Raw genomic sequence first — 72,089 nt, 5'->3', positions numbered from 1 at the left:
ACTGTGACAGTACTAAATTCTTGGTTCGTGGCATTGATTCCATTTCCCCGACTATTCGAGGTGGTAATACCAGTCGCAATTTGGCTCAGCGGGAAACGAAATGGATTTGGACCTTAAATACGGTCCATCCTTTTGGCCTTAACGAATATAATAGTTTCGTCCCATTTCTCTGACCACTTACTTAATATCAGGCTTGTTTGTATATATTATTTTTTATATTCGTTTTTTTATGTCTATTTTAATATCTTCTCTGTTTTATATACAGCCAATGATATATGGCGTGAGGTTTTAATTGTGCCTTTATGCCATCTGGGGTCGTAGTGTAAATCCATAGTTCTATATTATTTTCTTGGACTATAATTAATGATTATATATTTATTCTTTCTTTAGTTCCTGTTTTTTGCGATTTGATTCACCTGGGGGACATCTTTGCTGGGTGTGTCAACACTTCCTATGTTCGGAGGACATCTTGATGCACCGTGATGAATCACTATACGATATCCCTGGACTTTTATATACCACTTTGGTCACTTAGTATCTAATGGATGTGGTGGACATTATCATGTATATCGTGCTTCCATATTGTATATGGATGGGAGATGTATTTATATGATGGATTTATGTGTTAGTACATGTGTATTTATGACTAGTGTTGAGCCACCCCCGTAGTGTTCGAGTTCGGTTCGGTTCGTCGAACACCCGTGTGTTCGCCGAACTGTTCGTCGAACTGTTCGTCGAACACCTTCGAACACCGTTAAAACCAATGGCAGGCAAACAAAAACACATAGAAACACATAGAAAACACCTTCAAAGGTGTCCAAAAGCTGACAAACTGCTCAGAAGACACAACTAACACATGGAAAAGTGACAAGTACATATAGTCATGCGAAAAGAAAAGAGGTGGAGGAGTAAAAGGAGTCCGCTCCTGCCCGTGCCACCTCCGTGTCGCCGGGTTTGTGCCAGAGCCGCGGTGAACCCTGACGGCCAGCCCCCCTCTCCCAATACTGGTGCCTGTCCGCTGGTGGGTCGAGCGAGCCCCCCTGTGGTGGAGGCAGCTCTAAGCTTTTTAATTTAAATTGTCTCTCTAATTTGAATGAATACACTTTAAATCCATTTACAAGGATCTATTGGAGGGCAAGTCTCATGCCAGCAGCCGCGTAATTCCAGCTCCAGTAGCGTCCACTAAAGCTGCTGCAGTTAAAAAGCTTTTATAAGGATCGAGCTCGGCTGTCCACCGCAAGGCATCCTACTGCCAGTCCCAGCCCCTATGCCTTGGGGTGCCTCCTGATGCTCTTCACTGAGTATCCCGTGGTCCCAAAGCATTTCCTTTGAAAAAATTAAGTGTCAAAATTACAGGTGGTGTAGCTTGCTTAACAGCCGGGATAATCCGCTGACTAGCAGACACTGCTACTAGGCACAAAGTATTTCCTGGGCTAGATGCAGTTAAAAATTTGTAATTAGATACTCTCGTTGGATGCTGAGAAAGCATTCCATAGAGTCTCCTGGCACGCCATATATGATTCTCTTAAAAAGCTTGGGGTAGGGGTCTAGGGGACCCTTTTATAGCCAAAATCACGGCCCTGTATCGCAATACGTCACCTAGGCTGAAGATAAATGGAACTGTATTACCCAGAGGGCTCGGTTGCTACAGAGGTATTGCACCTCACCCAGAGGTGTGATATCTCACTCTCAGGTAAGGATGGAGTGTGGATCAGGACCCGACACCTGCATGCATTACACCACATTGCCGTGGGGCAGGGCGACCAATCAGCCCCTGAGATGGGCACGACAGTCCCTGTCCCTGGCTGGAGTGGGGGGAGGGAACACTGAGGAAGGGGAACCCTGCAGTGCAGGAGCAGGGAGGAAGCAGTTCCTGGGTGCATTGAGAAGGGAGTATAAAAGGTGGGCACCATCTTAGTTCAGTGCAGAGAAGTCTGAGCAGAAGTGGCAGGGAGCAGGGGCTCTGCATGAGCTCTGCTCCGGAGGCGGGCCTAGTAACAGAGGCCCAGGCCTGCAAGAGGGAGAAGGAAGGAAGAGGAGTGGAGAAGGCTCCAGGAACGAGGAATGAAGGGATCCCAGGGGTGCGGACGGGCGAGTCACCACCGCACGCCCGAATCCACCTGCGTGGAGGGGTCAGGCCGAAGGGGGAGACCGGTCCCCGAAACTAGTGGAGGCAGGAAACGACCCTCAGCTAGAAACCGGAGGCTGTGACATTTTATGTGGCGCAGCCCCTCGCTACACCCGCTAGGAAGGCACCACATAGGGTCAGGGAAACTGGCGCCAAGTTTACCAAGAGGAGGCCCGAGGCAGCCGGACAGAAGGGTTGGTAAGAAAGGCCAGACAAAGGACACACAAAGGGGGTCCTGTGAAGCGCTCCAAAGTTATCTGGGAGTTGTCTGAGCCCCTCACCTGGTGAGCACAGTACGACGTGGGCAGCCGTTACCTGCAGACGTGGTCTGGATAATAAGAACTGTGAGTAAAGGCCCTGGACTGCATCACTGACTCCGTGTCGTTACTGCTGCTGCCCTGCACCATCACCCCCATCCTCCGCATACACTGCCCTGAGGCTATACTCCTCCCGTGGGGAGTTATGCTACGCTCTGCTGCACCCACAACACCAGCCTCAGCGGTCTGCCCTGGAGCGGCGGTTCACTCTGACCGCAATCCACGGGTGGCGTAGTCGGACATTTAAACATCAAAACCACATAAATAGTTCCGCCACTGGTTTGACCGCCCTGAGCCACGGAACCGGGTCGCCGCCACGGAGACTACAACCACCAGCATCCACCAAAAAGGGTCCGGCTCCGGGTGTCCCAAGGCCCAGGGGGCGCGTCAGAACATTTTCATCACCTTTCACAATCACCAATGGGACAAGGCAGGGATGTTCTCTGTCCCCTCTCTTATACATCCTAGTGACGGAGCACCTGCTCTCATCAATTCGCCATAACCCCAATATTAGGTGGATTGAGGTGGGAGGCACCGAGTACAAGTGCTCTCTATTTGCTGATGATGTCCTAGTATATATCACTCAATCACATATATCCATCCATGCTGTTATGGCTGAAATAGATCACTTTGTTACATGGTCAAATTTTAAAATCAATGCAGCGAAGTCTGAGGCCCTCGATGTCTCCCTCCCCAAATCCATATAGGATTCCATCCAGTCCAACTTTCCCTTTGCCTGGCCCTCACAGGGTATCAAATACTTAGGAATTCCTATTCATAGAGACCTCTCCCATCTATGTTATCTTAATTTTGGGCCCTTTATTGAACAACTCCATACAGACCACGGTTGGCAAGTTAGAACTGTAAGATTCACTACGTGAACCACTGGTGTTTTGTGGAAAAGCACATGTACACTGTGTTCCAAATTATTATGCAAAAAGTGTTTAGGAGTGATAAGGGAAGAATTTGTTTGTTTGTCAGTTAAACTCATTGATGGTGATGTGTGTCAGGGCTCTTTATATCACTGTAAGCAATTGCAGACACCTGTGCTAATTAGTTTGGCAGGTGTGTCCAATGAAAGGCAAGACTACTTAAGAAGGCTGTCTCACATTATTAAGCAGCCTACATTTTCTGCCAAAATGGGAAAGAAAAAGGATGTGTCGGCTGCTGAGAAGCAACAAATTGTGGAGTGTTTAGGTCAAGGCATGACTACAATCAACATTGTGCGATGATCAGGATGAAGTGTCTTGGCAATCAAGAAGTATGTAGCTGATTCACAGTACACACGTGTGCGTGCTGATAAGGGCAAATTGAGGACTCTTTCCTACAAGCAATTACGTCAGGTTAAAAGAGCAGCAGCAAAAAAGCCTTGTCATAGCAGCAGATAAGTTTTTGAAGCTACTGGTGCCTCCAACGTCCCCCAAACAACAAGATGCAGGGTCCTTCAGAGGTTTGCAGCTGTGCATACGCCATCCTGTCGACCTCCTCTATCCACTTCACACAAGCAGAAACGGCTCCAGTGGGCCAAACATTACATGAAGACTGATTTCAAAACTGTTTTGTTCACGGATGAGTGCCGTGCAGCGCTCGATGGTCCAGATGGATGGAGTGGAGGATGGCTGGTTGATGGACACCCCACGCAAACACGGCTACAGCGCCAACAAGGAGGAGGTGGAGTAATGTTTTGGGCTGGAATCATGGGGAGAGAGATTGTCGGCCCCTTTAGGATCCCTGAAGGCGCTAAAGATGAACTCCATAATGTATGTGGATTTTCTCAAACAGCACTTCCTGCCATGGTTCAAGAAGAAGAACCGTGTATTTCACAGCAAGATCATTTTTTTGCATGATAATGCACCATCTCATGCTGCACATAAAACATCTGCATCTCTGGCTGATATGGGCATAAAAGGGGACAAACTTATGGTGTGACCCCCATGTTCCCCTGACCTCTACCCCATTCAGAACCTCTGGAGCATCATCAAAAGGAGTGTCTATGATGGTGGGAGGCAGTTCACATCTAAGCAACAGCTCTGGGAGGGTATTCTGTCCTCATGCAAAACAATTGAAGCAGAAACCATCCAAAACCTGACAAATTCAATGGACGAGAGAGTTCAGAAGCTCCTTTCGAACAAGGGGTCCTATGTGAAAATGTAACATCACCTAGAATAAAGTTTTGAGTTGAAAACTGTTTGATTTCAGTTTCTAATAACCTGCTAATGCTTATAATTTCAAAAATGACTATTTTTTTGGTCTTTATTAAAATGAAAAGGTTGATCGAAAAGTTTGGGGGATCTAAGAGTGTGGCAACCCAGTAGTCATGATTACTTCGAATTCTGACAATATGAGGGTCATGTTGCAGGTAGTGCAGCAAGAAGGCACTTATGTGTCTTGCGCATCTCGGAGCCCCAAAATTATTTTCCGGGCTAGATGCAGCTAAAAATTATTATTAATTTTAAATCTGGTGGAGCTTAGTATAGATGGCCTAATAGGATCAGTGCTGCACACTGCTACAAAGCCCAAATTATTTTCCAGCCAAGATACAGATAAACATGATTAGTAATTTTAAATCTGGTGGAGCTTATTATAGATGGCCTAATAGAATCAGTGCTGCACACTGCTACAAAGCCCAAATTATTTTCCAGCCAAGATACAGATAAACATGATTAGTAATTTGAAAGCTTAAAACGGTTGGTAGGGTGATTTTAACCAATCATCCATCTTTTACTCTCCCCAGGATGACACAGGGGTAGAAAAGTCATTTCGGATCCATGATTTGTTCATCTTTATGAACGTGAGTCTGTCTACATTATCAGTGGAGAGCCGCGTGCGCTTATCTCTCAGCAAACCACCAGCAGCGCTGAACACACGTTCAGACAGAACGCTGGCTGCGGGGCATGACAAGATCTCCAAGGCGTAAGTGGCTAGCTCCGGCCATTTATCCAGATTGGAAGCCCAAAAAGAGCAAGGGTCCAGTGACACAGTCATGGCTTCAATGTTTACTTGGAGATACTCCTGTACCATCGTCTCTAGGCGTTGACTATGTGTCAGACTTCTTGTCTCCTGTGGCCTTGCAAAGGATGGGCTAAAAAAGTGGTGAAATTATTGCGCAAAATTGATGTTACCAGCAGATACTGTGGTTCTGTTATGGTTTGAGTGCTGAACACTTGATGGTCCCACGGTTGGCAAGTTGGAACTGTGAGATTCACTACGTGCACCACTGGTGTTTTGTGGAAAAGCACATGTAAGATTCTGCAACAGTCTCTGCTGATACTCCTGCAAGCGTGCATCCCTTTCTATGGCAGGAATAATTTCTGCAAATTTACTTTTGTACCGGGGATCTAACAGTGTGGCAACCCAGTAGTCAGGATTATTTCTAATTCTCCCAATTCGAGGGTCATGTTGCAGGTAGTGCAGCAAAAAGGCACTCATGTGTGTTGCGCATCCAGGAGCACCAAGTCCCTGTTGTGTTGGTGGCGAGGTAACAATCATGCTTCCTTCCTCTGTCCTCTCCCCCCAACCTCGCACAACAGAAATGTGATCAAGGTCTCCCTCATCTGATGAGTCTTCCATCAGTTCGTCCTCCACTTCTTCCTGGGCTCCTGCACCTTCCTCACTAGTTTGGCTGCTACCATGCGCCCTGGTAAAACCATCTCCCCCACCCTCACATGCCTGCCGCCTTGGTGCTGCCGACCGTCTGGACCTTGCAGATGTTAGCCCTTCCGCATACAACTCCTCCTCCTCTACTTCCTCCACCTCCTCTTGTGCCACCACCTGACTCCGAATTCTGTTTAACATGTGCTCCAGCATGTAAATCACCGGAATAGTCATGCTGATAATGGCATCGTCAGCACTAAACATCTTCGTCGCCATTTCAAAACTGTGCAGAAGGGTGCATAGGTCCCTGATCTGAGACCACTCCTCCAGCGTGATTTGCCCCACGTCTGGATCTCGTTGGCCCAGGCTATACGTCAGAACGTATTGCACCAGGGCTTGTCGGTGCGGCCACAGTCGCTGCAACATGTGCAGAGTTGAATTCCACCAGGTAGGCACATCGCATTTTAGCCGGTGAAGTGGCAGGCCCAACGACTTCTGTAGAGATGTAAGTCGCTGAGCTGCGGGATGCGAATGGCGGAAGTGAGCACACAGCGACCGTGCCCTCTGCAGAAGGCCATCTAGTCTGGGATAGTGGGCTAAAAATTGCTGGACAACCAGGTTCAACACGTGAGCCATACAAGGCACGTGTGTGACATTGCCCCGGCGAAGGGCCGCACCCAGGTTTGCAGCATTGTCGCACACGGCCTTCCCTGGTTTCAGGTCAAGTGGAGACAGCCATTCATGAAATTGGTTCTCCAGAGCTGACCACAACTCCTCAGCTGTGTGACTCACATTTCCCAGACATTTCAAAGTAAAAACCGCCTGATGACGTTGAGCCCTACTGCCAGCATAGTAAGGAGGTGTGCAGGATCCCTTCTGCGCAGTTAGAAAGCTTGTGGCATGACCAGACAGGCTTTGGGTGCAGGTGGAAGACCGAGAGGAGGTTGAGGAGGCAGAAGCAGTGGAGGAACTTTGACATAAAGAGGATTGACGCACAACTCGTGGGGACGGCAAGACTTGGACAGCAGCCCCTTGTCCTGCTGTCACCATAGTTACCCAGTGCCCAGTCAGCGACATGTAACGCCCCTGTCCATGCCTACTCGTCCAAGTGTCTGTGGTGAAATGCACCCTGTCACACACAGAGTTTCTCAAAGAAGCGGTGATGTTGTGTGCGACATGCTGGTGGAGCGCAGGCACACCTTTCTTTGAGAAGTAGTGCCGACTGGGCATCTGGTACTGGGGCACTGCGACGGACATAAGGTCTCGAAAATCCTCTGTGTCCACCAGGTGGAAAGGCAGCATTTCTGTAGCCAAGAGCTTGCAGATGGTGAAATTCAACCTCTTAGCTTTCTCATGGCTAGGAGGAAATGGTCTTTTACTTGTCCACATCTGAGGGACCGAGGGCTGGCTATTGTGCTTAGACGGGGTTGATAAGGGTGTCCCCGGCAAACTGCCGGTCTGTGAGGAAGATGCAGGCGGACATGTTAGGTTGCCTTGATCCAAAGGTGGTGCTATCGATGTCGGACAGCGCTCAACACCAGCTGGTGTTACCACCTCCAAAGAAAATGATGACCTGCCAATCACGCTGGCTGTTGCGGGTAAAGAGGTGGCAGGTCTGCGCCCCAAAACAGGTGTGACTGCTGTCCCCCCAGTCACAGAGGATGAAGAGCCCGCGGATGCACAAGATATGGCAGACGGTGGTTGGCCCGGCCGGCTAGGCCGCATTGTAGCACACTGAGCTTCCCACTGCAACTTATGCTTCATGTCCATGTGCCGGTTCATGCATGAAGTACTCAAACTATGTATTTTTTGGCCTCTACTTAGCTTTTGCTGACAAATGTTACAGATAACACGAGTTGGGTCATCTTTATCGATCTGAAAAAATGCCCAGGCTATGCAAGGCTTAGCACCCATGCGACCTGAAGAGCCACCACGACTTGTGGTGAGAGGCAGAGTTGTGTTTGAGGATGCAGTTGTTGACGTGCTTCCAGTACTACGTCTCTGTCCAGGAAGGCGCAACCTGACCTCGTCGTCACTAGCATCTTCCTCCACCTCCTCTGCTGACCTCATCTCTTGGCTGACTGTGGGTTGACAGTAAGTGGGATCTCCAACCTCATCATCATCACCCTGTGCGTTATCACACCCGTCGTCCTCAGAGCCAACCTGTTCCTGCCCTGACAAAAAACTAAAGTTGTCGCTCCAATCAGGTATTTGAGTCTCATCATCGTCTTCCTCATTGTCTCCACCAACAGGAGTTACAGTTTGGGAATGAGGGTCTACATTATGGTCAGAACCTTCTGCGTCTGGTCCTGGATCCGACTCATAAAGATTCTGGGCATCAGTGCAGATCATTTCCTCGTCTGGATTCACAGAAGCGCTGGAGTCGACCTCTGATTCCCAGGCTATAGTATGAGTAAACAGCTCTGCAGACTCAACCATCTGTTCTACCTCATACTCAGACGGGCAGCTGGAGATTTGGGAGCTGTGAGGAAGCAAGTGCGATTGGGGTGACACCTTTGAGGACTGGAGTATTTGTGATGTTGAAGTTGATGTGGAGGAGAGCCCACTTAAAGGAGCACTTGATATCCATTGAAGCACCTGCTGTTTTTGTGCCTCATCTGGAATTTGTAGCGATTGGCGTGGCCGTAAGAAAGGGATCTTATCACATTGTCCGCTAAAAGAAGTAGACATTTTAGTTTGGCTGGAAGATGGTCTTTCTTCTGCAGATGTTACTGTTGCTTTAACACCTACCCCACGGACACAACCTTTTTTCCCCTTCCCAACACGCCTATTCCCCTTTCCACCAGCAGCAGGCCTTTTTCCACTCATTTTGGTGGTTAACTAATTCACAACTCTGGAGTTGTTTGCACAAAAAAACAATGGATGGGAACCGAGCAGAGCTGAGTGGCCAAACTGTGGTATTAGGCCAAAACTATTGGCTGGGTTAGATGCAGAAAAAAATTATATTCAATTTGCAACCTGATGGAGGTCAGTATAGATGGACTAATAGAACAAGTCCCACACACAGCTAGAAGCCCAAATATTTTTTCAGAGCTAGATGCAGAAAAAAAAATATTCAGTTTGCAACCTGATGGAGGTCAGTATAGATGGACTAATAGAGAAAGTACCACACACTGCTAGAAGGCCAAATATTTTTTCAGAGCTAGATGCAGAAAAAAATTATATTCAGTTTGCAACCTGATGGAGGTCAGTATAGATGAACTAATAGAGAAAGTCCCACACACTGCTAGAAGGCCAAATATTTTTTCAGAGCTAGATGCAGAAAAAAATTATATTCAGTTTGCAACCTGATGGAGGTCAGTATAGATGGAGTAAGAGAACAAGTCCCACACACAGCTAGAAGCCCAAATATTTTTTCAGAGGTAGATGCAGATAAAAATTATTTTTAATTTGCAACCTGATGGAGGTCAGTATAGATGGACTAATAGAGAAAGTCCCACACACTGCTAGAAGGCCAAATATTTTTTCAGAGCTAGATACAGAAAAAAATTATATTCAGTTTGCAACCTGATGGAGGTCTGTATAGATGGATTAATAGAACAAGTCCCACACACAGCTAGAAGCCCAAATATTTTTTCAGAGGTAGATGCAGATAAAAATTATTTTTAATTTGCAACCTGATGGAGGTCAGTATAGATGGACTAATAGAGAAAGTCCCACACACTGCTAGAAGGCCAAATATTTTTTCAGAGCTAGATGCAGAAAAAAATTATATTCAGTTTGCAACCTGATGGAGGTATGTATAGATGGATTAATAGAACAAGTCCCACACACAGCTAGAAGCCCAATATTTTTTCAGAGGTAGATGCAGAAAAAAATATATTCAGTTTGCAACCTGATGGAGGTCAGTATAGATGGACTAATACAACAAGTCCCACACACAGCTAGAAGCCCAATATTTTTTCAGAGCTAGATGCAATAAAAAATTATATTCAATTTGCAACCTGATGGAGGTCAGTATAGATGGAGTAATAGAACAAGTCCCACACACAGCTAGAAGCCCAAATATTTTTTCAGAGGTAGATGCAGATAAAAATTATTTTTAATTTGCAACCTGATGGAGGTCAGTATAGATGGACTAATAGAGAAAGTCCCACACACTGCTAGAAGGCCAAATATTTTTTCAGAGCTAGATGCAGAAAAAAATTATATTCAGTTTGCAACCTGATGGAGGTCTGTATAGATGGATTAATAGAACAAGTCCCACACACAGCTAGAAGCCCAATATTTTTTCAGAGGTAGATGCAGAAAAAAATATATTCAGTTTGCAACCTGATGGAGGTCAGTATAGATGGACTAATACAACAAGTCCCACACACAGCTAGAAGCCCAATATTTTTTCAGAGCTAGATGCAGAAAAAAATTATATTCAATTTGCAACCTGATGGAGGTCAGTATAGATGGAGTAATAGAACAAGTCCCACACACAGCTAGAAGCCCAAATATTTTTTCAGAGGTAGATGCAGATAAAAATTATTTTTAATTTGCAACCTGATGGAGGTCAGTATAGATGGACTAATAGAGAAAGTCCCACACACTGCTAGAAGGCCAAATATTTTTTCAGAGCTAGATGCAGAAAAAAATTATATTCAGTTTGCAACCTGATGGAGGTCAGTATAGATGGAGTAATAGAACAAGTCCCACACACAGCTAGAAGCCCAAATATTTTTTCAGAGCTAGATGCAGATAAAAATTATTTTTAATTTGCAACCTGATGGAGGTCAGTATAGATGGACTAATAGAGAAAGTCCCACACACTGCTAGAAGGCCAAATATTTTTTCAGAGCTAGATGCAGAAAAAAATTATATTCAGTTTGCAACCTGATGGAGGTCAGTATAGATGGACTAATAGAGAAAGTCCCACACACTGCTAGAAGGCCAAATATTTTTTCAGAGCTAGATGCAGAAAAAAATTATATTCAGTTTGCAACCTGATGGAGGTCAGTATAGATGGACTAATAGAGAAAGTCCCACACACTGCTAGAAGGCCAAATATTTTTTCAGAGCTAGATGCAGAAAAAAATTATATTCAGTTTGCAACCTGATGGAGGTCTGTATAGATAGATTAATAGAACAAGTCCCAAACACAGCTAGAAGCCCAACATTTTTTCAGAGGTAGATGCAGAAAAAAATATATTCAGTTTGCAACCTGATGGAGGTCAGTATAGATGGACTAATACAACAAGTCCCACACACAGCTAGAAGCCCAATATTTTTTCAGAGCAAGATGCAGAAAAAAATTATATTCAATTTGCAACCTGATGGAGGTCAGTATAGATGGAGTAATAGAACAAGTCCCACACACATCTAGAAGCCCAAATATTTTTTCAGAGCTAGATGCAGATAAAAATTATTTTTAATTTGCAACCTGATGGAGGTCAGTATAGATGGACTAATAGAGAAAGTCCCACACACTGCTAGAAGGCCAAATATTTTTTCAGAGCTAGATGCAGAAAAAAATTATATTCAGATTGCAACCTGATGGAGGTCTGTATAGATGGATTAATAGAACAAGTCCCACACACAGCTAGAAGCCCAATATTTTTTCAGAGGTAGATGCAGAAAAAAATATATTCAGTTTGCCACCTGATGGAGGTCAGTATAGATGGACTAATACAACAAGTCCCACACACTGCTAGAAGGCCAATATTTTTTCAGAGCTAGATGCAGAAAAAAATTATATTCAATTTGCAACCTGATGGAGGTCAGTATAGATGGAGTAATAGAACAAGTCCCACACACAGCTAGAAGCCCAAATATTTTTTAGAGGTAGATGCAGAAAAAAATTATATTCAGTTTGCAACCTGATGGAGGTCTGTATAGATGGATTAATAGAACAAGTCCCACACACAGCTACAAGCCCAATATTTTTTCAGAGGTAGATGCAGAAAAAAATATATTCAGTTTGCAACCTGATGGAGGTCAGTATAGATGGACTAATAGAGAAAGTCCCACACACTGCTAGAAGGCCAAATATTTTTTCAGAGCTAGATGCAGAAAAAAATTATATTCAATTTGCAACCTGATGGAGGTCAGTATAGATGGACTAATAGAATGATGCTATGCCCAATAGATTTTACTTCACTAGGTGCAGTAAAAAAATTGGTATTCTATACACAGGTGGTATATCTTGCAACACAGATAGGCTACTCCACTGACTAACACACTCTGCAATAGGCCAAAAAGGATTAGCTTTGCTAGATTCAGCCAAATGCTGTGAAAAAAACTTGCACAGCACTGGCACAGACCTGCCTGGCAAAAACTGATAGGAACTGATGTAACCTAGTCCTGAAAAGGACTGCAATTACAATTAGTCATTACTCCCACAATCTATCTATTTAAGAGCACAGACCTGCCTGATAAAAGTCGTAGGAAATGCTGTAACCTAGTCCTTAAAAGGACTGCAATCACAACTATTCCCTACTCCCAAGCTCTCTGTAGATTTGTGCGAAAATTGGCTTGAAATTAACAAGGTATAGCGCACACAGCAACAGCGGTGCCGTCTAACACGCAGCTGCAGCAGTGAGAAAATGGTGGCGACGGGGAAAATGGCTTGGTCTTATAGGGCAAGGACATGTGACATACACTGCCAATGACACATGCCCTTGCTTGTGTGAAAAAAAGCACTTCGCTCCGTGTGTGCGCTGCTGATAGGCTGACAGATTGCACCTCCCCACTGTAAATGCGGGAAAGAGAAAAAAAAATGGAGATCTTCATTATTCCTGCAGAGATCCATCCCCTGCCCCTCCCCCCACCCCGCTGTACACTCAAACTGCGTATTAACATTAATTTTCATCATTACTGAGAAAAAATCCAGTTATGATTTTGGTGCACGAACAGTTATCGAACATAACCTCGAACAGCCGAATTTTTCTCAAATCGTTCATGTTCGCCGAACGGCTCGAACACCGCCCAAAACAGCTCGAATTTGAGATTGGCGAACAGTTCGAGTAGAACACCGCTGATCTCTATTTATGACCTTGTGAATTATTATTTTCATGTAGTGGTTGTGTAATTTTATTTCTAATTTGATGTCTATACCCTATTTTTCTTATGTTCACTTGCACATATCACTTTTACTTATTTCTTGCACTTTTATTCACATTTATTCATACACATTCACACACACTTATTCTCACATTTTCACACACTTTCTTATCACTTATTCACTCACACTTTTATTATCATTCCTCACATTTTACATTATCATTTTTTGTTTTTGTTTATACACAATTTTCATTTTTAATTTGATGTCCATATTTTATTTTTCTTTTGTTCACTTGCACACGTCACTTTTACTTAATTCTTGCACTTTCATCTACTTTTCACATACACATTATTACATACACATTTAACATACACATATTCTCACAATAATTAATAATATATATATAATTTTTTTTTTTTTTTACACTTTTTTATTACTTATTCACTCGCACATTTTTTATTACCATTCTTCACATTATTATATTATCATTTTTTGTCTTTGTTTACACACTTTGTTATTCACTTTTCCTCACATATCATATTAATCTACACACTATATTTATTATCACCATTGTTTATTCACTTTCTCTGTATACATCTATATACTCTTGTTATATTCATCTAATTATTTTTATTCTCATTTATTTTTTTCTGTTTACATTGTATTTTTATATGTGCATGTGTTTATATCAGCTTGTATATTCATTTTATATTATATTTTCATATACATATATGCACATATTCACTTTGTAGTTTTGACTGATATAACTTATTCACTGTATTCATTCTTTCTCCTATCATGTACACTTCGGTATTATCTATATATATATCTCTTTATATTTGTCACTTTACATAGTTGGCATATATCTTCCGTTCCTTTTATCACGTAATCTCCCCCTTATATGGGAGGTGAACGCATTGTTGCCATGTTGCCTTGGATACCCGCAGCCGCCGCGTCCACATGTGATCTATAGATTTGCTGATCTCGTGACGCGGCGGTCGTGACTGCCCACGGTTGCCATGGCGTCACATGCGTGACTCCACGCCTCCCTTCATCACCTTGGAGTTGGCGGCACGCGGGCATGCCTCTGTGTCTTGGACGGTCTCCACGCTGACCGCGTCCCTAGATGCCCTGCTATTCCGGGTCACGGTTCCCACGTGGTCCCGTGACCGCGGGTCACATGACGCGGTTGCCGTGGAGATGTGCGGACGCTGTGGCTTGCATCGCGTCATACCACGCCCCCTCCTTGTTGATTGGTTCAATATCACACGCCCCCGATATGATTGGCTTTCTGTTTCTTCTTATACTTCCTTTTTGCCTGTTATCTCCACCCCCTGACGAAGGCGCTTGCCGAAACGCGCGTCGGGGTGGACGCGGTCCGGCTTGTGGTATTATTCTATCGCTACTTGTAAGTTACTTTCATTCATGTGATATATGCCAACTATGATATGATATACATACACTCTAAATTTACATTGGATCAGCTCTGATGATCCTTCTTTACAATTGACTATGAATTGATCCTATTGCCCCCCTTTTTTTCTCCCTGTAAACATTGGTAGGCACATATTATTATATTTATATACAGATATCTGGATTTAGCATGTGTCCTCATATTATACTTTATATAATTTTGGGGTTAGGATTGATAATTGTAACGGGTCTGGGAGGCGGAACCTCTGGGCTACTATACAAGGGGGCAGTCCTTGTAAGGGAGCGGGTGGCGACCAAGGAAGACGGGCAGGAGGTCACAGCAGGTGACCGGGACAGTCTCTGAGTGAACGGGCTGGAGGTCACGGCAAGTGACCGGGGCAGTCTCTGGATGAACGGGCTGATGGTCACGGCAAGTGCCGGGGCAGTCTCTGAATGAACGGGCAGATGGTCACGGCAAGTGACCGGGGCAGTCTCTGGATGAATGGGCAGATGGTCACGGCAAGTGACCGGGGCAGTCTCTAGGTAAAGGGTTGGTATGACCTGTGGCGGCTGATGATAGACGTGAGCTCCCAGGTGAGCAGGCGAGAGTCTCTGGATGAACGGGTGGTCACAGCATGTGACGGCGGAGCCTCCAGGAAGACCAACAGACAGGCGGCAGATGAGCGCTCCCAGGTGAGCGGGCAGAAGTCTCTGGACAGGCGGGTGGTCACAGCACGTGACGGCAGAGCCTCCAGGTAGGCTAGCAGACAGGCAGCAGATGAGCGCTCCCAGGTGAGCGAGCAGGAGTCACTGGACAGGCAGGTGGTCACAGCACGTGACGGCGGAGCCTCCAGGTAGACTAGCAGGCAGGTAGCTGGTGTGTGCTCCCAGGTGAGCGGACAAGCTGGTCCATAGACAGACTGACAGGAGTTGGAAGGCAGACCGTCGGACCTCGGGCAAGCAGGCAGGTGGCTGATGTGCGCTCCCAGGTGAGCGGGCAGACTGGTCCTTAGACAGACTGACAGGAGTAGTAAGGCAGACCGTCGGACCTCAGACTAGCAGGCAGGTAGCAGATAATCAGGCAGGAATCTGGCAGGTAACTGGCAGGTAACTGGCAGGTAACTGGCAACGGGACCTGAGGGCTGAAGCAGAGTAGTAAACAGTGCAACAACATTGCTCGGGCACCTCCATTTTGGAGGAGGTGCCTTATATATGGTGAAGTCCTCCGGCCATTGGCGGGGGACTCCTTAGGACGGCTCGCACGGCCCCTTTAAGAGGGAGGGAGAGCGCGCGCGCCCTAAGCACAGTGGACGGGAAGGAGCGCGCGCTGCCAGCAGAGCGGGAGGAGGACGCCGGGCGCGGAGCAGGGAGGTGAGGGGAACAGCGTCCCTGCCTAGCAGAGGGCAGGGACGCCAGCGCTACAGTACCCCCCCCTTTAAGCCCCCCCTTTTTCAGGCCAGACAGAAATTTAGCTAGGATAAGAGGGGCATGGATGTTCTCCCGGGGCTCCCACGTTCTCTCCTCAGGACCAAACCCCCTCCAATCTACTAGAAAAAAGGTCTTTCCTCTTACCCTTTTGGTGGCAAGAATGTTCTCTACCTCAAACTCGTCCTCAGCAGAAACCGGAGCAGGAGGCGTACCTGTAGACTTGGAAAAAGAGTTAAGTACCACAGGTTTGAGGAGAGATACATGGAAGGAATTAGGGATCCGTAAGTTGGCCGGGAGTTTTAATTTATAGGCCACCGGGTTGATCTGACTGATGACCTCCAGAGGACCGATGAACCGAGGCCCTAACTTGTAAGAAGGTATCTTGAGTCGGACATATTTAGACGAGAGCCAGACTTTATCTCCAGGACGAAATTGTGGAGGATCCAGGCGTTTTTTGTCAGCGTGTCTTTTCATCCGTTCGGACGACTGAAGGAGTGCGGATCGGGTACTCTCCCAAATGGAGGAAAATTTGCTAACGAGAGATTCCGCAGCCGGGTTGTCCACAGAGGTGGAGACAGGAAAAGGAATCCGAGGATGCTGACCGAAGACTACAAAAAACGGGGATTTGGAGGAGGATTCGCTCTCGTGATTGTTATAGGAGAACTCGGCCCATGGTAGGAGATCCACCCAGTCAGAATGATGGGCATTAACGAAGTGCCGGAGGTAACTGGTCAGGTTCTGATTGATCCGCTCCACTTGACCATTGGACTGTGGGTGGTAAGCGGAAGAGAAGTCCAGGGTGACGTCTAGCAGTTTACAAGTGGCTCTCCAGAAACGTGAGGTGAACTGTACCCCATGATCCGACACGATGTGGAGGGGCAGGCCATGAAGACGGAAGATGTGGCGGATAAAGTCTTTAGCCAGCTCGGGTGCAGACGGGAGGCCAGGCAGGGGAATAAAGTGAGCCATCTTGGAAAAGCGGTCAGCGACCACCCAAATGACCGTACAACCGGCAGAGACGGGGAGATCAGTTATGAAGTCCATAGCAATATGCTGCCAGGGGGCAGCAGGCACAGGAAGCGGAAGAAGGCGACCGGCTGGCAGGTGTCTCGGGACTTTGTTGCGGGCGCAGGACACACAGGCAGAAACAAAGTCTATTACGTCCTTGTGCAGGGTAGGCCACCAGTAGTGCCGGGCAATAAGCTGGAGGGTCTTTTTCTGACCGGCGTGGCCAGCTAGTTTAGACGAGTGACCCCAGTGTAGGATCTTCTCCCGATCAGGTACTGATACGAACGTCTTACCGGGAGGGAGACGATTTAGGCTCACGGGAGCCACCTGCATTACTCTGGCGGGATCGATGATATGTTTAGGTTCTTCCTCGAGATCGGACACCAAAAAGGATCGGGACAAGGCATCTGCTTTGACGTTTTTGTCAGCCGGGCGAAAATGAAGAACAAAATCAAAGCGAGCAAAAAACAAGGACCACCGGGCTTGGCGCGGGTTAAGTCTCTGGGCATGCTGGAGGTAAGCCAAGTTCTTGTGGTCAGTGTAAATTATTACCGGGTGAAGAGCCCCCTCGAGTAGGTAACGCCACTCCTCCAATGCCAGTTTGATGGCCAATAACTCTCGGTCTCCTATGGAATAGTTGCGCTCAGAAGAGGAGAAGAGTTTGGAGAAGAAGCCACAAGTTACCATTCTCCCGGAAGATGATTTTTGAGTAAGTACCGCTCCGGCTCCAGAGGAGGAGGCGTCAACTTCCAGGAAGAACTGCTTGTTGCCGTCCGGGCGATGCAGCACCGGGGCGGAAGAGAAGGCCTGTTTTAGGGAAAGAAAGGCCTCCTCTGCTTCGGGCGGCCACTCTTTCGGATTAGTACCCTTACGGGTGAGCGCAGAAATTGGGGCAGTCCGGGAAGAGAAGTGTGGTATGAAGAGGCGGTAGTAGTTGGCGAAGCCCAGGAATCGCTGAATGGCCTTCAACCCCTCCGGTCGAGGCCATTTCTCGATGGCAGACAGTTTCTCTGGATCCATTCGTAGGCCGGTCTGAGAAATAATGTAGCCCAAAAACGGAAGCGAGGTCTGCTCAAAGAGGCACTTCTCGTATTTAGCGAAGAGGTGATTCTGCCTGAGCCTGAGCAGGACCTGACGAACGTCCCTCCGGTGAGTCTGGAGATCCAGAGAGAAGACCAAGATGTCGTCCAGGTACACCACTACGCAGGAGTAGAGAAGGTCCCAGAAGATGTCATTGACCAACTCTTGAAAGACGGCAGGAGCGTTACAGAGACCAAAGGGCATTACCAGATATTCATAGTGGCCGTCCCGGGTGTTGAATGCCGTCTTCCATTCATCCCCCTGACGGATACGAACCAGGTTGTACGCCCCACGGAGGTCCAGTTTGGTGAAGATTCTAGCCCCCCTCAGACGATCAAATAACTCCGGAATGAGCGGAAGGGGGTACTTATTCTTCACCGTGATCTGGTTAAGGCCTCTATAGTCTATACAGGGACGGAGAGAGCCGTCCTTCTTTTTGACGAAAAAGAAGCCTGCTCCCGCCGGGGAGGTAGATTTCCGGATGAATCCCCTGGCCAGATTCTCCTCAATATATTCGGACATCGACCGGGTCTCAGCAGCGGATAAAGGATAAATACGCCCACGGGGAGGAGTAGTACCAGGTAACAGGTCGATAGGGCAGTCGTATGGTCTATGAGGAGGTAGTGTCTCTGCTTCCTTTTTATTAAAGACATCAGCATAAGACCAATAAGGAATCGGAAGTCCAGGTAGATTAGCTGGGGTAGGAGAAGGACGGACGGGATGGACGGGAACCAGACAGGTCTTATGGCAGTCCTGTCCCCAGCGAAGGACTTCTCCGGTCTGCCAGTCAAGCACGGGTGCATGTCTCTGGAGCCAAGGTAGGCCTAGCAAGAGGGCGTGAGAGAGTCCAGGCAGAACATGAAAGGAGATACTCTCAGAATGCAGCATTCCCACCTGCAGAGTAATGGATTCGGTGATGAGTTGGATGGGGCGTGGTAAGAGGCCCCCATCCACGGCAGCAGCAGACAAGGGTACAGCCAGAGGTTTGGTGGGGATGCGGTATTTCTCTACCAGGGACTGTGAAATAAGATTCCCGGCTGCTCCAGAGTCAAGTTGGGCTAGTTCGAAATAACGGTTCTCCCCGCAGACGATTGAGACTGACAGCAGCAGAGATGGAGAGGATTTCTTCTTGTCTAGGTTGACCTCTCTGAGCGAACCTAGACACAGGCGTTTCCCGACCTCTCCGGGCAGGCACGGGTCCGGTGCTCCTTACTGCCACAGTAGGAGCAGCTCCCCTCGGCACGGCGTAAGTCCTGACGGGTTTTGACCATCTTGGTCTGGTCGACCTGCATAGACTCAGGAGAGTGTACCTGGGTAGAGACGGAGGGAGTGACGGGTTTCTGAAAAGTAGGAGCTAGACATGGTAACCTCCTCTCACGGGTGACCTCTTTGGCACGCTCCTGGAACCGTAGGTCAATCCGGGTGGCAAGAGTTATTAGTAGTGTTGAGCGATACCTTCCGATATCAGGAAATATCGTATCGGATTGGATCGGGCCGATACCCAAAAAGTATCGGATATCGCCGATTCCGATACCGGAAACCAATGCAAGTCAATGGGACACAAATATCGGAATGAAAATAAACCCTTTCTTTCCTTGTAGGTTAATTCTACATGAAGTAAAACAACTAAGAATAATGTAGAATGACATGAAAAGCCGGCAATTCATCAGCGGCATTCACCGGTACCCGACAATTTACAACAGAAAGAATAGAGCTTCACACATAGATTAGGTAGATAGAACCATGTCAGTCACATATATATGAAGTACAGTGACAGTGTTGCTTACTGTACTTGTCATTTAGTGTAAAGGATTTATTTTAAAAAATATTAGTGTTTTCATGCACCGTCTCTTTAAGAAAGCCGGCCGGCAATTCAGCATCTGTACCCGACAATTTATAATAGACAGAATAGAGCTTCACACATAGATTAGATAGATAGAAACATGTCAGTCACATATATATGAAGTACTGTGACAGTGTTGCTTACTGTACTTGTCATTTAGTGTAAAGGATTTATTTAAAAAAATATTAGTGTTTTCATGCACCGTCTCTTTAAGAAAGCCGGCCGGCAATTCAGCAGCGGTACCCGACAATTTATAACAGACAGAATAGAGCTTCACACATAGATTAGATAGATAGAAACATGTCAGTCACATATATATGAAGTACTGTGACAGTGTTGCTTACTGTACTTGTCATTTAGTGTAAAGGATTTATTTAAAAAAATATTAGTGTTTTCGTGCACCGTCTCTTTAAAAAAGCCGGCCGGCAATTCAGCATCTGTACCCGACAATTTATAACAGACAGAATAGAGCTTCACACATAGATTAGATAGATAGAAACATGTCAGTCACATATATATGAAGTACAGTAATAGTGTTGATTACTGTACTTGTCATTTAGTGTTAAAATAAAGGATTTATTTAAAAAAAAATGGCGTGGGGTTCCCCTTAATTTTAGGATCTAGCGGAGGTTAAGCAGACAGCTGGGGCAAATGTTTGAAGCCTGGGAAGGGGGTAATACCCACGGAGCTTCCCAGGCTACTAATATCAGCCCCCAGCTGAATACCTAGCCTTTACTAGCTATTAAAATGGGGGAACCCCCCCAAAAAAAATAACGTGGGGTCCCCCCTAATTTAATAGCTAGCACAGGCTAGGCAGACAGCTGGGGGCTGATATTAATAGCCCAGGAAGGGTGCCATGAATATTGGCCCCCTCCCAGGCTAGAAACACCAGCCGTCAGCCGCCCCAGAAATGGCGCATCCATAGGATGCGCCAATTCTGGCACTTAGCTTCGCTCTTCCCACTGCCCTGTAGCGGTGGCAGTGGGGTAATAGGGCTGGGGTTGATGTCAGCTTATAATGCCAGATGACATCAAGCCCAGGTTAGTAATGGAGAGGCGTCTATAAGACACCCCCATTACTAACCCCATAGTCAAAGTTAAAGAAAAACACAAACACCCAGAATAAAGTCCTTTAATTGAAATAAACACACAATTCTTTATTGTTCTAAATTAAACCATACTTACCATCACGCCCATTCCAGCTGAAGCCAACGATCTCCTGCAATAAAAGAAAAATAATAAAGCAACATCATCCTTACCTTTCAATGGTTCCCAGGACAGCTCCAGCTCTGCTACATCGAGATGACAGGCTGGACCGCAGCAGAACGCTGCCATCCAGCCTGTCATCCCGCAGACACTGAGAAGTGCAGGCATGCTTGCGCTCCTCAGTGTCTCTCTGTGACGTCATCCAGATGAGCCGAGTTCATGTCCAATGAACTCAGCTCACCTCATGCACGTCACTGACAGCGTGGGAAAATTCTCCTGCACTCAGCGCTTCAGCGTGAGAATTCTCCCACGCTGTCAGTGACATACATGAGGTGAGGTCATGTCCAATGAACTCAGCTCACCTCATGCACGTCACTGACAGCGTGGGAAAATTCTCACGCTGAAGTGCTGAGTGCAGGAGAATTTTCCCACGCTGTCAGTGACATACATGAGGTGAGCTGAGTTCATTGGACATGACCTCGGCTCATCTGGATGCCGTCACAGCCAGACACTGAGGAGTGGAAGTATGCCTGCGCTTCTCAGTGTCTGCGGGATGACAGGATGGATGGCAGCGTTCTGCTGCGGTCCAGCCTGTCATCTCGATGTAGCAGAGCTGAAGCTGTCGTGGGAGCCATGGAAAGGTAAGGATGAGGTTGCTTTATTATTTTACTTTTATTGCAGGAGATCGTTGGCTTCAGCTGGAATGGGCGTGATGGTAAGTATGGTTTAACTTAGAACAATAAAGAATTGTGTGTTTATTTCAATTAAAGGACTTTATTCTGGGTGTTGTGTTTTTTTAAATACTTTACTAGAAATTCATGGTGGTCATGTCTAATATTGGCGTGACCCCATGAATTTCGGGCTTAGGGCCAGCTGATAATGCCAAGCTGGCCTTAACCCCTTTATTACCCAGTGAGCCACCGCACCAGGGCCCTGGATGGGTTGGGTACAGCGCCAGAAGATGGCGCTTCTATGAACGCGCCATTTTCTGGGGCGGCTGCGGACTGCAATTTGCAGCGGGGGTGGCCCAGAAAGCTTGGGTCTCCCTGCGCTGCGGATTCCAGCCCCCAGCTGCCTAGTTGTATCTGGCTGGGCACAAAAATAGGGCGAAGCCCCACGCATTTTTTTTTTTAATTATTTCATGAAATTCATGGAATAATTAAGAAAAAAAGGGCTTCCCTATATTGTTGTGTCCGGCTAGGTACAAATAGGCAGCTGGTGGTTGGGGGCAGCCCGTTCCTGCCTGCTGTACCTGACTGGACACAAATATAGGGCGAAGCCCCACATAATTTTTTTTTAATTATTTCATGAATTTCCTGAAATAATTAAAAAAAAATTGACGTGGGGCTTTGCACTATATTTGTGTCCAGCCAGGTACAGCAGGCAGGAACGGGCTGCCCCCAACCACCAGCTGCCTATTTGTACCTGTTTGGACACAACAATATAGGGAAGCCCTTTTTTTCTTAATTATTCCATGAATTTCATGAAATAATTAAAAAAAACAAAACGTGGACCTTCTCCCTATTTTTGTGTCCAGCCAGGTACAACTAGACAGCTGGGGGATGGAATCTGCAGCGCAGGGAGGCCCAAGCTTTCTGCCCCCCCGCTGAAAATTGCAGTCTGCAGCCGCCCCGGAAAATGGCGCGTTCATAGAAGCTGGATGCTGTACCTGGCTGGCATACAAAAATATGGCGAAGCCCACGTCAAAAGTTTTGGGAAAAATTAATTAAAAAATAAATAATAATTTAGGGACTGCATCTTTATTAACTCCTCAAATGTCATTTAGTGTTAAAATAAAGGATTTATTTAAAAAAAAAATGGCGTGGGATCCCCCATAATTTTAGTCTCTAGCGGAGGTTAAGCAGACGGCTGGGGCAGATGTTTGAAGCCTGGGAAGGGGGTAAAACCCACGGAGCTTCCCAGGCTACTAATATCAGCCCCCAGCTGAATACCTAGCCTTTACTAGCTATTAAAATGGGGGACCCCCCCCAAAAAAATGACGTGGGGTCCCCCCTATTTTAATAGCTAGCAAAGGCTAGGCAGACAGCTGGGGGCTGATATTAATAGCCCAGGAAGGGTGCCATGAATAATGGCCCCCTCCCAGGCTAGAAACACCAGCCGTCAGCCGCCCCAGAAATGGCGCATTCATAGGATGCGCCAATTCTGGCACTTAGCCTCGCTCTTCCACGCTGCCCTGGTGCGGTGGCAGGGGGTAATAGTCGTGGGGTTCATGTCAGCGCCAGCTGCCATGAAGCCCAGGTTAGTAATGATGGGCGTCTATAAGACACCCCCATTACTAACCTACAAAGTGTTAAAAAGAAAAAACACACACTACACCCAGAAAAAAATAATTTATTTGAAATAAAACACACAATTTTATTTAATTCTTAGTTTACTAAAAATAATAGTTACCTGTCCACGTTCCTGCGCTGATCTCCCATGCACAGCTGTCACATCTGGAGATGGTGACAGCTGTCATGGCTGCTGTAAGCTCACGCTGCCGGGAACACGTCCGCTCCCGGCAGCGGGAGCCACTGACTGAGGTCACCGGAGTGCATTCAGGCAGCGCAGCTCCGGAGACCTCCTTTACGGCAGTGCTGTACCGTGGGAATTTCTCACGATACAGCAGGGCCGTAAAGGAGCTAACCGGAGCAGCGCTGCCTGAACTCCGGTGAACCCTTACGGCCCCGTCATTCTAGCGGCGGCAGCGGTTCAGAGCGGTCACATTCTATGTGGCTGCTCTGAACTGGAGATCTTCGTGGGACACTCGTGGACTACTACGGAGGGGTAAGGATAAGGTTGTGGTTTATTATTTTATATTTTATTACAGGAGATCGATGGCTTTGGGGAATTAGGTGTCTAGGTGAGTATAGATGTAGTTTTTTATTTTTTACTTTATTTTAGGTGGCGATCGGCGGGGACAGGTAATGTATGAACTAATTTATTGTAGGCAACCACTGGCCACCAATGACATGTATTTAACATTTATTGGGGACACAGTAGGGCAATTTAAATAGCAGGATCAGGCTGATGGGAACTACTGCTCCCATCGAGCTGATCCTGCTGGCAGGAGTGGACGGGGGACAGACATAGGCCGATGGGAGTAGTAGTGTCACATCGGCCTATGTCTGCCTGCACGCACAGACACCGCGCACACCCGCACACACACCCCGCACACACACCCCGCACACATCGCACAGACACCGCACACACCCGCACAAACATCGCACACACACCCCGCACACACACCCCGCACACACACCCCGCACACACACTAATCATGACGGGTCTGGGAGGTGAGGCTGACCTGTGCGGCCGTGGGAAAGTTCATGTGAGTTCATGCAGTCAAGCATGAACTCACATGAACCCTCTGAGGGCACCGCGGCGACTTCAAATGAACAGCTGATCGGCATCACCTGATACCTCAGCTGTTCATTTGAAATAACCGGCGGGAAAGCGCAGCACAGAACGGGAAAGCCGGCGGTGAAGTCTTTTCACTGCCGGCTTCCCCGCCCGGGTCCTTCGCTCCTTGGTGCTGCGCTCCCCGCCCGGTCCTAATTTACGATTGGGATTGGAGGTGGCGAGGGGAGCGGAGGATCGGGGTGGGAGGCTGCGGGGAAGCAGTATGGGACTGTGTGATTGTTTAAAAGCCGGCGGCTTTTTACCGCGCGCCGGCTTTTAAACAATCAGGAGAATTCTCCCCCGCTGGGATGGCATTCTGATGACAGGCTGGATCGCGCTGCCATCCAACTTGTCATCCTTCACAGACACTGCAGAGCGCAGGCATTATGGGAACTTCCGATTCCGGTATCCGATATTGTAAAAGTATCGGAATTAAGTATCGGAATTCCGATACCGCGAATATCGGCCGATACCCGATATTACAGTATCGGAATGCTCAACACTAGTTATTAGGTCATCGAGAGTGGTAGGAATGTCCCGACCGGCAAGTTCATCTTTAATACGGCCGGACAGACCCTCCCAGAAGACGGATACCAGAGCGTCGTTATCCCAGGCCAGCTCCGAGGCAAGGGTACGGAACCGTATGGCATATTGGCCCACGGTGAGACTTCCCTGACGGAGGCGTAGCAGTGATGATGCGGATGAGGTCTTCCGTCCGGGTTCGTCGAAGACTTTCCGGAAAGCCGTGAGAAAAGCAGGCAAGTTGGACACCAGGGGGTCTCCTCTCTCCCATAGAGGATTTAGCCAGGCCAGGGCCTCCCCGGTGAGATGGGACATGATGAATGCAATTTTGGCCCGGTCGGAGTTAAACTGGTGGGACAATAGTTCAAAGTGCAGGGTGCACTGATTTATGAAGCCCCGAGCCTGGGCGGAGTCGCCTCCGAAGCGAGGGGGTGCAGAAAGCCGGGGTCCGGGATAGGACACCATGGTATTAGTGGGCAGCGGAGCTGCCGGATTGCGAGACATGGCACTGGCGGAGGTTGCTGGTGGAGCAGTCAGAGTGTCCAGGCGAGTATTGACATTCCGCAGGTGACCCAGGATGGACTCCTGTTGGGACCTTTGACGGGACAGTTCATGACACAGGTCCGAGAGCGAGGGAGCTTGGGTGCCACCGGGTTCCATGGCCCGAGCAAACTGTAACGGGTCTGGGAGGCGGAACCTCTGGGCTACTATACAAGGGGGCAGTCCTTGTAAGGGAGCGGGTGGCGACCAGGGAAGACGGGCAGGAGGTCATAGCAGGTGACCGGGACAGTCTCTGAGTGAACGGGCTGGAGGTCACGGCAAGTGACCGGGGCAGTCTCTGGATGAACGGGCTGATGGTCACGGCAATTGACCGGGGCAGTCTCTGAATGAACGGGCAGATGGTCACGGCAAGTGACCGGGGCAGTCTCTGGATGAACGGGCAGATGGTCACGGCAAGTGACCGGGGCAGTCTCTAGGTAAAGGGTTGGTACGACCTGTGGCGGCTGATGATAGACGTGAGCTCCCAGGTGAGCAGGCGAGAGTCTCTGGATGAACGGGTGGTCACAGCATGTGACGGCGGAGCCTCCAGGAAGACCAACAGACAGGCGGCAGATGAGCGCTCCCAGGTGAGCGGGCAGAAGTCTCTGGACAGGCGGGTGGTCACAGCACGTGACGGCAGAGCCTCCAGGTAGGCTAGCAGACAGGCAGCAGATGAGCGCTCCCAGGTGAGCGAGCAGGAGTCACTGGACAGGCAGGTGGTCACAGCACGTGACGGCGGAGCCTCCAGGTAGACTAGCAGGCAGGTAGCTGGTGTGTGCTCCCAGGTGAGCGGACAAGCTGGTCCATAGACAGACTGACAGGAGTTGGAAGGCAGACCGTCGGACCTCGGGCAAGCAGGCAGGTGGCTGATGTGCGCTCCCAGGTGAGCGGGCAGACTGGTCCTTAGACAGACTGACAGGAGTAGTAAGGCAGACTGTCGGACCTCAGACTAGCAGGCAGGTAGCAGATAATCAGACAGGAATCTGGCAGGTAACTGGCAGGTAACTGGCAGGTAACTGGCAACGGGACCTGAGGGCTGAAGCAGAGTAGTAAACAGTGCAACAACATTGCTCGGGCACCTCCATTTTGGAGGAGGTGCCTTATATATGGTGAAGTCCTCCGGCCATTGGCCGGGGACTCCTTAGGACGGAGCGCGCGGCCCCTTTAAGAGGGAGGGAGAGCGCGCGCGCGCGCCCTAAGCACAGTGGACGGGAAGGAGCGCGCGCTGCCAGCAGAGCGGGAGGAGGACGCCGGGCACGGAGCAGGGAGGTGAGGGGAACAGCGTCCCTGCCTAGCAGAGGGCAGGGACGCCAGCGCTACAATAATATTTAAATGCACTGGCACTTTTACTTATGTTTTCAATTCTATGTCTGCATATTGATTATTTACAATTATTGTCCATTTTGTGCATCTTCTTTATAGTTGGCTATTAATCTATTCATTATATTTTTTACTTATTTTCATATATTATATTTTTATAGACTAGTATATTATTCATTATTCGTTTTTTTCTTACATCCATTTCTCACATGAATTGTACACCATCCGGATACGCGCCCCTGTTTTTAGATGTTTTTAAGTTATTTTAATTGATGTAGGTAATCTGTTATTCGTTGTTGTCACCTGTTATCAATAAATCTACTATTATTCACCATATTTGACATTTGGGACTCTATGGTTGGTTCTCTTTTTCTCTCTTTTTTCATCCATGGTATGTGATTATACAGATCCACTAGGTCAGGTAGTAGGTCTGGCCACTGGTTTCTCTCTTCTAATGGTATGGTCTTCAGTAGATCGATGATGATGTTATTCATCTTTTCACAGAGACCGTTAGTTTGGGGGTGGTACGGTGTAGTCCTTATCTTTTTACACCCGTACTGATGGCAGAACTCTTTGAACAATTCAGCCTCAAAGGCCGGGCCTTGGTCAGTCAGTACCTGCTCAGGGTTTCCATGGGGTCTGCAGAAGTACGCTTGGAACGTCTTCGCTGCTGTCCCTGCTGTCAGGTCTTTGACAGGGGAGACCACCAGGAACCTGGAGTAGTGATCCACCATGGTCATGGCATAGGAGTATCCTTACCTGCTGGGTGACAGCTTGACATGGTCCAGGGCCACGATCTCCAGGGGTCGAGTCGTCTTGATGGGTTGCAGGGGCGCCTTCTGGCTGCTGTAGTCTTTTCTTCTTAGGCTACAGGGTCCACAGTCTCTGCACCACCTCTCAATGGAGCTGCGCATTCCTACCCAGTAGAATTGACACTTCAGCAGGGTTTCAAGCTTTTTCCAGCCAAAGTGCCCCGTCTGGTCATGGTAGGCCTCCAACACCATCTGGATGTCCGTCTTGGGGACCACTATCTGCCATACCATCTCATGGGTTTTTGGATTGACGTACCTACGGCACAGCTTCTCACGGTAGATAAACAGCCGGCTTCTGTCATTCCACAGCTGCTTTGCTTGGAGAGACGCATCCTTCTCCAGGGAGGAACCTTCTTGGGTTATCAGCTCCTTGATACGGCTGACAACCGGGTCACTGTCCTGGGTCTCCTTCCAGCTGTGGTGAGGCAAAGGGTTTAATGTCTTTCCACGCTGCCTCATGGAGGCTCGTTGCTCGTGGATCATCCCATTCCGATGAAAGGCAGGTAGCTCAATCTCCTCCAGGTCATCCACTTCTTCCTCTGTGTCTGACTGGACAGGGCATTGGAGTTGGCGTTCTTGCGGCCCACCCGGTATTTAATAGTGAATTGGTAGTTTGACAGCCGAGCCATCCATCGTTGTTCCATGGCTCCCAGCTTGGCTGTTTCAAGATGAGTTAAGGGGTTATTGTCAGTGTAGGCAGTGAACTTGCTGGAGGCTAGGTAGTGCTTGAACCTTTCTGTGATGGCCCAGACCAAGGCCAGGAACTCTAACTTAAAGCCTCTATAGTTCTCTGGGTTCCTCTCAGTCGGGCGGAGCTTCCTGTTTGCATACGCGATGACTTTCTCCTGGCCATCCTGCTTCTGACTTAGGACAGCTTCTAATCCTTCATTGCTGGCATCAGTATACAGCAGGAACGGTTGGCTGTAGTCAGGGTAGGCTAGGATCTCATCACCTGTCAGGATCTCCTTCATTTCTTGAAATGATTCAGCCTGTACTTTACCCCAGTGGAATGGGGGATTTCTGCCCTTGGGGGACTGTCCTACCAGGAGGTCTTGCAGAGGCGCTGCTTTCTTCGTGCAATCTTTTACAAACCTCCGGTAGTATCCTACTAGTCCCAGGAACTGACGCACCTCCTTGAGGTTCTTCGGCTCCGGCCATTTCTGGATGGCAGTTACCTTCTCCGGGTCGGGTGCTACTCCCTCTGGACTAACAATGTGCCCCAGGTACTGTACCTTTTTCTTAAGCAGGTTTCACTTTGAGGGCTTCAACTTCATCCCATACCGGGACAGTGACTCAAATACCTCCGCCAGGTGCTTCAAGTGGTCCTCATACATTTTGGAGTACACAATCACGTCATCCAGGTATAGTAAAACAGTCTCGAAGTTGCGGTGTCCCAGGCAGCACTCCATCAATCTCTGGAACATTCCGGGGGCATTGCAGAGTCCAAACGGCATACTGTTGAACTCGCAGAGTCCCATCGGGGTGGTGAAGGCCGTCTTCTCCCGATCCTCCTCAGCCACAGCTACTTGCCAGTACCCACTAGTGAGATCAAGGGTGGAAAAGTAATTTGCACACTTTAAGGCAGCCAGGGATTCCTCAATACGTGGTAAAAGGTATGCATCTTTATGTGTAATGCGATTTACTTGTCTGTAATCTACACACATTCTCATGCTTCCATCCTTCTTCCTGACTAGGACTAGGGGAGCTGCCCAGGGACTACAACAATCCCTTACTACCCCTGCCTTCTTCATGTCATGCAACATCTCCTTGGCTTTCTGGTAGTGTGCTGGAGGTATAGGCCTGTACCGTTCCTTGATGGGGGGATGGTTGCCTGTGGGGATGTGATGTTGTACCCCCTTAATCCTCCCAAAGTCAAGTGGGTGTTTGCTGAATACCTGCGCATATTCCTGAACCACCCGGTGTACTCCCTGTTTCTGGTGGGCTGGAGTGGTGTCTGTCCCAACGTGGAGCTGTTGACACCAATCCTCCACCTGTGTTGTAGGGTCATTATCCTCCACTTGGTCTGGGGAGGTTAAGGACTCCGCCGTGGGAATAGAGTTATTATTTACAGTGTACAGTTTGGCAACAGTGGCATAACATGGTAATCTGACCTTGTCTTCCCCATAGTTGAGAAGACGGACGGGCACCCTCCCATTGCGTACATCTACTACCCCCCTGGCAGTTAAGAGTGTAGGTCTGTGCTCTGAGCTAAGGGGTTCTACAACCGTCTGGTAGTTCTGTCCTTTAAGACTTATTGCTGCTCTACACCAGATAAGCATTTCGCTCATTGGGGGAATCACAATGGGTATCGGGTCTGTTACCTGCACCCTACCAATCTCACCACCGGTCAGCTTCACTTGTTGCTGGTACATCAGGGCTCGGATCTCCTTCTGGATCGCTCTCTTCTGCCCTGGTCTGGCAATGTCAGTGAGCTGTTGGAGTAAAAACACAACCTCCACCAAACAGTTACCAACAATGTTAGTGCCTAGTACCACATTCAGTACATTTTCCTCATTGACAGTCTTCACTACAATGAGTCCCTGGTCCTTTAACTCCACTCTCCCCACTTTTACTGCTACATTCTTAACCCCAAGTAGGTCAAGAGGGAGGCCGTTAGAGGCATATACTGAAAAGTCTGGGTTTGCGGGTTGGAGACTGTCCATGGACTAGTATTTGCTATAGAGGATATCAGGTATGATTGTTAGCTGGGATCCGGTGTCCAGCAGGGCAGGTATCGCAATGCCGTCTAGTATGATGGATAGGAAAGGTCTTCCTCCCACGAACCTGCGGTGCCAGTTTGAGGGGCCTGCTGAGTCTATTCCTGGGTGTTGGCCCTCGGACCCAGGGTTTGCTTGTTTAAAGGACACTGGTGCACTGTGTGACCTGCCTTCTGGCAGCGGTGGCAGACGAACTCTTGGTGAGGATGGCGCTGGTTGTTGGTCCTTCCTGGGGGCAGCGTTGTCCTCCTCCGGGGTGGCGATGACCTCCTCCGGGGTGGCGACGTCCTCCTTCTCCTCCGGCTCATCCAGGGGACATCCTCAGGGCAGTCGGCTAGCAGGATCTTTCCCTCTGTCTCTGGCTCCGTCCGTAGTTGCAGGGCACTCATTACAGTGGCCAGGTTTTTGGTCAGCTGGCGCACTTCTGAGCGTAGACAGTCCAGCTCAGTAGGGGGCGCTGCCTGCACTTTGGCTTCAGCAGCCAGCGGGGAAAAGGTGGGTGCTGCTGGCGTTGGAGCGGCCCCACCCTGGTAACGTTGGATTGCAGTATCTGCCGTCTCCAGGGGTTGCAGTCCCTTTATAGCCATATCCTTAAGGGTGTCAAAGGTAGCATCTGAATGATCCAAGGACCACCAACGCACAGTCCTGCTCTCCTCTTGGGACCTCAGCCCCTGGACAAATTGTTCTTTTAGCATTTTACTCTCATTGGTTATGCTAATTGGACTAACCTGTTTTAGAGCTCGCAGGGCCCCTTGTAAATGGCAGGCATAGTTCCGAACACTGTCCTCTGGTTTCTGAGAGCATTGGTAGAACCTCATCCGGAGGTCTGCTTCAGTGTGGTCCTCAAAGGCAGTCTGTAACTTTTTGAAAATTGCGGACACTGATTCCTGGTCTGCGGCCGACCAAGTCTCTACTTCTCTCTCCGCAGCACCAGTCAATTGTCCCACTACTACTGCAGCTCTTTGTTTGCCCGTCATAGAATACATGTCCAGGATGCTGCATATTTTGCGCTTGAATCCAGGCAGGGTGTCTGGCTTGCCACTGTACTGGGGGAGCCGCTTTGCTCCAGGCATGTATGGTAAAGTCAATGGTACGATAGGGGCTATTCCTGGGACATGTAGTTCGCCAGGGGTTCTGGTTGTCTTCTGCTGGGTGTAAAGAATCCCTGCAGACTCGGACCCGGTGTCCGGTATATGGTTTCTGGGGTGAGCTGGTAAAGCTCCTCTGCCCCCAATGCTACTCACTCCTCTAGCCTTTGGTCTACTCGGGCCCTCACTAGGCTATACACACTGGCAGTTATCTGGCTGCCTCTTCTGCTGCTCTCTGAGCGTCAGCAACGCTCCTAGCTCACTTAACTCGAGCTGCTTGAGTCTGACTGAGCTCCACTGCAGACTGACCTGTTTCCCTGTGTCTCACTCTGCAGGAACTGGCTGTGGACTCCAGACTGTTCTGTCTCCACTCCTTCCTGAGGAGAACTCACTCACAGACTCTCTCTACCTAGCTCCACCCTCCGTATTTATATCCCTATCCGGGCTCCCTCTGGTGGTCTGAAGTAGGGTGGAGGTGTGTGTATGCTCTGAGGGCCTCTTGTGGAGAAAACCTGAAATGCACCCCTCCAGGATCTGTGGCTCCATGCACAGCAGGGCGTCACAACAGGCTCTGGACTGAGGTCTAAGGAGTAACGGATTTAGAGAAAGATTGTCCTATTTACAGTAGATGACATCGGGACAAAAAAGGGAACTAGTCAGGGACAACTGTCTACATGACGACAAAACTAACATAGAAAAGAGTTATTGGTCACATATCCAGAATGCTGAATATTTTCAACATTGCAGACTGATTTTGCCCTTTTACTGATATGACTTGTTTAGTTTGTATACAGTTTGTGTTTTCTACAGAAAAGTGTTAGGATCCAAGAGTTAACTGCGAGGTGACACCCCGGCTGCAGTTTCCTATTCTGAGCAGGCGACACTTTAGAAACGTGAATTCTGAACAGCTCACAACTTGCTCCGTACCCTTTCACATTGCACGTCTGTTTTGTTTCTAATTATAATTTGTTAAGCATGAATTGCAGGCTGAGTAATTAAATTTGTCTTAATTAGTATGTATTGCCACAGAAGGCTTTTCCAGCGAGAATTTTTTTCATGTGCAGCTGAAATTTGCCTCGCGCATAATCCTTCATTTCCATAATTGCCAACACAAGATGTTGAAATATTGTAACCAATCTCTAATGCACTGTTTTAAGTAAGTTGATTAAAAATGAGGAATGTTTTGTGAGCCTGTGATTTAAATACATTATCAATGTAATCTCTTCTAAGGCTACTCACTTATCCCAGGGAAAAGGACGCCGCTGAACTTTGCTTTTTATCAATAGTTTTGCAACCTTTAATAATGTCGTAAATGGAAATGTACGGATTCTTCATCATTTTGGAAACTATATGTCTGCCTCGTAAACTGATTTGCTGTACCAAGGGAATAGGGAACTGACATCACTTGACTTCCTTAATCCAGATTAAAATCTGAGCAGTCCCTAATGCAATATATTAGAATAGTATATAGAGCTGGATCCAGTATGGGCACCAGATGAGGTGTCTGCAACCAAAGCGTCTTTGTAATTGTAAACAGCCATGGAATTGAAATTGTATTCTTCAAGGTTTAGAGCTTATCTTATAAATTTCAATCATTCGAAGCCTCTTAGCTCTGCTATTGGTTTAAAGCCATCTCTAGATATCTACAGAACACTGTGCTATTCCAATTACCCCCTGACATATATAGTTTTATACTTTGAAGGCATCTCATAAATAAAAACAAGAAATAGATTCCCTTCCAAGCTGCATTCATTTTAAGCTCTTTGTAGTTCGCAGGAAAGACCTGTTCCTTTACTTCTACATAGCTTGGCAGCCATTTTATGAGCTGAGTAATAGTCATTTGGTACCCCTTAGAGGGATTCTTTGGGATTCTCATCCACTTCTTACTAGAAATAGTGACATAGTTTTCTATAATTTGTGTATGGGAGTGCAGATGATACCCATTAAAGTTAATAGGGCTAAGGTTCAATTCCATGCACCACACATAAACAAGAATTACACTATTCGTAAGAAAAACAAATAGTGCAACCTTTCAAAATGGAAGCATACATGTGAAGCGCCCCCTGGGCCGTGGGGCACTCAGTAGCCGGGCCGGTCGTGGCTAGGGGAGATGTCACAGTGGCAGTGACCCGGTCCGTGACCCAGGGCGGTCAATAAAAGGGGAATTTGGGAAAGGGGATTATAGTTTTTATATAATGTTCGTGACGCCACCTGTGGTATGCGGCTATATGGAGCCGCCGCTGCGGTGCAGATCCTCTGGAGCCAATGATGACGCAGCAGAGTTGGTTCAGCTCTCCACAGGCAGAGCTTAGCTCCAGGGCAGGAAGTAGTGATTTTATAGATGTTGCTGTGTGGTGTAGTGCAGAGGATGGCGCAGTTAATAATCAGTCCACAACTTAATGGCGGTTTCCTCTTATCTTTACTTGCGGTGGTTAGTCAAACCGGGGCATGGGTACTAGCTGGTAGTAGAGGTCCGGGCGGCCTGAAAGCAAGTTGGGAATCCACCTCGCCAGGTGAAGTTGTAGGCCTTCCCTTTGCGCTAATCTCTTTGGCCCTGCTGCTTGTAGCTATGCTGTGGCCCTCGTCCTTGAGTAAAACGTCTTTGTGCTCACCTGTATAGCAGGCAGCTTGGGCCTTCCTTGAGATTCGCTGCCATGTGGCGGTGCTTGGCCCTATCGTGCTGCTGAGCCTCCAGGCGTCTGATGGGGCCAGGAGACCTGCAGTCTCCTGGTCTCCGGTTTCTGCTGCTGGGCCTTCAGTGCCCCACAACCTCAGACTCCGGTGTCCGGTTCTTCTGCGCTTCTCTCCTTGTGAGGGAGGCAATGCCACTGTGGCAACCGGACTCCTGGGGTGCCACATTCCCCCCTAGTTAACTTCAGTACTCCCGGACTGAAGATACCTTTTTGAATTAACAATCAACAATAACAATTCACATTACAAAATCTCAAAAGGCAAAAACTACAAAAACCCAAGCAAAAATGTACAGCAGTCACTGCGGCGCTTAGTCTTTACGCCACAATCAGGGGATTGTCTTTATCCGGATAATTGAAATTTGGCTGGTGGGAACCGCATCAACCTACTTTGTGTATCGTCCCTGGGCGTGGTTTCTGGGCATTCTTTCGGTGGGCCTGGTCTTCAGCCACGCCTGCGGTTTATTTTCAAGGCCACTTACTAACTATTTTCAATACTGTCCTGATCACACCTAGTCCTGTGGTCCAATTGTTCATAAATTTAACAAATATATATATCTAACATTATTTAACAATTACAACTATATATAACATACACTTTTATTCTCTTACACTTTAGTTCCTCTAGCGGGCAGGGAGCTGACCTTTACTACTTCAGGTCGATCTACGTAGCACATTTGTTGTCACTGACCTACTGTCACGGGTGTGTCGCCACGAAGATCGTCACGATTACACAGCCTGACTTCTCGCAGCTGAGTTTTGGTGTTTTGTGTTTTTCGGCAGTGAGGGAGTTAACTCTCTCTCTCTGTGCTAGACGAGGTCCAGCCTCGTCCAGCTGCAATCAATGCTGCAGTAGTGGGACTCCTTCAAATGCCTGCCGGTCTGTTAGGGAAGTGTCGGTGAAAGCATTTCATACAGACAAACAGAGCGGATCGTGGTATTTTGGAGTTCTGAGCTAAGTGTATTTGGTGTGGTTTTTCCCTTCCTCGCTTTATCATTTATCTCCTTTCCCGTTGGTGTTCCCTCTGTAGTTGTGGTGTAGTTTTTGTATGCAAGGTGGTTTTTGGTTTGACCCTTGTACTGTCTCGTTCGTCTTAGCACTGAGTGTTGGCATATTATTTCCTGTCCCCTATTGTTGTGATCGGGGTCCTTCTCAGGACTAGATTACTGAGGTGCAGGGATCCTCAGGAGGTAGGGGTTACGCTGGCGGCCTGGACCTCTGTACCTTTAACAGTACCTCCAGGTAGAGGGATTAGTCAGGGCCCCAGCTTAGGGTCAGCTTAGGCCCCTGACCTCCTGTACGCAGAGTCAGTGTGACATTTTCACCGACCCACTAAGATTCTCTCCAGCTACCATGGATCCAGTAGCCAGTCTAGCTCGGCAGTTGCAGAGTTTGTCCATGGAGCTGGCGGACGTTAGGTCCAAAATTTTGTATCCCCAGGAGCAAGCCGGACCAGAACCTAAAGTAGCTCTCCCTGACAGGTTCACTGGGGGGCGGGACAAGTTTTTTGTTTTCCGGGAGGCATGCAAGTTGTACTTTCGGCTGCGGCCTCGGTCGTCGGGGAGTGAAGAACAAAGGGTGGGAATTGTCATCTCGCTCCTACAAGGGGACCCACAATCTTGGGCGTTCTCTCTTCCCCCAGGCTCCCCGGCTCACCAGTCAGTGGATAGGTATTTTGCAGCTCTGGGTCTCGTATATGATGACCCGGATCGGATCTCCCTTGCTGAGTCTAAGTTACGTAGGATCCAGCAGGGAGATCGTCCGGCGGAGGAATTCTGTTCGGAGTTCCGTAGGTGGGCCACGGACACCCAGTGGAATGACCCGGCTCTTAGGAGCCAGTTTTGTCAAGGTTTATCCGACAAATTAAAGGATGTGTTGGCTCAGTATGACCCTCCCGCGTCACTGGAAGCCGCTATGGCCCTTGCTATTCGCATTGACAGACGGCTTCGGGAGAGGTGTGGGGCAACTCCGCCCCCTGTGATGACTCCACCTTCTACAAGGGTTCCTTATATGGAGGGTCCCCTGGTCAGTCCAGAGGAGCCTATGCAATTAGGAGGGACATCATTTCGGGGGAGGGGACCGGTGGTGCGCCATAAGACAGGAAGGTGTTTCTTCTGCGGGAGAAAGGGACATTTTATTGGGGGCTGTCCATCCCGTCCCTTGCAGAGTGAAGAGTCGTCGGAAAACTGTTGATCCCAGGTTGTGTGGTGGACGGCAATCTGGGAGTAGGTATTTCGTCCCTAGGTTCATCTCAGTTTCTCGTACCGGCGGAGGTGGTGGTGGGTACGAGAACTGAGAGGATATCTGTTCTTCTGGATAGTGGGGCCGGGGCTAATCTGGTGGACGCTCAGTTTGCCCGGGTTCAAGGTATGCGATTGAGTGAGTTGGCTAAACCCATCCCCATATTCTCGATCGATGCCAGGCCCCTCGGTCAGGGAAGTTTTTTGCAAGCTGTGCATAACGTAAAACTTCAAGTGGGGGCGATACATAAAGAACTGTTGTCTTGCTATGTGTTGGAGGGTCTTCCCACTCCTATAGTGTTGGGCCTTCCTTGGTTAACTAAGCATAACCCGGTTATTAATTGGCAATCTAGAGAGATAAGCCAATGGAGTAAATTCTGTAATAAAAACTGCATGAATACGGTCATCGGTGCGGTTACTCCTAGGGTCTTACCTCCATTTCTGGCGGACTTTGAGGATGTATTCTCGGAGAAAGGGTGTCAGGAACTACCTCCTCATCGCGAGTATGACTGTTCTGTAAAACTGCTCCCTGAGGCCAAGTTACCTAAAGCTAGGTTGTATAACCTTTCTGGTCCTGAGAGGCAGGCCATGAAGGATTATATTTCTGAAAGTCTGGCTAAGGGGCATATTAGACCTTCATCTTCACCGGTGGCCGCGGGGTTCTTCTTTGTGAAGAAGAAAGATGGAGGCCTACGCCCTTGCCTGGATTTCCGTGAACTTAATCGGATTACGGTCCGAGATCCGTATCCGCTCCCACTTATTCCCGATCTCTTTAATCAGATCGTGGGCGCCAAATGGTTCTCTAAGTTGGATCTCAGGGGGGCGTACAATCTGATTAGGATGAAGGAGGGGGATGAGTGGAAGACGGCGTTTAACACTCCGGAGGGGCATTATGAGAACCTTGTCATGCCATTCGGTCTGACTAATGCCCCGGCGGTGTTCCAACACTTTGTTAATGACATTTTTCGCCGCCTGGTGGGACAGTTTGTTGTCATATATCTGGATGATATCTTAATTTACTCGCCGGTTCTGGTGTCTCATCAGGAGCACGTTAGGCAGGTGTTACAGATCTTGCGGGATAATAAACTGTATGCCAAATGGGAAAAGTGTGTGTTCGCCGTACAGGAACTCCAGTTTTTAGGCTTCCTGGTTTCAGCGTCCGGTTTTCGTATGGACCCTGGGAAAGTGCGGGCAGTTCTTGAGTGGGATCTGCCAGAGAATCTTAAGGCACTACAACGTTTCCTGGGGTTTGCTAATTATTACCAGAAGTTCATTCGTAATTTCTCGTCCATGGTTAAACCTCTCACAGACATGACAAAAAAGGGGACGGATTTTTCTAGGTGGTCTGACAAGGCTTGTCAAGCTTTCTCCTCCTTGAAAAAATTTTTTGCCTCAGCACCCATACTCATTCAACCTGATGCGTCACAGCCATTCATTGTAGAGGTAGACGCTTCCGAGGTAGGGGTGGGAGTAGTATTGTCACAAGGTTCGTCCCCTGGTAAGTGGCATCCGTGCGCCTTTTTCTCTAAAAAATTGTCGTCCGCTGAGAGGAATTACGATGTCGGCAATAGGGAACTCTTGGCCATTAAGTTAGCTTTTGAGTAGTGGCGCCATTTTTTAGAGGGGGCAGTCCATCCGGTCACCGTCATCACCGATCACAAGAACCTGCTATATCTGGAGTCCGCAAAACGTCTGAATCCCAGACAAGCTAGGTGGTCATTGTTTTTTACCAGGTTTAATTTTGTCGTTACATATCGTCCTGGGTCAAAAAATGTAAAGGCGGATGCCTTATCTCGTAGTTTCCCTGCGGCCGGGAATACGGACGACCCGGTTCCTATCCTTCAGGAGGGGGTGGTGGTTTCGGCAGTATGCTCTGAGCTTGAGGAGGAGGTATTGGAGGCTCAGGGGGACGCCCCTGTTGGACCTCCAGGGAGACTGTTTGTTCCAGATCAGTTGCGACAAAAGGTGATCGAGGCACACCATAACTCAGTTTTTGCTGGACACCCGGGGAGTAAAGCAACGGTGGATCTCCTCTCGCGTCGGTTTTGGTGGCCTAACTTACATAGGGAGGTGGTAACTTTTGTCGTGTCCTGTGGGGTTTGTGCGCGCTCTAAGACCTCACATACCCGTCCGTCTGGGGCCCTCTTACTGAAGATCCCGGAGCGTCCTTGGACTCATCTGTCTATGGACTTTATTACGGACCTCCCGCCGTCTTCGGGTAAAACGGTCATACTCGTTGTAGTGGACAGGTTCAGCAAGATGGCACATTTTATCGCTCTTCCTGCTCTTCCTAATGCTAAAACTCTTGCGCAGGTGTTCATTGGGGAGATTGTGAGGCTTCACGGGGTACCCACCGACGTGGTGTCAGATCGGGGGTCTCAGTTTGTGTCCAAATTCTGGAAGGCATTTTGTACACGGCGGGGGATGCATTTATCGTTCTCATCGACTTTTTATCCTCAGACCAATGGTCAGACGGAACATATGAACCAGAGTTTGGAGACATATCTCCGGTGTTTTGTGTCAGAGAACCAGGAGGACTGGGCTTCTTTCTTACCTCTGGCAGAGTTTGCTCTTAATAATAGGCGGAGCGAGTCCACTGGTAAGTCCCCGTTTTTTGGGGCATATGGTTTTCACCCCCAGTTTTGTACTTTCAGTGGGGGGGGGCTCTTCGGGGGTTCCTGAGGAGGAACGATTTTCCTCATCACTCGCTTCAGTATGGAGAGGGGTGCTGAAGAATCTGAATACTATGGGGAACCGATACAAACGTATGGCTGATAGGAGGAGAGTGTCTGGTCCGGACCTAAGTGTGAACGATCGGGTATGGTTGTCTACCAGGAATATAAAACTTAAGGTTCCCTCCTGGAAACTGGGTCCCAGGTTCATCGGGCCGTACAGGATCAGTTCTATAATTAATCCGGTGGCATTCCGTCTTGACCTCCCCCCTACGTTTAAAATTCACAACGTGTTCCACAGATCGTTGCTTAAGAGGTATGTGGCGCCGGTGATACCGTCACCTTTACCTCCCCCTCCAGTGGAGGTCAATGGTAACTTGGAGTTCCAGGTATCGAAGGTCATCGATTCACGCTTTAATCGCCGGTCCCTTCAGTACCTGGTTCATTGGAAGGGGTATGGTCCTGAGGAGAGGATGTGGGTTCCTGCGTCGGATATTAACGCGGACCGATTAGTTCGGGCCTTCCACACGACTCACCCGGATAAACCTGGCCCTGAGGGTCCGGAGGCCCCTTGTAGAAGGGGGGGTACTGTCACGGGTGTGTCGCCACGAAGATCGTCACGATTACACAGCCTGACTTCTCGCAGCTGAGTTTTGGTGTTTTGTGTTTTTCGGCAGTGAGGGAGTTAACTCTCTCTCTCTGTGCTAGACGAGGTCCAGCCTCGTCCAGCTGCAATCAATGCTGCAGTAGTGGGACTCCTTCAAATGCCTGCCGGTCTGTTAGGGAAGTGTCGGTGAAAGCATTTCATACAGACAAACAGAGCGGATCGTGGTATTTTGGAGTTCTGAGCTAAGTGTATTTGGTGTGGTTTTTCCCTTCCTCGCTTTATCATTTATCTCCTTTCCCGTTGGTGTTCCCTCTGTAGTTGTGGTGTAGTTTTTGTATGCAAGGTGGTTTTTGGTTTGACCCTTGTACTGTCTCGTTCGTCTTAGCACTGAGTGTTGGCATATTATTTTCTGTCCCCTATTGTTGTGATCGGGGTCCTTCTCAGGACTAGATTACTGAGGTGCAGGGATCCTCAGGAGGTGGGGGTTACGCTGGCGGCCTGGACCTCTGTACCTTTAACAGTACCTCCAGGTAGAGGGATTAGTCAGGGCCCCAGCTTAGGGTCAGCTTAGGCCCCTGACCTCCTGTACGCAGAGTCAGTGTGACACCTACCCTGGTCCCTAGCGTCTACCCCTAGTGTGGTGGGTTCAGTGTGAACTACACTACGGGTAGTCTGAGGTAACACCGGTAGGCTGGGTATCTCCTACGAATTCTTTGACTCATCCTGGGTACGACAGGTTCACTGCTAGCAGAGGGTAGATTCTCCTGATCTGCTGCTGATGAAGCATCTGTCTCTGGGGCCGACTGGTCTTCCAGATGTTCTGGAGCCTCTGCAGCTTCCGTTGAGGCTGCTTGGAGAAAGGTCAGGACAGGTACCACAATTGCTCTGTTCACCCGCGTCCAAGACCGGAGAAATGCTCCAAGGACTGTCTGGACCGTTTCTTCCACCTCTTCTGTGGGCTGAGGGCTGTCTTGGTATTCTTCTTTGTGTTTTAACTGTTCTGGACATATCTTCAAGTGGTCTCTTGAGACTGCCGCTGAAGTTTCCCCTCCATCTTTACTGATGAGGCACACTTTGGTGTTATCGCAATTCGAGGGTAGGATGGTATATGGCTCATCTTCCCACTGGTCAACTAATTTATTAGCTCGTCTCTTCCTCTTAAGCACCTGTTCTCCAGGTGACAAGGGAACAGCAGGTGCGTGCTGATTGTAAGTTTTCTCCTGCTTCTGTCTCGCCTGGGACAAACTTCTCTCCACGCATTCTTGCACCTTGCGGTATTGTTGCTGCCGCTCTGTATCCCAATCTGCATCTGGTGATGTCGTCTCTGGTGTTAAAACTCCCATGTCTAAGTCAATGGGTAGCTTACCAAGTCTTGCTCTCATCAGGTAAGCGGGTGTACAGTTGGTGGAGTTCACTGGGATGTGGTTATATAGGTCCACCAAATCTGGTAACTTCTCTGGCCACAGGCTACGTTCTTCAAGGGGCAACGTCTTCAACAGGTCTATTACCACCTGGTTCATTTTCTCGTACAACCCGTTGGTCTGGGGATGATATGGCGTCATCCTTATTTTCTTGCAGCCGTACAAGTTGCAGAATCCTTGAAACACTTCTGCTTCAAAGACTGGACCTTGGTCGGTCAGCACTTGTTCAGGGTAACCGTGTGGGTGACAAAAGTGTTGTTGAAACGCTTTGGCTGCCGTCTGAGCAGTCTGATCTTTCACTGGCACTACTACAAGGAATCGGGAGTAGTGGTCTACTATGGTAAGAGCATAGACATAGCCTGACTGGCTTGGAGCTAGCTTCACATGGTCCAGGGCTACCAGTTCAAGTGGTTGTTTGATGATTATGGGCTGCAGGGGAGCCCTCTGGCTGTCACGGTCTTTCCATCTCAGCTTTCATGGACCACATTCTCAACACAATCTCTCGATTGCTTTCCTCATGCCAGCCCAGTAGAATCGCTCACGTAGCAGGGCTTCCAACTTTTTCCACCCGAGGTGTCCTGCTCCATCGTGGTACGCTTCTAAGACTATTGGCGCATCCCGCCTCGGTGCTACCACCTGCCAGACCAGTTTGTGCGTCCGGGAGTTGATACTTCTTCGACACAGCTTTCCCTTGTAGATGAACAGTTTGCCCTTCTCCTTCCACAACTGTTGGGTCTCCTGTGGAGCATCTGGATCAGGGTGCGAGTCAGCTGGTGTCAGCAACTCCTTTACCAGGCGGACAGCTGGGTCGCTATCCTGCGTCTCTGCCCATTTATGATGGGGCAGTGGATTGAACGTGGCCTCTCTGCTGGCGGAGCGCTTGTACCTCACACAGTGGGAGCACTGGGTCACCCCGTGACGATGGAAAGCGCGTAGCTCTATCTCCTCCAGATATTCCGGATCTTCTCCCCCATCTGGCAAGTTGGGCATCCTGGACAGCGCATCAGCATTAGTGTTTTTATGCCCCGCCCGATACTTAATGGTAAACTCGTAGTTAGACAGTCGGGCCATCCATCATTGCTCTAGGGCACCAAGCTTCACAGTCTCCAGGTGCGTCAGCGGGTTGTTGTCTGTGAAGACTGTAAATCTGGAGGAGGCGAGGTAGTGTTTGAAGTGCTCTGTTACAGCCCAGACTATGGCTAAAAACTCCAACTTGAAGGAACTATAGTTGTCGGGGTTCTTTTTCGTAGGACGGAGCTTCCTGCTGGCGTAGGCAATCACTCTCTCTCTGCCCTGCTGTACCAGGGACAGCACCGCTCCCAATCCCACATTGCTGGCATCTGTATGGAGTACAATTGGTTGGTCATAGTCATGGTAGGCCAGGACTTCGTCTCTGGTAAGAGACATTTTCAGTCGAGTGAAAGATTTGTCTTCTGGTTTACCCCATTTGAACGGAGGTTTCGGGTTCTTGGCCTTCTTGGACTGGCTCACTCAGAGGTCCTGCATGGGTGCGGCTAACTTGGTGAAACCCTTCATGAATCTCCTGTAGTAGCCTACCAGCCCAAGGAACTGCCACACTTACTTGATAGTGGAGGGTCTTGGCCAGTCCTTGATCACGTTGATCACGGTGACTTTTTCTGGGTCTGGTGCTACACCTTCGGCGCTTACCACATGACCTAGGTACTGCAACTTGAGCTTCAACAGGTGGCACTTGGACGGCGTTACCTTCAGGCCAAAACCAGAAAGGGCTTCGAACACCTCGGCTAGGTGCTCCAGGTGGTCTTCATATGTCTTTGAGTAGACGATTACGTCGTCTAGGTACAGCAGGACGGTTTTGAAGTTTTTGTGTCCTAGGCAACACTCCATTAACCGCTGGAAGGTTCCTGGGGCATTGCAGAGCCCGAATGGCATGCAGTTGAACTCGCTGAGGCCCATTGATGTTGTAAACGCGGTCTTTTCTCTGTCCGCCTCTGCCACAGGAACCTGCCAGTACCCACTGGTGAGATCCAAAGTGGAGAAATAGTTAGCTGATATCAATGCTGCTAATGATTCCTCAATTCTGGGTAATGGGTAGGCGTCTTTATGTGTAATGTGGTTAATCTGCCTGTAATCAACACACATCCTCATTGTATCATCCTTCTTTCTAGCGAGAACTAATGGAGTTGCCCAGGGGCTACAACTATCTCTGATCACCCCAGCCTCCTTCATCTCCTCTAACATTCTTTTGGCACATTGATAGTGAGCTGGGGGTACAGACCGGTACCTCTCTTTAATGGGCGGATGATCTCCTGTGGGGATATGATGTTGGACCCCTTTTACCTGCCCAAAGTCTAGTGGGTGTTTGCTGAAGACTCGCTCATATTCTTGGACCACCCGGTATACTCCATACTTTTGGTGTAAAGGGGAGGAGCCAGTGCCTACTTGTAGCTTCTGACACCAATCCTCCATCTGCTCCTTGGAGCCGTTATCCTCTGCCGGTTTGGATAGAGGCAATTTGGTTCCACTGCCTTTATTGCATTGTTACTGACAGTGAACTGCTTAGCAAGGGTGGCATACCGGGGTAAATGGACCTATTTCTCCCCACAATTCAGGATGCGTATCGGTACTCTCCCCTTGCAGACATCGACTACCCCCCTGGCTGTCAAGATGGTGGGCCTACTGTCAGAGTACACGGGTTCTACCAGGGCATGATAATCTTGACCCCTGAGACCTATTGCTGCCCGACACCATATTATCATTTCACTCCTAGAGGGCATTGCAATGGGGAATGGATCACTCATCCTGACACTGCCGACTTCTCCACCAGACAGCTCTACCTGTTGTCTTTTCATCAGGGCTCTGATCTCCTTCTGCAGAACTCGCTGCTGACTGAAACTGTCAGTCTCTGCGACCTGCTGCAACAAAAGAATAATTTCCCCAAGACAATTCTCTATCACATTGGTGCCTATAGTTATCATAGGATGACTTTCTCAGCGATCAATATCAACAATAATCATTCCTTGTGATGGCAATTCTACTCGGCCAACTTTTATGGTCACCTCTTTATACCCCACCTGAGGCAAGGGCTGACCATTGCTGGCATAGATACTAAGATGTTCATCTGGACTGCGGGTAATGTCTGAATTAGTCCAGTATTGTTTATAAAGGATATATGACGTCGTTGTCACCTGGGACCCAGTGTCCAGCCGTGCGTTCATCGGGATGCCATCAAGCACGACAGGTAGGAACGGCTGTCCTCCCACGTACTTGTCTCGCCATCTTTGTGGGCTTGGTCGTCTTACTCCTGGGGGTTGGCCCTCTGCCCCGGGGGTTGCTCGTTTAAATTACAGAATCGTGCGAAGTGCCCAGCCTTTTGACAGCGGCGGCAGATGGGTTGTCCGTCCTGGTCATAGCGATAGCTGCTCCTCCCTCTGGTCGGTGGAATTCTTCTCTGCCATCACCACGGGACGTCATCCGGACTGGAAGCCAGCTGGATTCTTTCCTTTGGAGACACTTGCATGGCCTGCACGGCTTTGGGTAACGCAGCCACACTTTTGGTCAGCTCCTGGACCTGAAGGCGTAGGTCTGCAGACGGGTCATTGTCTAGAGTCAGCGCGTTAGCCTCCACAGGTGCTGGGGGAAAGGACGCCACCTCCTGGTGGTATGTGATAGCTGGACACCGGAGGAATGCAGTGCCGCCTGGGGTTGGTTCTCGCAGCACCCGGATGGCTCGGTCTTTAAATTGAGCAAAGTCCAAATCAGGGTTTTGCAGAGCCATAATGCGCAGCTGTGTCCGGCGAGCGTTAGACACGACCCCCTAAATAAACTTCACAGTTAGAAATCTGTCCTCATCTCGCACACTGTCGTGGTCTACCTGTTTTATAGCTCGCAGTGCCTCCTGCAGGTTTAGAGCATAGTCCCGTACACTGTCCTGAACCTTTGTTTGCACCCGTAGAACTTCATCTTAATTTCTGCTGCGGTGCTGGTGTCAAAGGTATCCTTCAACCGGGCCAGTATTTCCTTGACAGTGCCTTTGTCCCTGCCCGGCCAGGACTTCACCTCTCTCTGGGCTGCACCGATTAGCTGGCCTATGAGGATGCTGACTTTTTGCTCCTCAGACAGGGGTACACTTTAAACAAACTGCGCAGTCTCTCCTCAAAGTCGTTCAGGGTGTGCAACTACCCTGAGTACTGGGGCAACCACGCCGCCCCTGGTATATACGGCATTGATAACGGCATTACAGTGGCGGCGGCCGCGGCTGAATCCTCTCCTCGGTTGGGCATCCTCCTCCCCCCTAGTGAACCTCAGCCAGGTCCTGGGCGTCTGCTGATGTACAAGTATGCTGCTCTGCAGGCGGAACGATCTCTTACCCGGCGGTTCCGGATCGGGGCCTCCTGCATCCCCTCGGCTGATGGCAAATGATGTGTTAACACAGTTCAGTACAGTCTATGGCACACAGGACCCGGTTATACCGGGCTTCGTGAATCCTGTTCGTGACGCCAAGTTGAAGTGCCCCCTGGGCCGTGGGGTACTCGGTAGCCGGGCCGGTCGTTACTAGGGGAGATGTCACAGTGGCGGTGACACGGTCCGTGACCCAGGGCGGTCAATAAAAGGGGAATTTGGGAAAGGGGATTATAGTTTTTATATAATGTTCATGACGCCACCTGTGGTAATGCGAATGGACTAGCTGATGAGGTTGGTTGCTGAGCGCGCCTGTACGAGTGAGTAGGGGGCTTAAGAGGCATTAAAGGACCTTGGTCCCCACGGCAACACCGATGCATTGCAGTGATAGGTAGGCCTCATATACACCCCTTTGAGGGCGTTTTAGAGCGTCCTTTATAAATTCCTGTTTATTGAATCCACAAGAGGATTTAACTGCATATTTATGACCCTTTGTGCAGGGATTGGAGATCCGTAACCAAGAGACTAAGGATGCTATCTTTTGATAGGAAAATCGTTGTGAATTTTAAATGTAAATAATGGTCTAATTGGCTTTGGAGATAAATTCAGATTTTTTTCTATAATACTGTTACGGGTCCGGGTGGTGGAACCTCTGTGCTTCGGTGCAAGGAGGGACCAGAGGGGCGAAACTAAGTGCCTACTCGGACCGATCCAGGTCACACGGCGGCTTAGTCGATTCCATGAACCAGGGAGGGATGGGGCAGGTGAACCAGGTGCCACTCTGGGACCGACCTTGTGTGAGAGCAGGTGACTCCCACGGGTCAGATGACAGGAGCTGACCGGTACAGCGGATGAGCATGGCAGGAAGGCTGGCGGGTGGTTCGGGTAGATAAGCAGGCAGGTACGGCTGATAGCCAGGCAGGTGCTCCGGGTAGGCAAGCAGGCGGGTACAGTGGATAGCCAGACAGGTGCACCGGGTAGGCAAGCTGGGGGGCACGGCAGGTAACAGGCAGGTGCTCCAGGTAGGCAGACTGACGGGCATGGCAGGTAACTGGCAGGTGCTCCAGGTAGGTAGGCTGGTGGGCACGGCAGGTAACTGGCAGGTGCTCCAGGTAGGCAAGTTGGCGAGCACGGCAGGTAACTGGCAGGTGCTCCAGGTAGGCAAGCTGACGGGCATGGCAGGTAGACAGACTGGCAGGCACGGCTGTGCCACAGCAGCAGGGGAGCAGGAAGACGCCGGACCGGGACCGCGGCGGTGAGGGGAATGGCGTCTCTGCCCAGAAGGAGGCAGAGACACCGATGCTACAAATACACTTAAGCTATTTTGGAGTGATGAGATCAAAATTGAACTTTTTGGCCACAACCATAAATGTTACATTTGGAGAGAGGTCAACAAGGCCTATGATGAAAGGAACACCCTTCTGACAGTAAAGTACAGAGGTAGATCGCTGATGTTTTGGGGATGTGTGAGCAACAAAGGAACAGGAAACTTTGTAAAAGTTGGAGGAAAGATGAATGCAACACGTTATCAGTAAATACTGGAGGCAAATTTGCACTCATCAGCCCGGAAGCTGCGCATGGGACGTACTTGGACTTTCCAACATGACAACGATCCAAAACACAAGGCCAAGTCGACCTGTCATTGGCTACAGCAGAACAAAGTGAAGGTTCTGGAGTGGCCATCTCAGTCTCCCGACCTCAATATCATTGAGCCACTCTGGGGAGATCTCAACTGTGCAGTTCATGCTAGACAGCCCAGGAATTTACAGGAACTTGAGGCTATTGGCCAAGAAGAATGGGCAGCTTTACCATCTGAGAAAATAAAGAACCTCATCCACAACTACCGCAAAAGACTTTAAGCTGTGATTGATGTTAGGGGGGGCAATACACGGTATTAAGAACTGGGTTATGTGAACTTTTGATCAGGGTCATTTGGATGTTTTTGGTTGTCATTAAGATTTAAAAAGAGAAAACACAGTAGTTTGACAATAAATGGTTTAACCCAACCAATAACCATGAGTGGAGAAAAAGTTTTTTTGTTACCATTCATATTCTCTGAAACAAGGCTAAGAAAGGAAAAAATTCAGCTGGGGTATGTAACCTTTTGAGCACAACTGTATGTATATATATATATATATATATATATATATATATATATATACATAGGTTTCTGCCCGGTTTTTGGAGCTCCAAGAACCTCCTCACCCCAAGTACTTATTACTGTTATGTTTGTTGTAATAAAGGCCGATTTGGCCAATTTAATCCAAAATGTATTTCGTCTGTTTATTTGGGTAAATCTAGGAAGTTTGGATCTGGTAAAGAAGGTGAACTTCTAAGAAAGGGAAGCCTCTACAATACTGCAGTCAGGTATAGATTTAATTGGAATTACAGTGACCTAACATAAATGTGGTTGGTTTATGGTATAAAAACTTACTTACATGTTCCCTTTAAAGGGAGTATCTTCTTTTAACCTTATATCATCAGTACTCCAATTGAGTACATTCTAATATCAATGCAGCTGAATGCATACAAATAAACTGGGTAAATACAGAGGTTTGGAAGCCACTTACATGCATTTTTTTTTACCGCAATCAATTTGAATCCCCTAATAAACATATGCATACACTATGCGTCAGCATACTGAAATTAATGAATACATGAAATCTGCTATTGCTGGAAACGTTAAAAATGTAAAGTACTTGGTTAACATTTTTTGAGAAAAAGTGCAAAAGCCATCCAACCACATCAAGATGCACTTAAATATAGATGGTCTCTATCACTCATGTTCTACTCCTCCATGTGCGAAACCAGGCCTCATCTGAACTGGGGAAGTGAAAGGAAACCAGGCGGTCCTCGAAATTGAAAGATTTTTTGCCAGTTAGCTTATCAACTTTCCTCTTTCTACCATGTTCTGAAAGGCTGCTGATGGAGATAGTAACATAGTAACATAGTTTTTAAGGTTGAAGGAAGACTAAGTCCATCTAGTTCAACCCATAGCCTAACATGTTGATCCAGAGGAAGGCAAAAAAAAAAACATGTGGCAAACAGTAAGCTCCACATTGGGGGAAAAAATTCCTTCCTGACTCCATACGACAATCAGACTAGTTCCCTGGATCAACGCCCTATCAAGGAATCTAGTATATATAACCTGTAATTTTATACTTTTCAAGAAAGGCATCCATGCCCTTCTTAAATTTTAGTAGTGAATCACTCATTACAACATCATGCAGCAGAGAGTTCCATAGTCTCACTGCTCTTACAGTAAAGAATCCGCGTCTGTGATTATGATTAAACCTTCTTTCCTCCAGACGTAGAAGATGCCCCCTTGTCCCCGTCTCAGGCCTCAGAGTAAAAAGATCAGTAGAAAGGTCTTTGTACTGTCCCCTCATATACTTGTACATAGTAATAAGATCACCCCAAAGCCTTCGTTTTTCCAAACTAAATAACCCCAAGTGTAATAACCTGTCTTGGCACTGCAGACCCCCAGTCCTCTAATAACCTTGGTCGCTCTTCTCTGCACCCTCTCTAGTTCAGCTATGTCTTTCTTATACACCGGAGACCAGAACTGTACACAGTATTCTAAGTGTGGTCGCACTAGTGATTTGTATAGAGGTAGAATTATGTTCTCCTCATGAGCATCTATGCCTCTTTTAATGCATCCCATTATTTTATTTGCCTTTGCAGCAGCTGCCTGACACTGGCCACTTTAGACTGTGCTTGGTGACTATAGCATATCTGGTCTGCTTAGATATTTCTCTTGCCTTTACCATTGTGAACAAGGAAATGGGAGTTTAACTGGCATTTTAAACATCTAGACCACCAATAATAGGCTGACTAAACTCATGTGGACATTAACAGGGTGGAGATATGTGAGTCTACTTTCTAATTAGTAACATGTTAGTCTGATTTTGTCCATTTCAAGCTGAGCAAAGAGTGTCATTAATTGTGCCCTGGCATTTTTAATTTTGTAACATTTTTTTCCTCACAAATTTTTATTTTATTTTTGCATTTTTTGCTTTTCTATATCAAACATATGATTATATATATATCCAAGCAATGTTTTTGGACTTGGTAAGCGCCGTGCTGGACCATGGCTGCTCAGTGCAGAATTGAAGACTGCCTTCCATAGGGGACCGGACTGGACCACTAATCATAAACATATTCCATAAAGCTGTACATCTTTCCATACCTCCAGTTGGAGATCCTAAAGTCATATATACACACTCATTAGTAGGGGAGTAAACAAACAGGTATTTCCTTGTGTGAAATATATGATGACACAGAATAAGTTATGGCACGCTGTATAAATTGTTTACTAGTGACATTTACCAGAAATAGTTCTGTAGTTCTGATGTACAGTTCCTTGACTTTAATGTAATCCAAATGTCACTGGGGGAGGAAGAGGTTAAATTAAGCAGCAGATAGGAGATAATTTGGGGCATTCCCTGCTGTCTTGTAAATGTCATATATCAAAGAGAAACTATAAGACTTGACATAAAATGCCATGCTTTGTGGCTCAATTAATTCCAAGGACTGCATGTATCAACGACCCCGAGTCTAAGGCTTGTAATTAAATGGCAGGGGGCAACGGCATGTGTGGATCATCCATTCCTTCACATGAGGTCAGTTTTACACCAGAGGAGTTAAGTCTCAGAAGAAGAATAATCACCCAATTTCCCATCTAAGTAACAATGTAACAAGCCTTCCTTTTATCCTTTTATCATTATGTCTGAAATGTTTAAAATCTTAACACAGTGCCACATCACTATAGCACCCCATCTAGATTTATTTATTTTCAGTGCTCATTTTTTTCTCTATTTTAATATTGAAATTTCACAATTAGTATTGATTTTAATGGAAAGCAACTTGTTCATAAAGGACAGACACAATGACATATTTAGCAGTTAGATTAATGGACATATACAAGTGAACACTCTATAATTCCTTCAATATGGACTCATGAGAATATGGTAAAGAAAAGGGGAGTTTAAAACGCTCTATTTCTTCATGATTGCTTAATGCCAACATATTCCACAGAGCATTTGATTATGCCATTACTCGCATCTTTTCCTGTTCGCAGTGGGGCTTACAATCTAATTTATCTACCTTCAACACATATTACACAAACTCTCCAAATGACCTGACTTGACAAATGTAGAATCTGTTAACCTAAATGAGTCCAGTCACCTGTTTACGTTGGTTTGGTGTGGATGGTGCCCTTTAGTTTAAGACCATCTTCATAGAAAACAAATTACCAGTCATTACGTAGGTTTATGGAGTATGGATGGAAACCAGAGAACCTTGAGAAAAAGCATGCAAATACGCGGAGAACATACCAATTCCAAAAAGATGTTCTCCTTTTTTGGATTCAATCACATGTGCAAGGCAACAAAGCATACCAATGAGCCGCGTTTCTACAAATCCTGGTTCAAATACCCTCCAAAGAAAGTAGACAAAGTTTAATAATCTCCTCAAAAAGTATCTACTGTATTTTTCATCTTATATAACCTCCACTCTTCACCCGTAGACATCTGTTATTATCTGTCACTAGCACATATTGCTTGTCACTTGTTTCTTTTTTAACCCAGATATTGCATTAGGCTCTCAAGAGGGTTCCTATGACTTGCTTCAAAAAAGAGAACCTGTTATATTCCCAAACCTTTTAACACTAATAATAGAATAGTCTATGAATGCTAGCAAAGGGCTTGCTCTAGAGAATTGCACTGAGAAGATTGGTCGCATAGACATTGACATAGTAAAAGGTAGTAGACTGTACAACATAAGGTTGTCTACAACAGTGTTTCTCAAGTCCCTTGGACACGTCATGTTTTCAAGATTTCCTTGGTAATGCACTGGTGATAAAAATCTCAGTGCATCAGACAAAGTCCCAGGTGTTTTCTTGATGGAATACAACTAATTTACAATTTGCTTGAGGGAGAAAGACCTTCACTTTACTTTAATGTTAAAATATAACCTTTACTTATCACTTTATTATTTAAAAAAACCTCAATGAAAATGCCTACACCAAGAAAAGGTAAAAGTACAAGTTAACTATCACACTTCTAATAGCTTTGGCATAAAAAGATTTTATTTCTGTATTGTGGAGATTAGAAATTAACAAATTTCAGAAAATTTCCCGGACCCTTTGAAATCAAACAATTTGTGATTTGATTTGTGTAAATTGGCAAAACATATCTGCCTCTATTTTACATCAAGCAGAAGAGTCACAGAGCATAGCAGAGCCTATTATAGCCTGTATAAAAGCCAGGGCAGGGAATACAGTGCAGCAACTATTTTGGGGTGAATCTTTTTAGAATTCACAGCTTAACATTTGAAATAGGGAGAAAAATCAAGAAAGAAAACTCTGAAAACACTGTACAGGTAGTGTGTTTGACAAAACAGTAGTGAACAATGATTACGAACCTAGAAAAAACCTGGAAGTCTGAACTGAAACGTAAATTGATGTGCATGCAAAATGTAAATGCATGTTCACACAAGGCCACTAGACAGAGAAAAACCAAAAACAAGCAAAATTTCCAAATAACTGGAAGTAAATGGATAGATCGCGCAGTGGAAAAATAATAATAAATAATAAAGGGTATTTAGTTAACATAACTTTGATCAAAATAATGTAAAAGCTATTCCGCAACGTCAAGGCAACCCTTATGGGACAGTCCTAACTCTAATATTAGAAACCTTACCATTGTTCAAGTGACATACATATGGATAAGGGCAGAGAGACTGAGTCCCTAGTATAAGCATAAACCTGAGGCAGAATGAACCTTTCAGCTCAGACAGAGGGCGGCCACACCCTTTTATATGCACTGAAGCACACTGAACTACAAAGAAAAAACCTGGAAGTCTGAACTGAAATGTAAATTGATGTGCATGCAAAATGTAAATGCATGTTCACACAAGGCCACTAGACAGAGAAAAACCAAAAACAAGCAAAATACCCAAATAACGGAAAGTAAATGGATAGATCGCACAGTGGAAAAATAATAATAAATAATAAAGGGTATTTAGTTAACATAATTTTGATCAAAATAATGTAAAAGCTATCCCGCCACGTCAAGGCAACCCTTATGGGACAGTCCTAACTCTAATATTAAAAACCTTACCATTTGTCAAGTGACGTACATATGGATAAGGGCAGAGAGACTGAATCCCTAGCATAAGCATAAACCTGAGGCAGAATGAACCTTTCAGCTCAGACAGAGGGCAGCCACGTCACTTGACAAATGGTAAGGTTTTTAATAGTAGAGTTAGGACTGTCTCAGGTTTATGCTTATACTAGGGATTCAGTGTCTCTGCCCTTATCCATATGTACTTGTCTGTTATTGTCTTCAGTGAGGAAATCACATGGACAGTGCTGCAGCCAATCAATAAGATCAGTGGCTCTGCTTGAGTAGACGACATGCAAGAGCCACTCAGAGTAGCTGTGTCGCCCGGGAAGGATTAATAAAGAACAGCTTGGTACAGCATTCAATTGTTTCTCTATAACTTTAGCAATGAGGAATACCTTTCGCGGGGACATATCCACATATTCTAGTCTGGAGTCTGTAAGCTTCGCTGAGATTTCCTCTCTGAGTCCCCTAACAAATAAAGTGACTAGCGAGGGACTTACCGGCAACACTGCAACAGAAGGTGGGCTTGTTTGTCTAGGAAATAGTTAATTTGGGTTATCTTCTGAGATCATCTGGCAGCTGAGTGGGTCTGATCTAGCTGTGGCACTATCCACAGCTCGGGTGAGAATTTGAGATTTATGATAGTCATTGCTGATTAGACTTATCTCCTCCAACATAGTTAGTCCTCTATACTCCCGTATAGCTTGGACTATTGCTTGGGCACAGGCTTGCATAGGAAATCCATACATTCCAAAACTTATAGCAGGAAGAGCAATAGAAGTAAGGTTCCTTGTTCCAGCATAGTTCAAAATATTGCTAATTGTAGCTCTGAGTTGTGACACACACTGATCATGATGATCTTCATCACACACTGGACCTACTGCATGAATGATAAGCCTGCATGGTAATCTCCCTGGTCTGGTGGCTACCAGATCTGTTGCCTCGACCGGTCCTGAAGAATGTACAAAGCTGTTATAGTCTTCCTGAATAGCATTACCTCCAGTTTGCACAATAGTCTTAGCCACTCCTCCCCTATGTTGTAATCTAGGTTTTGCTGCATTAACTATAGCATCCACCCACTGTGTTACCAGATCGCCCAGACCTGCTGTTAGTACTGTTGATGACTTCCAAATCATTCTTTCTGTCCATGGTTTCCACACCTGTGGGTATTCTTTATCTGAAAGGGTGGCATGGGAATCCTCCTGATCCAGAGAGAATTCTGATATTGGTGTACGAAATGTCACACGAGACGGTTTACCTTCTGGATCGCTTATTGGTGTGGACGCTGATGGTGGTGGTGGTGCTTCTGCCTCTTCATCCCATGGCTCCTCCGGTTCAATAGTATTTCTCCTTTGGTTAAGGGCCTGCCGGAACTCCGGACTATTAAATAGAGTTTCGACACTAGGCAAATGAGGATAGAGAGGGACATAGTCTTTTGGGACATAGTACGCACCATCCGGAGTGACAACCAGACATACTGGTATAGGAGTAAATGTTGCGGTTGATGTTCCGGGTGTAGTGTGCATTGTGGCCTGTATTCCGGGTGCGCCAAGATGGCTGCCACCGGAAGGAAGCACACTACAGGAAGGGTGTGTGCCACTGGGAAGGAGCACACCCACTGACATCTGGTCAGAGGCTGAAGGTGATGCAATGGGTGTAGTAACATGGTCGCTGCAGGAAGGTTTGGAACTTTGTGCGAACATACTGTAGGTATAATGGATGAGGATGGGGCACTAGGAGTGGATTGGGTAGTAGGTAGTAGGTGGGCCTCCTGGACGGGGAGCGTGACGTGCAACACAATAATCTGCTGACAATGGATTCTGCTGGCCACAATTAGAACACGCCCAACAATTCATTGCGTCACCATTATAGGGCGGTGGCGGAGGCATCTCTCTAACATAGAAATAACCAGTTATGTTCCCTTTGTTATCCCTATCCTCAATTTCCACAAACCCTTCTTTCGATAAACTCAGCGCAACCTTTTTCCAAATATATGCACTTTGCAACAACCCATTATCTTCCAGTTTTCCCCTGTTTTCACAAATTGCTGCATTCAACATCTCGTACTGTAATCTACCCCCCCCCCCACGGGTACAACCCACACAATGACATTACTTTTTTGGTTTTCTCTACATATTTGCTTCCTTCTCTTCAAGCAACTATATCTTTGGGGTTCTGTCGCACCTGATCGAGCGACCCCTGCGACACAAACAATGTCTTTAGTTTTTCCATGATTTTGGCTCCAGGTGTTCCGTCCCCTTAGACTTATGATCAGACCAGGCAGCTGATACACAAGTAGAATTGTAACAGGTCCCTACAGTCCCTACCAAGCACTGAATTGATTCTTTTACGACTTAATGAAGCACTGAACACCCCGCGCATCCGCATCCTAGTGACGTCTTAATATACGGCTTAACGATGCAGTTGGCTCCCCGCGTATTCCACGTCTTAATAGAGGATTGGTTGACCCCGCGTGCCCACGCCCTAACGGCATCTCAATACACGACTTAACAGCAACTTCACTCCCCGTGTGTCCCACAACTTAATACACGACTTAAAAGAGGATTGGTTGGCCCCGCGTGCCCCCGTCCTAATGGCGTCTTAATACATGACTTATCAGCAACGTCACTCCCCGCGTGTCCACGTTAAAGACAAAGAAATTTTCCTAAATTCTCAAGTGTATACTTGTACGCCCCTGCGTACAAAGATCGTTCTAATGGGACGGAACACCTCAGAAACCACAGAGCAGCAGTTAGCCAGGAGCGACTACACACCAGAGTTCTTGGAATCACACAGCGGGGACCTGCCCAGTCGCACAGGGCTGTCCCTAAGGGCCAATCTAGACACCACAAACTCACCAGAGACCGCTCAAAATACGAATAAGCACTACGGATTCTTTAAATCAGCAGACTTACAGTATTCAGTGATGAGATCAGGCTCTCGCTTTGAGCAGTCCCGGCTTGTCCGTTGGTGGTCCGGCGATGAGCACCCCAAGACCTAGAGTCCCCTCCAGTGTGATCCGAGTCACGGCACCATTTGTGGAGGTTTCACCAATTTAAGATACACTAGGTAACTGCTCTCCAAATTAAAGATGTCCGAGTGCATGCAGAGAAGCTAAGCAACCAAATTTGCTTATCTGGTCGAAAAACTTCACTCAGAGACTGAACCACGCAAAATGGCATACTTTATTACGTAGACATGGGGTTATATAGTATTCTACTCCTAGGTGGGATTAGTAAAATTCATTGCTCTTTCTGATAACTTGGCACACTGCAATTTGCTCATCCATGTATCTCTTGGCCTCAGTAACGCCTTAGGAATTCTGATGGGAGGGGTGAAGTCGTCTCTCAGTGCCATCTTTGCCAACTCAACATGAATCTCTCTGTTATCAGCCATGCACATGCATACGTCATTCCCAGGAAATCATTTAGTTGTTCATACCTACAATAAGAACAGAAACTGTTAGTTATATATTACTGTTAGTATATTAGTTATACACCAGCTTCATCCAGCCTGTTCAGAGTGGATGGACTGAAGAGGAGGAAGAGAGGGAGGAGGAGGGGATGGGGAGTCGTCCTCCTGATGGGGACAGGGAACTCTTGCCTGTTGGGAGTCTGACACACAAGGCTGACTTTATGTCCCGCTGCCTTTACCATGACCCTCACATTATATGCATTTTAGCCAATACTGATTACTGGTTGTTCACTCTTCTCGACCCACAGTACAAGAAGTACTTTCCATCTCTCCTTCCTGCAGCGGAGAGGGCTAGTAAAAAGGTGCAATACCAGAAAGCCCTAGTTGAACAATTAGTACAGAAATTCCCATCTGACAACGCTGGTGGCAGACGTCATAGTTCCTAGAGCAACCAGGGAGGAGAGAAAAAGGAGATACACACCAGGTCCGACAAAGGCAGGGGAACACTATAAAAGGTCTGGGACAGTTTCATTAGACCCTACCAGTGCATATGACCTGATGCACAGGGTAGTCACACAAGGGGGGAAAAGTTTTGGAAGATGGTGAAGGAGTACCTAGCTGACCGTACCAGTGTCCTCCGTGATTCCTCTGTGCCGTACAACTATTGGGTATCCAAGTTGGACACGTGGCATGAATTGTCTCTCTATGCCTTGGAGATGCTGGCCTGCCCTGCCACTAGCATTTTGTCAGAGCCGGTTTTTAGTGACGCCGGGGGCATAAGAACAGATAGGCGCATCCACCTGTCAACTGAAAAGGCTCACTCTTATCAAAATGTAAAAGGCCTGGATTGGCCCAGAATTCTTAACCCCACTGGATGACAGCAGCGGAACATAAAGCCAATTCAACTGTCCCTTTTTTTCTGGTGTACTCCCATGCACCACTTCCCACCCCAAAAAGGGTATATAGTTCATGGTTTCTTGTCCTCCTCCTCCTCCACCATATCAACAGGGTCATCATGCGGCCCATGCTGCAAATTTTTAGAGGATTGTCAGGTGACCCTCACTCATAATTTTTAGAGAGTCATTATGAGGACCTAGCTCATAGGCTTTATGAGTCTAGGAGTCCCACTATCTAACAATTTTAAGAGAATGTGTATGAGGCCCTCCTTTATGTCTAATACAGGGTGCATCAAAGTCTCTCTTAATTCTAATTTTTGGCAGTTCTTGCATTGTCCGCCTAGGCTTTATGATTTTCAGAGTCCCACCTTCATAAATTAAACAGGATGTGTCTGACCATGTCACACACACCACATATCCAGATAAGGTAGTAAAATGTGAAAATTACATTTATCGGTGACTACTGATGGGTGTAGTTTTATTTTCCCCTCTACTATGTCATCTAGTATAATCATAGGCGGCAGGGAAATACAGTGAGAGTTGGCCCGGCTATTAAGAGGTGGAGGAGGCGGGGTTTTTTTTCTCTTTTAATTTTGCCTTATATACAAGTTATTATACAGGAAAGAATGTTTCCTAACATTTTGTCCTGTAAAACCCATTTTATCTTCGGTTTTGTATGTTTTATTGTCAGTCTGTAAAAGTGGAGTAATACTCTGACAACATTGTTCCCAGCAGCGACCTGGGAGTCAGAGATGCGTCCAGGCGTCTTCTCCATGCTGTTCCCATTCTATTTGAGCGCTGTTTCCATCCATATCAGCGATTGTCCTGCTCCCCAGCCTCCTGTTAGGGTCTTCCGGAAAAATGCTTGAGTTTCCCATCGACTTCCATTACACTCGGTACTCGAGTCGAGCCCGTCTGAGCATCCGACCTGCTTGATTCGATTACTGAGCATTCAAGCATTTTAGTGCTCGATCATCATTAGTTGTCACTAATGTCTATTATTAAAAAATAAACTAATATGTCTAGCAGTAAAGTTGAGGAGACCATTAGATATTCCGTTGTTCTGTATAGTTATAGCATAAGCTTCTGAATTATCTCTGCTATGTTTTAGGTAGACCATTCTGACTTCTCCATAGTACACGTTCCAATAACTCCCACCACATAATCTCTTTAAAAGGCAGTGAATAAGGAACTTAAGCAGAATAGTTAAACTTCCCAACAATGCAGCATGAAACCATAGGTCCCCTGAGAGAAAATATTGATTATACAATTGCATTAGTAGCTAGACAAATTACTATAGAAGCATTTCCATCCTCCTGGGTATGTGTCATTTTCAATGGAAAAGTAAATTGCTTAGGTTATTAGAGGGGTGTTCATTTTGAGGGAAAAAAGGATATTATCCACTAGCTGGTTTATAAACAAAATCCTGAATTCTTCATAAAATACATCTTCTCACACTGTGTTAAATACAGCGCCACTTGCCAAGTTTCAATATGACTGCTGAAAATGGCCTCGCACACTATATGAGAATTTGACAGTTTGACAATGAATGCAACTGAACATGGGAAGAGATTTTCCTCACTTACACTAAATTAAATATTATGTTCAGAGACTGAATTTGAAGCTTTTTGACCCCAATGTAAAATTTATAACAGAGACCCCAATTGTTTTGTGCCATTTAAAATACAAGTGTCTAATTATGTGGCAGGGGGGAGCTTTTTGACCCCCTAAGGCAACCTACTCATAGTTTATTTATTTTACTCACTTATATAGCGCCATTAATTTCCTAGCGCTTCACATACAGTATTGGCACTGTCCCCATTGGGGCTCACAATCTACATTCCCCATCAGTATGTCTTTGGAGTGTGGGAGGAAACTAGAGAACCTGGAGAACCCAGAGGAAACCCACACAAACACAGGGAGAACATACAAACTCCTTGCAGATGTTTTCCTTGGTGGGATTTGAACCCAGGACCTCAGCGCTGTAAGGCTGCAGTGTTAACCACTGATCCACCATGCTACCCAGTAGTTCTGAAATTACTGCTACTTCTGCAATCCCTATAGCTACGGCCCAGGTTATTGATTGATGAGTATGAATATCTTCTCTCCTTTTTCATTTATTTATTGGCTAATAATTCACACTTAGCAAAGTTGAGACCATTAAGCTCTTCCCCCAGGACTAGAGATGAGAGGGTCTATTGAAATTAGAATTCAATAACTTTGCCCAGTTTTACCAAAAAAATTGATTTGTGGAAAATATATTCATGCAAATCTCAGATGAGAGGGAAAGTGAACCCCTCTGATCATCAGAGCTTACACTTTAGAGGAGAGAAAGACCCCGCCGACCATAAGAGCTTACACTCCATAGAAGAGAGAGGAGACCCCGCTGACCATAAGAGCTTACACTATACAGAAGAGAGAGAGGACCCTGCTGATCATAAGAACTTAAACTCTACAAAAGAGATAAGACCCTGCTGACCATAAGAGTTTACAGTCTATAGATGAGAAAGCAAAAGAGAGGACCCTGATGACCATAAGCGCTTACACTCTACAGGAGAGAGAGAGAAGGACCCACTGACCATAACAGATTACACTCTATAGAAGAGAGAGATAGAGAACCCTGCTGACCATGAGAGCTTACACTCTGCAGGAGAGACAGGACCCTGCTGATCAGCTTACCCTCTGTAGGAGAGAGAGAGAGAAGACCCTGCTGACCATAAGAGATTACACACTACAGAAGAGAGAGAGGACAATGTGACTAGAAGAGTATACACTCTGACGCGCCGCCAGAGCCGTGGGATACTCGGTGCCGGGCCGGTGGACTGAGAGAAAAAGGGATATGTAACGGCGGCTGGCCCGGTCCGTGGCCCAGGGCGGTCAACAAAAAGGGGAATGTTATTTATATGGGGTTTGTAGTTTTAGGAAGTGTTCGTGACGCCACCTGTGGTACCTGGTAAGGATTACCAGCGCTGCTGCAGTCCTCCGGGGGTGATGGGATGGCAGCTGGGATTTTTCTGCTCCACACAGGCGGAGCGGGCCCCCGGGGCAGTGTAGGTGCAGAAGGTGGTGATTCTGGGCGTTGTAGTGCAGAGGGAGAGCTGGTGCAGCTGAAATAACTGACGGAGGCAGTGCAGTGCAGTCATCCAAGTTTTTACTCACAGTTCTCATGTAAGTTCCACAGGTACACTGCGCGGGTGCCAGCCTCCCACGTCATGCTGCGTTCACCAGAACAGGGGTTCAGCTCTTCCTCAGATGTGTCAGGAGTGCTTGACGGAACCCCGCTTTCTTATATTCCTTTCCTTGACCGACTTCACGCTGGGTCTTCTCCCTCCTGCCCCGCACTTCCCCATACACAGTTCCGATCGGGTGCTCTGAAGTCCCTCTGGGCAACTTGGAGTTCCCGGACCTACTTGACCCTCATGGTGATTAGAATGAGGCTTTGGCAACTGGACTATGAAAGCCAGAAGCCTCCGGTTTTTCCAGCCGAGACCTGGAGTAACACGGCTGGTCCAGGGGCCGGTCCTGTTAGAACTCTCCTATTTAATCCTGCTCCACCCTTCTGGCCTTGCTGGACTTCATTGTAATTTCTACTCTTAAGCTAGCCAGGTGCTTTGTTACCTTACTCAGTCAGTTTAGCTAGGTCTTTTGACCTCTATGTTCTATGTTGTTTGTTTGTCTTTTTACTGCTACAATTTCTGCTAGGAGGTGTCCATCTTTCTCCCAGTCCCTAGTTCTTGTAGGGATCCCTCCCTCACATCTCCAGGTCTTCGTTCAGACTAGCTGAGGACTTTAGCGGGTCTGATCGCAGGATCAGGTTCCCCATTACATCGTAGGGATCTAGCTTAGTTCTATTGTAGGGACAGATCTCCTGTCTTTCCTTAGTGCTTGTAGCAGATCATAACAGTAAGTCCAGCCTAAAAAATTTCTCTAAGGAAAGACCTCCAGTTTCCATCATGGTGTTGGTTCAGGATTTGGCTCAACGCCTGCAGGGACTCTCTCTGGAGGTGGCCAAGCTCCAACAACACGTGAGTAGCTGTTCTGGAGCGCATTTTGTGGAGCCAAAGGTACGATTGCCTGATTTATTTTTTGGTGAACAACAAGATTTTTTTTCCTTTAAAAATGCTTGTTTATTGTATTTTCGTTTGAGACCCAGATCCTCTGGTGATGAATCACAGCGCATAGGGTTCATAATGTCACTTTTGCGCAAAGAACCTCAGGGATGGGCCTTTTCTCTCCAACCTAGTGATCCGTGCTTTAGATCAGTGGATAGTTTTTTTTCTGCTTTGGGGTTGTTGTATGATGATCCTGATCGTGTCTCATCTGCTGAGACGGAATTGAGACATTTGAGACAGGGATCAGGTAATGTGGAAAATTATTGTACTCACTTCCGTCGGTGGTCTGCTCAGGTGGGGTGGAACGATTCAGCTCTGAAAAGTTTGTTTCTTGCTGGGCTAGGTGAAAGGGTTAAGGATCTGCTGATTGCTTATCCTACACCTGGAAACTTGCAGGAGGCAATGCAATTAGCTATACGGGTGGACAGAAGACTGCGTGCAAGGGTTAATGAGAGTAAATCCTCTGCCATGTCAGCTCCGAGTCTTGAGAGGGTCTGTACTGACACTGGAGAGCCGATGGAGATTGGGGCGATGTCACCCCGCTCTCAGGAAAAAGACCGCAGGTTTTCTGAAGGTTTGTGCTTTTATTGTAGCAAATCTGACCATTTCATTAAGAACTGTGTGCTTCGTATGAACAAAGAAAAAAAAAAGGTCAGTTACGCCCGCATAGCCTGTTTAAACACTAAGGATGTATTTCTTTCTGCTACTACCACAGCTCAGGAAGAATTAATTGAATTTCGGGTATTTGTGGATTGTGGTTCAACTCTGAATGTGATTGATGGGGGATTCTTGGAAAAACTTAATTTAAAACTCAAACCTTTGTCATCCCCTATTGCCATGGTTTGTGTCGATGGCTCTCCCTTGAAATGTGTTACTTACAAGGTTTATGAATTTCCCCTCACTATTAATGGTATTCACCAAGAAAATTTGGATTTGGTGGTATTAAATAATTTGCCTTCTCCAGTAGTTTTGGGGTTGCCCTGGTTAAAATTGCACAATCCTGTACTGGATTGGTCTACCAATGAAATTAAGTCCTGGAGCCCTAAGTGTTATGACAAGTGTTGTAACGGGCGCATTGCTGCTGTGGATAAAGGGGAATTACCTGTACCTATTCAGGATTTTTGGAAAGTTTTTTCTGAGGAGGAGTCGCAAATTTTGCCTCCCCATAGAGACTACGATTGTACCATTGAATTTGCCCCTGGAGCGACTCTTCCTAAAAGTCGTTTATTTAATCTTACTATTCCTGAGAGAAAGGCTTTGGAGGAATACATACAGACGAGCTTGGCCGCCGGTCATATCAGACCCTCTAAGTCACCTGTGGCTGTTGGATTTTTTTTTGTTAAAAAAAAAGGACGGCAGTTTACGTCCTTGTTTGGACTTTCGCGAGATTAATAAAATTACTGTACGAAATCCCTACCCACTGCCATTGATTCCTGATTTGTTTAACCAGTTAGTGGGGGCCAAGTGGTTCTCTAAAATTGATCTCCGGGGGCATACAATTTGTTGCGCATGAAGGAGGGTGATGAATGGAAGACTGCTTTTAACACTCCTGTGGGTCATTTTGAGAATTTGGTTATGCCTTTTGGTCTTACCAATGCACCAGCATTTTTTCAGAATCTTTTTAATGACATCCTTAGACCTCTGATCGGCAAAAATGTGGTTGTGTATTTGGATGACATTTTGATTTATTCGCCTGACCTGGAGTCTCTTTGGCGGAGCGTACGTGAGGTATTGCAGTTATTGATTGACAATTCGCTTTTTGCTAAGCTGGAGAAATGTGAGTTCGCTGTACAGAGAATTAGTTTTTTGGGCTACATTATCTCCAGCGAGGGCTTTGAGATGGACCCGGTGAAAGTTCAAGCTGTGCAGGAATGGCCTAGGCCTATTGGTTTGAAATCGATACAGAGGTTTTTGGGTTTTGCCAATTATTACAGAAAATGAATTAAAAAATTTTCTATTATTGTTAAACCACTGACCGATCTCACCAGGAAAGGTTCTAATACGGTTCAGTGGACTACTGAGGCCATTGAAGCTTTTGTGTTTCTAAAGGAGAGGTTCAGCTCTGCCCCCATCCTTATGCTGTCTGATGTGACTAAGCCGTTTTTGGTTGAGGTTGATGCTTCTTCTGTGGGGGTCGGTGCGGTGTTGTCTCAGGAAAACAAGGATGGAGTACATCCCTGTGCCTTTTTTTAAAAAAAAATTTCTGAGACTGAACTTAATTACGATATTGGTAATCGGGAATTGCTGGCTATTAAACTCGCATTTGAACACTGGCTTCATCTCTTGGAAGGTGCTGATTTTCCCATTCAGGTTTTCACTGATCATAAAAATCTGATCTATCTTGATGCTGCCAAGCGCTTGAATGCCGGTCAGGCTAGGTGGTCACTTTTTTTCTCGCGGTTTAATTTTTCCGTTACTTACATCCCGGGTACCAAGAATGTTAAAGCTGATGCTTTGTCTCGCAGCTTTTCTCCCATGGTCGGTGCTGAGGAGGAGGAGAGCATTTTACAAAAAGGTGTTGTGATTGCTGCATTGGACTCCATTTTGGAAGATGAGATGCTTAAAGCACAGGAGAATGCCCCATCTAACACTCCCCATGGGAAGTTGTTTGTGCCTAGGACCTTTAGGAGAGATTTGTTTGTTGAGTGTCATGAGTCTCGGTTGGCAGGTCATCCTGGAATTTCTGAGACCAAGAGACTTGTGGGTCGCAGTTTTTGGTGGCCTGGATGGCAGAAGGAGGTCATTAAGTGGGTGCGTCAATGTACTGTGTGTGCTAGATCTAAGTCTTCACATACTCCTGCTGCGGGGTTGCTTTGCCCTCTGGAGGTTCCTAGTGCACCTTGGACACATCTGGCTATGGACATTATTACTGACCTTCCCCCCTCTGAGGGTTTCACGGTCATCTGGGTGGTCGTGGACCGTTTTAGCAAGATGTGTCACTTGGTTCCCTTCATCAAACTGCCCTGCGCTAAGACACTCGCTAAGGCCTTTGTCAAGGAGATTGTCAGACTCCATGGTGTTCCTACTGACATTGTTTCTGATAGGGGACCTCAGTTCGTGGCTCGTTTTTGGCGTGCCTTTTGTGACAGGTTGGGAGTTCATTTGTCATTTACATCTGGATATCATCCTGAGTCTAGTGGCCAGACAAAAAGGAAGAACCAGGATGTTGAGCAGTTCTTGCATTGTTTTGTGGCAGACAATCAAGAGGGGTGGTCTGAGTTTCTGCCGCTTGCTGAATTTGCTCTTAACAACCATAAATCCTCTTCTGCTGGGTGTTCGCCTTTTTTTTTTGTCCTGGGAGACATCCGTCTTTTGGGTCATTCTCCAAATTGGTATCGGCTGTGCCTGAGGAGGAGAGTTTTTCCGGTGATTTGGAAAGAGTTTGGACGGATGTGCGTGGTAATCTTCAGGAGGCTAACAAAAAATCTAAGAGGTACTTTGACAGGAAACGTCAAGAGGTTTTGTTTACGGTTGGTGACATGGCTTGGTTGTCCTCTAAGAATCTGCGGTTGAGGATTCCTTCTAAAAAATTGGGTCCCAAGTTTGTAGGGCCCTTTAAGGTGCTTCAGATAGTTAACCAATCTGCTGTTAGGTTGGAGGTTCCTACCTCCTGGAAGATTAATCCGGTGTTTCATGTTTCTCTATTGAATAAAGCTTATGTATCAGATAGCGACGCCACTGCCACTGTTCCTCCGGTGGTGGAGGACGGGGAATATGAAATTTCCCGCATCCTTAATTCTAGACGGTATAGAGGGAGTTTGCAGTATCTCGTCGCTTGGAAGGGTTTCGGTCCCGAGGATAACTCATGGGTGAGGGCAGATGATGTTTCTGCTTCCAGACTTGTCAGAGCGTTTCACAAGAGGTTTCCTGATAAGCCTGGGCCTAGGGGATCCGGAGGATCCTCATAGAAGAGGGGGTACTGTTAGAACTCTCCTGTTAGTTTTTTTCTATTATGCTGGTCACATGACCTTTTTTGCCTATTTAATCCTGCTCCGCCCTTCTGGCCTTGCTGGACTTCATTGTAATTTCTACTCTTAAGCTAGCCAGGTGCTTTGTTACCTTACTCAGTCAGTTTAGCTAGGTCTTTTGACCTCTATGTTCTATGTTGTTTGTTTGTCTTTTTACTGCTACAATTTCTGCTAGGAGGTGTCCATCTTTCTCCCAGTCCCTAGTTCTTGTAGGGATCCCTCCCTCACATCTATAGGTCTTCGTTCAGACTAGCTAAGGACTTTAGCGGGTCTGATCGCAGGATCAGGTTCCCCGTTACATTGTAGGGATCTAGCTTAGTTCTATTGCAGGGACAGATCTCCTGTCTTTCTTTAGTGCTTGTAGCAGATCATAACAGGTCCCCTTCTAGCGGCCTACGATCTCTCTGTCTTCTGACAGATTCGGGGCATACGGGTGCCGTCCTGCATTCACCGTACCCCCTGGGATCCCTTCAACCAAACGGATCCTTACTCCTCTGCTCCCCTCCTGGGCCCCTAGCACTGGGCCCTACTTATGGAGCAGAGCTCCTAAAGAGACTCTGCTCCCTGACTGACTGTCCTACTGTCTGACCTTCTTCTGTTCTGCCACCCTAAGATGGCTTCCCTTTATATACCTCCTTCTATGGTGCTCCCCTAAACTGCTTCCACCACCCACACCCACTACTGGTTCCCCCTACCTTTGGGTTCCCCCCACTCTAGCCAGGGACAGGGCTCAGCACTGTGCACATGCATCTTGCCCTTCCAGCCGGCCTTGAGCAGTGTAGTGTTGAATGTGAGTGTTGGGGTTCCGGGCAGCACCCCCTCCTTACCTGAGAGAAGGAGATACCACACCTCTAGTTGAGGTGCAGTACCTCTGTGGCGACTGAACCCTCAGGGGCGCCACAACTCTATAGATGAGAAAAAGAGAGAGGATCCCGCTGACCATAAAAGCTTACACTCCACAGAAGAGAGAGACTTACCAAGTGATTCTGGAGATAGAAAGCAACACCACTGTACAAACTGTGATCCACTGGGAACCGCTGACCTGTGATGGCGCAGGTACTGACCATCATTGTACGAGGAATGATAATACATAAAGTGTCATAGCTGCAGGGAATTATTTGAAGGCCACACAAAAAGACATTAGCCCGCTCTCTGATGTTTCAGCAGTGTGGGAAATGGTGATACTGAGTTTTTTTTCTTTGCAAATTGAATCTCAAAATGTTTGAATTTGGGTTAAACTGCGAATTTCAGGAAAATTGACTCAAACTTGATCCTCTGCATATTGACCCACTCATCTCTACCCAGTACCATTCTAAACTAAGAGGAAACACCTTTTTTTGTGCGGGGATTCCACAAACCTTGCATTTTATGTGACCGGGATATGCCTAAATTTGCTCGGACTGTTTTGCTCGGACTTCTGCACAATCCAGCAAATGTGCAACTGTTGGCAACTATGATATTTTTATAAGAATTTAAGTTATAGCTCAAATAGATGATAAGAGTCTATAGTTTATACATTCACACTGTATGTAAAAGCCCACAGTCACATGGAAACTAACAGTTCTGTGAAAAGTATGACTGTCCTACTAGAGGTCTTCAGGTTGGAGCAGGCTATAACAGAATAATGAGCTCCAACGGTTGAGCAGAAGATAGCACCATTTAGAGCTGACTTTAGACAAAGTCACTTTGTCTAAAATACTAAGGTCTCTGATTCCTTATTCCTACATACAGAAACACATTTTTCTACTGTGTTTTTGCACATTTTCTGCACATGTTCGCAACAAAATATGCAAAGACAATCTGCTGTATTTGTTGTGTTTTTTGTTGTTTTTTAAAGCATTTTTCCCTTTTTATATGCGTTTTGTACAGTATGTGAATTTGATGCAGCATTTTTGCCCCAGTAGCATTATGTGTGGGTGGTGGAGATGCATCTACTGTTATAGATGATGTACGGTAATTGTGTTTTAAGGAGTTATCCCACTGTTCAAAGAATTACTTGTAGTGGTCAAGGCATGGAACAAAGTTTTACAATACATTGAGAATCAAATGTTGGGAATGAATTGCTCTACATAGTTGTACAATATAAAGTAATGATAGACCCAAGTATACACTTAAAGGCGTTTTCTTGGTTTTCAGCTACAATTTTTAAATAATTTAGTATGATTGCAGATTGCTAAAATCTGACAGTATACAATGTGCACACTGTTAGGATTCCACTCTGCTGTCTGTTCAAGCAGGCAGTAACATGACCGCAAGTATGTGATTTGCATAGTTGAGGTCATAAGCGGATAAGAAGCTAGTCAGCATGTTACTTCCAGCAAGCACATTTCATACTTGTGGTCATGTGGCGGCCCACTCAAGCAGTCAGCAGAGCGGAATTATAAGGGTATGTGCCCACGAACAGGATATAGCAGCGCTTTGGAAGCAGCGTATTTTTACTACGTGAAAAGTGCTGGGTCAGATCACGCAGGTAAATCTGCATGTGTTTATTGAACACATGCAGAGTTACTGCACCCTATACATTCTATTGTGTCTCCACAATAGAGATTGACATGCTGCGGCTCATAAAGCCACGCCGCCTGTGGGTTTACGCTGCGTTCCCCTATACATTCTATTGCGTCTCCGCAACAGAGATTGACATGCTGCAGCTCATAAAAGCCGCGCTACTAGTGGGCTTACGCGGTGTCAAATAGTAGCACAGTGGGCATGGGATTTCTATAAATCCCATCCACTGGGCTTGTAATGTAGAAGACAGCATTTTGGACGCAGCACAGGTGAGCAGCGTTGAAAATGCTGCTATTATGGATCATGGGCACATACCCTAACAGTATTCAGGTTGCACACTGTCAGGATTCAGCAATCTGCAATCACTCACAGTAACTGCCGAAATTTAGCTGAAGCTTGGAAAAAAACAGTAAAGTTATGCTTCTGTAAGGGACCTCTCATGGCAAGGTTTGCATTCCCAAAGCACCTGGTCACGGTAATCCCGAGTATGTGTGTGTGTGATCTGAAGGTTTGCTGCTTACCCCTTTTCATGCCACGAGTAGTTTGATGGTACAGGACCTTGAAAATACGCGATGAATCAGTGAGACCAAAATCTGTTGTAAAAAGATAAAAACATCTTTAATTCCTTAAATAGAACTGTAACAAATGATAGCAGGCACAATACGGTACATTTCTTTTTATTGGATACAGAGTCTCTCTTCTTATGTGTAACACGCACAGCATTTCTAGGTTATAGGTTGTATTATACCCAAGTGTCAGAGACATTACTTCACAAGCTTTTCAGCTCTGTTCTTACTTTCTTTAGCCTCCACTGTAGTGGTACCCCATGTCCCCTCCTTGTCGTAATAGGAATTATCGAAACATCCAGAATTGACCAACATGGTGCCTTCTTGTAGCCCACTCCTTCTAGCTGCCCAGGGAAATTGTGCCTTCCTTAACTCTGTTGTACCACAGCTGTACTCACTGGAGATATAATAGTCTCTTGCTATTACTTTTGTTCAATCTCTGCACTCAAGTTGTGTAAGAAATCCGTTGCTCTAGAACTTGCTATCCATAGATCTTTTGTAGCTGTACACACTTCCCACTTGTGTCCTATTGTCACGGAAGGTGAGGGAAGGTCTAAGTGCACAACAACGGGAAGTGGGGAAGGAAGCCCAAACAGTAGGGAAAGGTGGAGTGGAGACCCCTAGGCAGATCTAACAACACCCTGACTCCCCTAACGTCCCTAAATATGTTCCGCACCTATTGTTGAGCAGGAAACCTAATCCCTGACTGCTGATAGCGATAAACCCTGGATAGGGAGGGGACGGGGTGAGCACTAGTCAGCCCCCACTGCAACTAAGGATGAACAGGTAAATAGACAAGGGAAAACACTTAGTTTGAGAAGACACCAGAAAAATCACGTCAACTATCCTACAAGTGAACTCCAAGAAGACACTACCTTACTACTAGTGCTTCAAGCATGGAGAGAGGAAAATATAGCTATCACCGGCGACTCTCTGGAGAGACTGAAGGTATTTAAACATCCAGCAAGGGTGTGTCAATTAGCAGCAGAATGTAGAGGTCACTGCTAGGTCCTAGAGGGAGAAGGATATCAATACACAACAGAGATGAAAAGATCAAGAAGGTGCCTGCAGAGCTAAGCACAATGACCTTCTGCAGCTGGATCCAGAAAGACTGTCTGTCACACCTGACACACCCGTGACAGTACCCCCCCTTTTACGAGTGGCCTCAGGACCAGGTTTCTCAGGATGAGAGGCATGAAACGAACGAACCAGCCTAGGGGCATTCACCTCCGATGCTGACATCCACATCCTTTCTTCTGGACCATAACCCTTCCAGTGCACCAAGTAATGTAGGGAATGACGCTGGAGATGGGAATCAACAATTCTCAAAATTTGGAACTCCAAATTACCATCAACCGTGATTGAGAACAGCAGCAGGGGAGAGGACTCAAGAGGTTTTACATATTTCTTGAGCAGAGACCTGTGGAACACATTGTGGATTTTAAGAGCCTGAGGTAACTCAAGATGACAACCTGCAGGGTTAATGAAGGCGGTTATTTTATAGGGGCCAGTAAACCTAGGTCCTAGCTTCCAGGAAGGAACCTTCAACTTGATATTCCTTGTAGACAACCACACAAAGTCATTCACACTTAGGTTCGGACCTGGCGAGCGTTTCCTTCCAGCCATACGTTTTTACCTGTCTCCTATAATCTTTAAATTACTCTGAACACCCCGACACACAGAAGAAAGCGACAAAGCAAAACGTTCCTCCTCAGGAACTCCGGATGCCCCTCCCTGGTTCAATAAATCTGGAATCAGAGGAAGAGGGTATGAATCTCGGATGGTAATTTGGTTCAATTCCTGGAAATCTAAACAGGGACGGAGACCGCCATCTTTCTTCTTCACGAAGAAGAACCCTGCCTCCACGGGCGAAGATGAGGGTCTGATATGTCCCTTCACCAGACTCTCAACAATAAAATCCTTCATGGCTTGTCTCTCAGGTCCAGAAAGATTGTACAGTCTGGACTTTGGTAGTTTAGCTCTGGGGGTCAGGTGAATAGGACAGTCATATGCACGATGAGGAAGCAAATCCTGACACCCCTTCTTAGAAAATACGTCTTCAAAACCAGACAAAAATGCAGGTAAGGTCTCCATAGAGACTGCAGAAAGGGAAAAGTTTAAGCAGTTCTCATGGTGGTAATCTCCCCATTCCACAATCTCTCTGGATTGCCAATCCACTATTGGATTGTGTTTCACCAACCAGGGTAAACCCAGTACAATTGGAGTGGGAAGGCCCTCCAGGACATAACAAGGAATTACCTCATGATGAAAAGACCCCACCCTCAGTCTTATATTATGTACAATCTGAGTCAAAACTTTCTGTGCAAGTGGTGCTAAATCAATGGCATAAATAGGAATGGGCTTAGCCAAAGTACAGCAAGCAAACCCATGAGTTCTTGCAAACTAAGTGTCAACCATGCTGACTCCAGCACCACTGTCTACAAACACAGAAATTTTCTCAGTCCTACTCTCTAGCACCACCTCTGCCTTTAGGACAAACCGAGAACTGTAGGTTGAAGGCAAACATACCCCTTGATTATCCAACTCCAAACTCCCAAGGGTTAATCAAGTCTATTTTTGCTTAGGAATCGAGGGACAGGCCCCAATAAAACGCCCCTTCTTCCCACAAAAAACACATGCCTTTTTTCTTGTGGATCTCAGAGGAAACATACGACGCAGAAACAACCCCTAACTGTATGGGTTCCTCGAACTCCACAAGTACTGGTTCACCCCCAGACCTCCCCCGGCAAAGAGGCATTGCCCGAAAAGAAGGCTCAGCTAAGAGCTGGGTCATTCCATTTCGTATCAGTTGCCCACCTACGGAATTCAGAGCTATAAGTCTCCACTGACCGATTCCCCTGCTGAAGGCGACGCAGCCTGGATTCAGCCAAGGATATTCAGTCAGGTTCATCATAGATGAGGACTAAAGCCCCAAAAAACCCTTCCACTGACTGGAGACAAATAGAAACCTGTGGCAATGAAAAAGCCCAGGATTGAGGATCTCCCTGCAACAGTGAGATCACAATCCCCACTCGCTGCTCCTCATCTCCAGAGGAGTAAGGTCAAAGTTTGAAATACCATTTACAAGCTTCTTTGAATATAAAAAACTTGTTCCTACCTCCTGAAAACCTGCCCAGGAGGGCAATTTTGGGTTCAAGCTGGACCGACCTACCCGCAGACTCCCCAACAATAGGAGTATGCAGCCGCTGCCACTGCTGATGAACCTCAGAACAAAGGTCAGTCACCTCTAGTGACAACCTCCGCAGCTGCTCTGCCAGCACAAAAACGGGATCCATGAACCAGGGGAAAGAAAAAAGAAAAAAACACACACAAAAAAAACACGTCTTTTTTTTTCTTTTTTTTTTATATATATATGTGTACGGCCGGTGATAATGTCACGCAAGGTGAGGGAAGGACTAAGTGCACAATGACGGGAAGAGGGGGAGGAAGCCCAAACACTAGGTAAAGGGGGAGTGGAGACCCCTAGGCAGATCTGACAACACCCTGACTCCCCTAATGTCATTAAATAGGTTCCGCACCTATCGCCGAGCAGGAAACCTAATCCCTGACTGCCCCTAGCAATAAGCCCTGGATAGGGAGTGGACGGGGTGAGCACTAGTCAGCTCCCACAAGATGAACAGGTAAATAGGTAAGGGAAAACACTTAGCTTGAGAAGACACCAGAGAGATCACGCCAACTATCCTACAAGGGAACTCCAAGAAGACTAATAGTGCTTCAAGCCTGGAGAGAGGAAAATAGAGCTATCACCAGTGACTCTCTGGAGAGACTGAAGGTATTTAAACATCCAGCAAGGGTGTGTCAGTTAGCAGCAGAATGTAGAGGTCACTGCTAGGTCCTAGAGGGATTACGATATCACTACACTACAGAGATGAAAAAATCAAGAAGGTGTCTGTAGAGCCAAGCGCAATGACCTTTTACAGCTGAATCCAGAAAGACTGTCACACCTGACACACCTGTGACACCTATAATCTAGACAACAGAATGTAACACTACCTTGTTCCTCAATAGTTTCTCTCCAAATCTCAACAAACAGGAACTAAGTT

The sequence above is a fragment of the Phyllobates terribilis genome, unplaced genomic scaffold, assembly GCF_046119375.1.
Source record: "Phyllobates terribilis strain yellow unplaced genomic scaffold, ASM4611937v1 Scaffold_5__5_contigs__length_657084704, whole genome shotgun sequence".
Taxonomy (NCBI): Eukaryota; Metazoa; Chordata; class Amphibia; order Anura; family Dendrobatidae; genus Phyllobates; species Phyllobates terribilis.
This window is presented reverse-complemented; position numbering follows the sequence as displayed.